Genomic DNA, 72,089 nt, shown 5'->3' with positions numbered 1-72,089 from the left:
GGAATTTTTGGTGAGAATGGATGACTTCAGAGAACAACTATTTCAACTCATATGCTGCATATATCCCCTTTAAAATATACATATAGAAATATATACATTATACTATAACCTGAGGCTTTTGAGAATAACATGTTGCATCTCCTTGTGAAACTATGTGCATTATTAATTGACCCTGTCTTTTTTTCTTCTGTTCCTGATTCTCTGACATGTCTGTCATACTCTGGAATGACAGACTCAATCAGACTTAATCAACAGACTCAACAACTGTGCTTGTGTAAAAATTAATAAATTAATTTTGGGTTCCAAGAAAATTCAATAACCTCTATATATGTTTTTGATATTAATATGTTGTTAATGCTAATGAATAATTATTAATTAGCTTAATATTGCAGCTTTGCACTTCTAACACATTTATCTGACTGGTTCAGAGTGGAAGAGGTTGTAAGAGTTGTAATATTATTTCATTTCTTTTAAATTATAATAAATCTGACTCAAACATCCATACCACCTGACTCAGTCATTATTAGGGCTTCCTCATACGGCCCTAAAACATCAGATAGGCCCCACAGTCTAGACTTCTACCCATGTCAGTAACTACCAGGACACTCAGTGATAAAGTTTGAAAGAACCCTTGATGTTGCACAGCTTTGTTTTATCTTTCATATACTGGGGCATTTGAATCTACGGTGACTGGGAATTCAGTTGCTTAGCAAACAGTTTTCTCTGTTCTCCTAGAATAACTTCCCAGAGGTCAGAGCCATCACATCAAACAACTTCAGATTTGCGCATCTCCATGACCCGTACCTTAAACCTCCCTAGGGTAGAACATGAGAGTGAACTGAAGGTCTCCACTGCCTAGAAGAACTATCAAACTCTTTTCTGGTCTCAGTCTTTGGCTGCTGTTTTTTATTCTCTCTTTCTCCATGGTCTGCCTGTTCTTTTATCAACTATCATAATATGGAAACCAGTTTACTGAAAAACAAATTCAGAAAGCAAAGTAACTATAAGTAATTCCTGCTTTTATCCCAGCAACACAAACTTTCCTGGGACAGGTTGACTGGAAAAGTAGAGAGTACCTTGTGAACAAGAGATATTGACGGTTTACTCACAAACTAATTGTTGCAGTTCAAACTCTTCAGGAAGCAGGTACTGACATTTATTAGGGAGTGCTCTCAGGGTTAATTTTGGGAAAAAGGAATGAAGCAGAATTAGGCAAAGGGAGAAACTGGGCTGTGAGGCAGTCACAAATAAGAACTTAACAGATCCTAAGGGGGCTCTGACACTCAAGCATCTCTTCAGAGTTGTCCTTAGTTTGGGAAAGGGGGCCAAATCATGATTGTCCCTCACTGACCAGTCCCTGCATGCAGGCTGTCCCTATAAGTTATCACCTTGGCAAGGCAGCCCTCTTCAGTCAAGGTGATTCCTTGGAGAACTGATGGTGAGGCTGTCAGCAGACAGTGCTCACAGATGGAGGGATTAGGTCTTTAGATTCTGAATGGGGGGATTTGAATGGCATAACAAAGTCAATCCACCCATTTCTTCTTATAAGTTCTCTGGGCAATTTCCTCCAGGATTCTGGAGGCTCTCTTTTCCTGGGGGAGATGTCTTAGAGGGAGCTTGGTGGAACCATCACAGTTCCCACCACCGAAGCAAGATCAGGACTGCAACTGACTCTTACCATCTCTGTCAACTCTCCATTCCAGATTTTCCTCAGCCTCAGTTAGCACTTTGCTGGTCTAGATGGCTTACTGGTTGGCATGATCTGGATGCTTTTCACTGAAGGGACTGAGTTGTTCCCATGTTCTTCCTAGGCTGTGGCTGTTGGACTTGTCCATTTAACTTCAAAACAGAGAAAGAAAGTACCAACAGAATGTCCAAAACTGAGAAAGGAAGTACACAGGGGCCATAAAATGACTCCCTGGCCTCATTGGGTGTTTGTTCTATTTTGCTGACTGCCAGAATGCAATATACCAGGAACGGAAGTGCTTTTTAAAAGGAGAATTTAATAAGTTACAAGGTTACAATTCTAAGGCCTTGAAATGTCCCAATTAGAGTAAGGCTATAGAAATGTCCAATCTAATGCATCAAGGGAAAGATACCTTAGTTCAAGAAGGCTGATGGTGTTCAGTGTTTCTCTCTCAGCTGGAAGGGCTGATGGTGAACATGGTGGCATCTGCTGGCTTTCTCTCCAGACCTCTTGCTTCATGAAGGTCCCCAGAAGGCGTTTTCCTTCTTCATCTCCAAAGGTCGCTGGCTGGTGTGCTCTGTGGTTCTCTCGTCCTTCTGTCGTGGTTCTGTGGCTCTGTCCTTGTTCTCAAAAGGGAGTCTTTCTAAAATGTCTCCTCTTTTATAGGAATCCAGTAAACGAATCAAGAGCCATATGGAATGGGTGGAGACATGTCTCCATCTGATCAAGTTTGATATCCACAATTGAATGAGCTACATCTCCATGGAAATAACCTCATCAAGTCTCCAACCTATAGTACTGAATAGAGATTAGAAGAAACTGTTGCTCCCACAAGAGTGATTAGGATCAAAACATGGTTTTTCTAGGGTACATAAATCCTTTCAAACTGGCACAGTATTGTAAACTCTACTGCCTCTGTTGATCAGAGTCAATATCCCCTGCCTCATGGCCACTCCTTTCTTTGCCTGCTAGTCCCTTGGCATGAAGATCCCAAAGTATGAGGGAAGCAGCTGTAACTTAAAGTTTAGTGAGACTTTTACTGTGGGTCCACTGTCCACTTTGGGAACCAGGAATTCTGAACATATAGAGCCCAGATTTGCAGGACTATGGATGCATAGATAGATATTGAAAGGGTTATAGCTATATATGTGTGATTCCATGACAGGGGGAGCTGGCACAGCTGAGGATCATCAATTGATGTAAAGCCTGGTGGATTGAAGTTTAAGGAGAAGCGGGATATTGATGGAACACCTGCCCATAACACAGTAGCCAGAAGAGGGGAAGACACCTGTACTGTGGATCACAATATTACCATCTAACTTACAGACCCCCTTCAAAATTCCCCAAATTCCCCAATGACCTCTCTTCATCCTTTCTGGCCCAGGAGTTTATACAAAAATAGATTTATGGTGGAGAAACCTGGCAGACAGCTAGTTTACCAGGTGGTCAAGTTTAACATCACCAGTGGTGAGACGTTGCTATAGAGTGCCCCTGATGTGGTGCTAAGAATTCTTGGTCTGAGTCTGGCTGTGAGGAAACACCAGACAGACACATGTTGAGGGTCCTCCTGTTCAAGATGGATGAAATGTCTGAATTCTTTAAGACTTTCAAGGATGTGGAAAATAGGGGAAAGCTGATGAGATTAAAGGTGTCTGATCAAATTGTTAAAGGCAATATATATATATATATATATATATATATATATTTTAATGGTAATAAAGCAAAAGTGGTAACATTTATCAATAGAGGGATCTGGGTAAATAAGATATGGGAATTCTTTTAACTATACCTGAAATATTGTCTGTAAGTTTGTCACTATTTAAAAATTGAAAAAGATAAAAGTTCAAAATGAAGCATTTCTATAAAGATTTATCATTATAGTAGAGAACCCCTAGCCCTGCACTGAGTTCATATGTAATACATTATAATTAAAGACCATAGAATGTGTATAATTTTTTAAAAATTTTTCATTAATTAAAAAAAAAATAACAAGAAGCACAAACATTCCCAACACATACACTGAGCAATTCACAATATCATCACATAGTTGTATATTCCTCATCAAGATCATTTCCCGCACATTTGCATCTATTCAGAAAAAGACATAAAAAGAGATCAGAAAAATAAAAACAGGAAAGAAAAAATTTTACATACCATACCTCTTACCCCTCGCTTTCACTAGCACTTCAAACTAAATTTATTTTAACATTTGTTCCCCATATTATTTATTTTCATTCCATATATTCTACTCATCTGTTGACAAGGTAGATAAAAGGAGCATCAGACACAAGGTTTTCACAATCACACAGTCACACTGTGAAAGCTTTATCATTGTACAATCATCATCAAGAAACATGGCTACTGGAACACAGCTCTACATTTTCCGGCAGTTCCCTCCAGCCTCTCCATTACATCTTGAATAACAAGATGATATCTACTTGACGCATAAGAATAACCTCCAAGATAACCTCTCAACTCTGTTTGGAATCTCTCAGTCATTGACACTTTGTCTCATTTCCCTTTTCTCCCTTTTGGTCAAGAAGATTTTCTCAATCCCTTGATGCTAAGTCTCAGCTCATTCTAGGGTTTTTCTCAATCCCTTGATGCTGAGTCTCCACTCATTCCAAGATCTCTGTCCCACGTTGCCAGGAAGGTCCATACCCCTGGGAGTCATGTCCCATGAAGAGAGGGGTAGGGTGGTGAGACTGCTCATTGTGTTGGCTGGAGAGAGGGACCACATCTGAGCAACAAAAGAGGCTCTCTTGGGGGTAACTCTTAGGCCTAAATTTTAAGTAGACTTGACCTATCCTTTGCGGGGTTAAGATTCATATGAACAAACCCCAAGACTGGGGACTCTGCCTATAGCTTTGGTTGTCCACACTGCTTGTGTGTATAATTTTTGAAGAAGGAAACCCAATGAGAAAAATTAAGCAAAACTTTAAATATAAAAAGATCACTATGTAGGGCTAGTAATTGAGTATCTCAGGGAATGGTACTTTGGCTAAATCAATATGGTAGGCGATGCCACCCCAGCCACAAGGCTAAAGAAAGAAAGCGTTAAAGCAATATCCAAGCAGCAATCCCCATCTACTCCTAACCTTCTTCAGAGGCAAAATGTTGTTAATGTAGATTAACATTGCTCAACCTTCTTTTACAGAACTCATCTGTTTATATTTTGCAAAAAAAAACTTTTCTTTTTCTTTACAATTTTCTTTATAGGTTTCCATAGAAAAGAGCTCTGTAATTTTAGTACATATTTGTAGTTGTGAAGTAGATTTTCTTTTCTCAATCCTTTTGTTTACTTCCATAAATGAGTCACTGATGTTTCTCAATAGTTTCTTGGGAAAGAGAGGCCTGCCTCTTGTTAATGTCACAAGTTGCCTTTTCCTGGAAATCAACAAACAAGTAAAACAGAATAAGCCCACAATTTAATAAACATCTTTTAGAACAACATTAATTAGCTAATGTTTTATAAGAATGTCATGTATTCTTGTTTCTTTTGAAGGTCACTGCAGAAATATTACTGAAGAAAACTAACAGAAAACCTATCAGACTCTCTTGTTATTCTTAATATACTATTGTAAAAATAAAGATTCCGTCAAAGGGAAACATTGACTTTTCATAATACTTTCCCAAACAAAGTGCATTTACTGCTAAATTCAGGTATTCAGTACCAGTGTACTACCAGTTTCTATTTCAGGTCCCAAATTATTATGCTTTGCAGTATACCTCTGCTATGGGAATATGTGTCTTTAAGCAATTGTTTCTATAATTTTCTTTGGATTCTTCTAAATTATTCAAGTTGTTTATTAAAGGCACTCAGAATCATGATATCTGGCTTCTTTGCCAGTCCTTTTTCACCACCTTTTATCTTTTATTTTCCTTAAATACTGTTTGGGTAAATCAGTTCCTCTACTTTGGTAAATGAAATTGTCTGCTTGGAGATCAGCAATGTTTGTCTAGCTGAGATTGTGCTAGCATCAGCATTGAAGCAGGAATAGGAAAGCTTTGAGGAAGAAAAAGATTCTTTCCTCTCACTGGCACAATCCTATACTTACCTTTGTTCCTTCTGCCCTATCTTGTCTATCTGCATTGCTTGACTCTAAAAACTAGAAGGATGGGGTGCTGGATTCCCAGGTAGGAAACAAACATATCTTTTTTTCTGGTGTGTGCAGCTGTATGTGCCGTAGAAAAACATGTTCTTAAACACAATCCTTTTTTGGAAGTTATGAATCCAGTAGGATCTTTGGTTGAGGTTACTTCAGTTAAGGCATGGCCCAGGATGGGTCTTAATTCTTTTCCTGGAGTTCTTTTATAAACATAATAAAACTCAGAGAGAGAGAAAGAAGCTGAAATTCAACAGAACCCTGAAGAGGATGGAGGTGTCAGGAGAAGCTGCTTGGTACATTGCCACATGATAGAGGAACCAAGAACCAAGGATCATTTGGCTGCTGGCCTCAGATCCATGGTCTTTGGAAAGTACCACCACGATGATGCTTTGATCTGGACTTTCCTCTAGCCTGAAAAGTGTGAGCTAATAAATTCCCATTGGTTAAACTGACTCATAATGTGGTATTTTCTTGAGCAGTCAAGGAAACTAAAATGGGTTTTGGTACCACAAAAGTGGGGTGCTGTTACTGCAAATACCAAAAATGTTTACATGACTGTGGAATGGGATAATGGGTAGAGGCTGAAGGAATTGAAAAATGTTGTGAGGTGCTTGTTAGAAAAAGCCTAGATTGCTTTGAAGAGACTGTTGGTAGAAATATGGATGCTAAAGCTACTCCCAATGAGACCTTAGAAGGAAATGATGAATATATTACTGAAAACTCGAGGAAAGGTGATTCTTGTTTTCAAGTGGCAGAGAACTTGGCAAAATTGCACACTGATATTGCATAGAAGGAAGAATTTGAAAGCAATGAACTTGGATATTTAGCAGAGGAGATTTCCAAGCTAAATATGGAAAATGTAGCCTGTTTTCTCCTTGTAGCTTACAATGATTGAGAGAGGAAAGGGATAAGCTGAGAACTGAACTCCTAGACACAAAGAAACCAGAAAACGATGGTTTGGAATTAAGCCTGTCCAGACAGTGTGCTCTGAGACTTGGGTCAGAAACAGCCTTATCAGGTCTCTCCCCGAGGTTCCAGAAAGCTTTTCCCTGGAGAATAGGGCACCATGTGAAAATTTAACTGAACTTGGAAGCAGTCAGCCCATTTCAGTGGAAGTTAGGTTTGGAAATGCATTTATGCAGGAAAGATCTGTGGAAAGTTCTATTATCTGATGGTTTGGCGCCCTGTGAACTACATGCAAAGCCAAAAGATTTTTTTGCAAGATTTCTATGAATGGAACCACTGCCAGCCTGGACAGAAAGGATGGAGAAGGAATAAACTGAAGGAAGAATGACTTCAAGGGCAGAACCATGGAAGCCAAGGTCTGTAAAGAAGAGATCTCCTCAGGCTGAGACAGCAGGCCCACCCATTTGCATGGAAAAGGCAGGTCTACCCCTGTGCTTGCCAGAGCCAGAGGTATCTGCTCCAGCACTTGGAGGAGGGATGACCTTCCACTCCATTGTTCAGGAAGAGTGCTGTCTACATCTATGCTTGCAGAAGGTAGGTCCTATGTCCAAGTATTTATGTAGAGCCTGGCAATCATCTGATTCCTGGAAAGGATAGAGCATTCACCTCAGTGTTTGTGAAGAACATAGCTGATGCACAAGTTATTGGAAGGGGTGGGGCTGTCACTCCGTCAGGACCAGAGGACAAACCTTCAATCCATAGATGGTTCTCAGACCTTAAGCCCATAACTTGCTTTCTAGATTTCACAGGTCCACAGACAGAGGGGAATTGTGCTCTAGAACATACCACATCTATAACCGTTTTTTATAAGAGTTTGTATTTAGCATTGTTACTAATGTTGTGATGGAATTAAAGTGTCTTGCATGTAGAAAGAACATGTCTTTTTGGGATCCAGAGTGTGGAGTACAGTGGTTTGCAACTATATGTTCCTTAGAAAAGCATGTTCTTAAAATTAATTCTTTCCTGGGGTATGAATGCATTTAAGTAGGAACTCTGGTTAAGTCACTTCAGTTAAGTGTGGCACAGGCTGGACATTAATCCTATTACTAGAGTCCTTTATAAGCAGAATAAAACTCAGGCAGACAGAAAACCACAGGAAGCAAGAAGCTGAAATTCAAAGGAAGCCTGGAGAGAATAGAGAGGCCAGGAAAGGCTATCATGAACATTTCCATGTGACAGAGGAGCCAAAGACCAAGGACTGCCCAGAACCACTGGCTGCAGAAAAAGCACCATCTTGATGATGCTTTGATTTAAAATTTCTTTTAGCCTCAAAACCGTAAGCTAATAAATTCCCATTGTTTAAGCTGACCTATTATATGGTATTTACTTGAGAAGCCTAGGAAACTAAAACAGTGATCATTTTGAGAAGAACTGAGAGAAAGGAAGCTGGGGTTTTTCTCAGGTCAAGTGGTACAGGAGATCGGCCAGAATCCTCTTCATGAGGCACCTGTCTTCATTCACTCACACCTGGATAGGACTCTTACTCAGGGCACTTACCTCAACTTTATAGTTTCATTGAACCTGTTTTGTCTAATTTTTAAAATATAAATTACCTCATTTATAAATTATCTGGAATGTATGTATTATTTTCTTAATGATTTTCCTTTGAAATTTTACCTATCCTTAAACTATATCACCTCCTTGTTTAGTAAGATATTGTTTTAGTTGTCTGGGACTTCTATAGCAAAGTACCACAATCTGGATGACTTAAAATAACAGCTATTTATTATCTTACAATGAAGTCCAAAATCAAGGTGTTGGCAGAGCTATGTCTTCTCTGAAGTCTGTGGAATCTGGTGGTGGCTTGCTGGCGATTCATGGCCATGCCAGTTTGAAAGGATTATGTACCATAGGAAAGCCATGTTTTAATCCTGATCCAATTCTTGTGGGAGCAAGACTTCTCTTGATCCCTATTCAATAATGTAGGCTGGAATCTTTTGATAAGCTTATCTCCATGGAAATGTGACTTGCCCAATTGTGGGCATTAACCTTTGATTAGAGGGAGATGTGACTCCACCCAATACAGGTGGGTTTTGATTACTTTACTGAAATCCTTTAAAAGAGGAAACATTTTGGAGAGAGCAACACAGCCAAGAGAATGACGAGAGTTGTGAGGAGAGCCCATGAAGCCAGAGACCTTTGGAGATGAAGAATGAAAACGCCCCTGGGGGATCTTCATGAAAGAAGCCTGGAGAAAAAGCTAGCAGACATCACCATGTTTGCCATGTGCCTTTCCACTTGAGAAAGAAACCCTGAACTTCATCAGCCTTTCTTGAGTGAAGGTAACCTCCGGTTGGTGCCTTAATTTGGACATTTTTTGTAGACTTGCTTTAACTGGGACATTTTCTCAGCCTTAGAACTGTAAACTAGCAACTTAGTCAATTCCTCTTTTTAAAATCTGGTCTGTTTCTAATATATTGCATTCTGGCAGCTAGAAAACTAGAACAATGATGAACTCAATTTTTCCCAACATCATGTGGCTGACTTCTGTCTCCTAGTGACTGTATCCAAATTTGCTCTCCTTATAAGGATACTGTTTATATTGGATTAGGACCCATCATAATCTAGTTTTTTTCTCATCTTAACTAACAAAATCCCTTTTCTAATTAGTATCACATTCATGGGATGGGGGTCTAGGACTTGAATGTATCCTTTTGGGGGACACAGTTCAGTCCATAAATCTCTCCAGAGAGAGGTTTCCCAAAAAAGGGATGGAGATAGTGACTCAGAAAACAGTAATGATAAAAGAGGAGGTATGGGATACTCATAATAGTATGTTCCAGGGTCATTTTCTGTAAATCTTTACAATAATTTTACAAGACAGGCACTGTTGCCTTTCTTGACAGACAAAGAAATGGTGTCCTAAGGGCTTAAGTTACATGCCAAGGTTACCCAAATTCCAGATCTTTCCACCTGTTCTTTCCTTCTGCTTAGACTGTCCTTCTCAGTTGTTCTCATGGTTGACACTTCTTCATTAATTGTTCAGGTTCCTGCCCAACTGTTCCACCTTCTAGTACAAAGCACTCCCAGCATTACTCTATTTTATTTCTTTCGTTGCCTTTATCGCTTCTGAAATTTCTTGTCAATTCCAAGAGATAATGAAACTTGTCTGTCTTCTTCATTCTTGTATCCCCAACTTCTAGCCTTCAGCATTGTGTAAATATTCTTGGATGAATGAATATGCCCAGGGTGTCCTACTTGAGAACTTAGCAGAAGCTCTCTGGTGTTGGTGCAACTACCTCGAAGACAACCCCTACTGTTCTGAAGATTTTTTCCATATTAACCCTGGAAACCCAAATTCTGATATTAGCTTGAACACATTTTCGACAATGGCTCTGACACATTGATCAATCTGAGGTTTGTCTGTGTTTGCCCTGCCCATATATTCTCAGTAAATTCCTGTCTGACTGATCATGTCATTGCTTAAGCAACAATATTTAATTCCTCATGACCCAGAGATTGTACAATCTTGCGGTAGTGCTGTTGCGGATTAGCCCATGTACAACATCACAGGGATGCTTTCATCATTTGGAGTACTCTGGTCAAAAGGTACAGTCTGAGGGAGGCGCAGGTGACTCAGTGGCAAGAAATCTCGCCTGCTGAGCTGGAGACTGGGTTCAATTCCCGGAGCCTGCCCATGACAAAAATAAATAAATAAATAAAATAAAATAAAAAAAGGTACAGTCTGTGGAGGAGCTGACATTTTGACTTCATTAAAGGTATATAGAAACTTACTGAGCAAACAGCCATGATACCCTCCACTCTTTTCAGTAACTTCTCACAATTCAATTTTCCCACTTACATGAAGACAGCTAGAGCAGAAATGAAGTTCTTTTTTTTTTTATTTTTCGCATGGGCCGGCACCGGGAATCGAACCCTCGAACCCAGGTCTCCGGCATGGCAGGTAAGAACTCTGCCTTCTGAGCCACCGTAGCCCACCCATGGTTCTTTTTGTATTTTCCCACATCCTCTTCTTAACCATGATTTGTAAATACTCAGGATCCATTTTTCTCTCATAGGCTTTTGAATGAACTCAAGACTGCCTTTTGATATCACATCTCCATATGCTATGAAGATGTTTTTCTTTTAATAGAGCAAAAAATAAACAGAACAAAACTTGCCTTGACTTTAATATTTCTTATTTTATGCCAACTAACTTTCATATTTCTTCCTTTCTTTATAAGCATCTCTGGCATTATCAATTCACATATGGCTTTCTTTTATTGTGAAGTCTGTAAATATATATACCCCTCTGAAACTCTCTTTTTATTAGGACTGGCTCAAACTTCCAATGCTATTTTATTATCCATGTTAGTTCAATGAAATGAAATCTAAGTCTTTGGGGATCTGACAAAGATACTGTGAACACTGTGACTAACATCTGAAAACTTGGGAGAATTTCTTGATGAAGTGAAACGTGTACTTTTTAGTATATCACGTAATACACTATTAGAATACCTCAGGACAAAATAGGAAATGAGAAAGAAAGCAGAAGAATTGTAAAAATGATTGCTTTTTTATTAAAAAATATTCTTTATTGTTGCTTTCTTTGCATAAGCATGTTCTGATTTCATACGTAATTAACAGGCTGTTTATTTCAACTTTATATTGGACCAAATTATTTTCATTTGTGTCTCCTGGAAATTTCTTCCCAGAATTTTCAAGAGCTGGGGGTGAAACATTCTAGTTTGGCATATACTCCTCCTCAATTAATTGCTGTTTATCTTTTTTTTTTGATTCTGGAATATAAATAACAGTTCCAAATGAAATTTCTACATGACATTGTGTCAGGAGCTTTCATAAATTCTAAGTAAAAGTCACTTTTCTCTTTCGCTCCCTTATGTATTTTAGCAAAAGTTAATAACATGATTACCCATTTCTTCTTTTTATGAGTTATTAGTAAATCCACCCCATTTGTTACCCATCATGTCATTTGCCTTAAATTGCTTTAAGATTTCACAATTTCTCTCTGCCACAGAAGGTTAAAGTTTAGCTGTCCAAAGAGCAGTGGTGAAAATTAGGGTTCTGTTTTTATTATTATCATGATTGGTAAATTAGAAAGATTAAAAAAAAGAATGATTTCCTGATAGCTAATACACTCTATTGACATTTGTCTTTCTGATGAAATAATTTATTATTTATTCAGAGTACATTTGAAATTGGCCCTCAATTCTTTTTCAAAACAATTTTAATAAAGTGTAAATTGACATATTTTAACTCTATAAATTCTTTTAGAGGTTTGCAAAATTTTTCTTTATTCCATTTTTGTTTTATACATGGGAGGGCACTGGGAATCGAATTTATTCTATTTTTAAACTACTCTCTGCTTTCAGACTTTTAGAATTAGTATTGTTATTCCATGGATTGTGCGAAGTTTTATGAATTCTTTCCCTTTGCAAACTTTTAAATATATAGCCTTTTTCTTTTAGAAAGGATTTTACGATGTCTTATTTTAAGAAAAAATATGTTAATGTAGAGAATTTGGCTTATCACAGCTGAGTACAATATATTTACACTAGGTATATACATATACGTTTATTTCCTTTTTCTCTTTCTTAAAATTTAAAAATCTTCGCATGTTTAACTGTTGAATAAACAAACAAATTGTGATATGTTCATACAATAGCAACAAAAAAGGAATATACTACTGATAAATGCAACATAGATGACTCTGAAAAGCATTATGCCAAGTAAAGAAATCAGACACAAAAGCTATATATTATGTGAGTCCATTTATATCTCCTTCTACAAAAGGCAAAGTTATAGGGGTAGAATCAGATCAGTGTTTGTCAGGGTTTGAGTTAAGGGAAAGGATTGGACATAAAGGAACAAAAGGAATTGGTCCGGAGTGACGGCAATATTCTGTATCTTGATTTGTATTCACTTGTCAAAACTCGCAGAACTGTAAACCAAAAAGTATTAATTTTACTGTATATAAATTGTACTTCAATGATCCTGTCTTTAATAAAACATGCATATTTGCCCATATGTTTAATAGATAGTTCCAGAAAATACATTTTCTTCTTCAACTATCTTATCAATAAAATAAACTTTCTTTATAATAAAAAAAAAACAGCATCTTAAAATCAGCTTTACATACATTGGTTAAACATACAATGTTAACTTTTAGAGAAAAACCAAAAAAAAAAAAAATTAAACATTTGGGAAGGCCAAAGGAGTGAATCTTGGTTTAAATGGACTGAGTATCCATCTTACATAACAGAAAATCAGCCAGACAATTTTTAAAGTCAATAAATTAAAAAAAATAGGACTATAAACCTATTCTTCAAATATTCAGAGTAAACATTAGAAGAGCCAAAGCCTAAAATACTTTAAAGGGTACTTTCAGAGACCAGACTTGGAGATGGGAAAGTTGGGCAGAGGACTGTTGCTTGTCATCATAAGTCCCTTTGTATTATTTTATTGTTTAACCATTTGCATTATTAACTTGGGAAACAGTACATGTAATTTAAAAAGTATAGCATGCCATTGACTGAGTTTGATAGACTTGCCTGTTATCTTCTGTTTGTGCCTCTGCACCTGCTTTTCCATGATTTTCCTCCGAGTTCTCTGCTGAGGAAGCTGATCTGTGTGGCATAAATTAACACGCTCCTGTCCCCACAGGGAAACTGAGATGATAAAGGAGTGTAAGACAGTGTAGTCAGGATATTCCGCCAGCTCCCTTCCGTGAGGTGGGTGAAGTTAGCTATGTTCATTAAATCAAAGTCGCAGTTCCTCTCTAGTTGGCTTCCTCTACTCAACTCTTTCTTTCCAAATTAGGATAATTGGCTCTTGTTTCCATCCCTTTGTGTTTAGGGATTATAGAAATTCCCTGTCATTAGCCCCAGGGTAATTATGTATCTCTTGTAGTTGCTGCATCTTTGAAATTCATTTCTTTATGAAGTCTTCCTCAAATCATACTACCTTGTGTGTGCCACATGTTTCTCTGCTAGGGTCCAGACTGAAACAGCTAAATTAGCATTCTCAGAAAATGAGGAACAGATAAAGGAAGTGTATAAACAGTGTAGCAAAGGGCATGACAAGTGAAATAGAACTGGACTCTTGAATTAACAAGTCTAACAGATGCCTGTGGCATTGGTTTCAAAATATGGGTAGACTGTGATTCATTTAGTCATGGTGTGTGCAGCTCTTTCTCTATGCTTTCTGATTCATTTAGTTGTAGTCTGGGTGTCTCTTTTTCTAGACTTTCTGAAGTAACACTAGGAGAAGAAGAAATATTTTGGGGTTTGGGGGAATAAACCATGAAGCATACACTAGGAGCAACAGAACATATCTCAGAGCAACAGAGCAGGGACCCTGAGATATCTTGCTCGATATTTTCTCCACCCATGTGTACCAAAGATCTCATCACTTTCACATTTGCAACAAGCCCTGCTTTTGTTTTCCCCTTCAAGTTTCTTCTCCCTGATCCTTTATGCTGATATTGTGCCTTATTAGAGTTTTCTTCTTCTCAGTAGCTTCAATGGCTGGTTGCAAAATCAGGTATGACCACTTAGTCACTTATTAGGAAAGTAGAAATAGATGGCTTCCAGACTATACAATCATTTAAAAAGTTGCACCATAACTATTCCAGCCACTTCACAAAATATTTAATCTCTATAAGGTGTTTGTTTTATTTTTTATTTTTTGCTTTTTGGGGGGTACATGACCCAGGAATCAAACCTAAGTCCTCTGCTTGAAAGGCGAATATTCTACCACTGAACCACCCAATCACCCTGTTTTGTTTTTTATTTGCATGTTTTCCATTAAGTCTCAGGTGCAGAGGGTTGAATTAACCTTATTCAGTACATGTTTTCTTTGTTCTGTGCAAAGTCCTGTCTTGTTTTATGTATTTAGTTAGTCCTCCTTAATCCATTCCTGACCCTCATTTTCCTGCTCTCTCCACACAATCATTCTAATGCAGCTGATTTATTTTCAATTTATAGATGTAGAAAAAAAGGCTCAGAGAGATTACGCAACAAGTTAATGGCAGAACTTGAATTCAAACCTTACTCTGTTGGATTCCCCAAATCATACGGTACACTGACACTCCCCATAGCTATTTTGATCAGTTTCACCATGATTAGATGTGCATAAGTTTATGCGCATTTACCCACTGATTTCTAAATATTCTGCAAGAGACACTTAATGCAAAGTTAAAAGAAAGCAAATTTTGATGTGCCTTGTCATCCTCTAGTTGGAAAAAATAAGCAAGAAGAAATAATTAAATGTTGAGTTGTGTTGGCATGAGTTATCATGAATTAATGAGCTATTTGGACAAAAAAATAAACTTGAGAGTTCACACTAGAACTGCCTTTCTAAGACTTCTATGACTATGATTAAGAATACTTGTATCATGCAACCCTCCATACTAATGATTGATTATGGCATTTTCCACAAGAATTTGTACACATGAGGATAACATTACTAAGTATACTTTTATTTTCCCATAATTTCTTCTTGTCACCCATTGTATTCTGCTTGTATAAAAGGTCACAATGAAGTGAAAGGGGTAGTTATGTAGACTGGCTATAGGACTTCCTTGAAACATTACCAAATTAGATTTCTGAGCATCATATTCAGGAGTCTCAAATAACCTGTGCATACTCTCTGCCTATTCTCCTTTTGCTAACCTGGGAGCATTATCCAGGTGTTATTCAAGGAAATTCACGCTGTTCACAGAATTACATGTGTCCATGGTCATTATGGAAGATTGCAAAGGTGTATACACCCAGAAAAGAACTTATTATTGTGTTAATCAAGGTTGTGTTTTAGGGACCATCACTTGAAAGGGCCCTTTTCAAAGTTCTATGCCTCCATTGTATTATATCCAAGATATATATTTTGTAGAATTGCAATAGCAGCGTATCTAAAAACCTGGATCCACCGTCCACAACTAGTTCTAATATAATCATATGAGTATGGGTTCACTTACCATGTCAGTCATAGATGCAAGCATTAGCTTCAAAGAAAAGATAGAGTAGATGGATAGCCGAGGCCAAGGGTGTGTGTTAGTTGCTTTAAAAAAAAAAAAGAAAAATCAAAGCTTCCCTTCTGTGGTCTTAGTTTTGGTAACAAGTTAAATATGTGAATTTAAATGTTAAAATAACTGACTTATAATAATTCTATGGATATAACTTCTGCGTGGAGTGAGTGCCACTATTTATTATGATCTGTGAAATTGTACTCGACACTCGTTGTGTAATAATTACATTCCATTAAATATGACAATGTCCCCCCCCACACACTCTTTAAACTGCACAGATGCAATTATGCATATATTATTGCGGCATTCTAGAGTAAGATATTTAGAAAGCTCAGTATGTTCTGTATCAAACTGAATACCTACCATTTCTTTAGGGAGAATATTAAGTAACTGCATAAGAATGCTTTAATTGAAACTGAAGAAATATTTTCAAAATGTAAAGGAAGAAAAACCACTTTTAAATTGAACTGGCCAATTATAATCATTTTATTTTATTATATAATTCACCAAATTGTCTGGAATTGAGAGAAAATACAGGATCCAATAGTATTTTCAAGTTGTGCTGCTTTATAGACAGGAAAAAATATTAAGAAATATTTGAATTATAGTGTCTAAAAAAGAAAAGATCTTGTATATACGTTATTTTGCACAAAAAAAGAAAGAAAGAAAGTTGATTGTGGCAATTTAAAAACATGTAAGCCTTCCAGCCTCCTATATTCTGGAACAGCTAGAAGGAAAAATCTGAGAAGGTCATATGGTAGCCCATGACAAACTCTGGGATCTGTCCTGTAACTACTTATTGAAGAATGCTTTGAAAATTATTGCTTTTTTGCTTCTTTGCTTTGTATATATGTTATACTATGCAATAAAAAAGTTTAAAAAAATCAACTATAAATCACCCTTTTGTCCCCCTATAAAAGTCAGAAGCAAAGCAACCCTGCTGAGCCATTTCCATCTTGTGATCTGGGGTGTTCTCCCAATTGCAATTGCTTGAATAAAATCTATTTCCTTAAAAACAAAAAACGAAAACTATGAAAGGATCTTACAGGTCATCCAATCATTTCATTGTGTACATGAGGTGCTTATAGATGAGGAAATGGAGTCACAGAATAATGAGTAATAGTTCTTGGGACTAGAATTGAACTTTCTTCACAAACAGAACCACAGCCCTCCTATGATATTTGGGTACCAAGCCAGAGTCTCAAAACCTGAACACCTAGAGAGTAGGGAGCAGTAGACAGAAATACAGCAAAAGGAGGAAGGGAATGAAATCTTGCTTGTCAGTAGTACCGCTAGACATATAGGGGAATGAGAAAAATGTGTAGGGATGTAATTTCTTAAACAAAAAAATTTAAAGCTCAATTATGCCAGAAAATCTTTATGTATAAAACTTTTTAAAATGTTTTGCCCCCTTAACATTCAAATAATTTCTATAAATGAATACCTTTCCACATCACTTCTGTGTTTATCAGAAGAGTCAAAATATACCTTCCACTTACCAAATAAGACCGGAATGAAATCAGTTACTTTCTGGGGTGAATAATACTGAAAGAAATGAAAACATGGGATTTAAGGACAAACAGTTCTTTCAGACCATGTTAGAGTTAACATCTGTAGTTTCCTCCTTCATTTTTACGTGTTCTTATTTAACTAGCAGTGATTTTCCTCTAGGTCACAAAAAGCCGGTTACGTTAGTGCTTGCATCTCCTTGCTAGGAAGGTGATTTAGGAGATACATTCATTGGGTAGGGCAAGAGGTATGCTTTTTTAATACCTTGGGGAGTAAAATGGCAATGAGGAATGGAGAGGGCTAATTGCTGGAGCATCTGGGGGCCCTGGGGCTATACGTTTTGTAGAAATAAGTGTTTAATCAAGACTGGTGCCCTTATTGACACTGAGCACACCATGAATATCTGCACCTCGGTAGTTTGCTCATTCTTCTCCCCCACTTTTAAATCTTTAAAAACTTATGCTTCCTATCCTTTGAATCTCAACTAAAGGACTACTTCTTTTATAATTCGCTTCCCAACACTGTAGCCTACATTCAAATATTAAAGTAGAGGGATTCAGGTGTTTGCTGTGACTTCTTTATTAGGTTTAAGTTTGCTGCAGATGGTGAACTAAGAGTATTAACTCATTCATTAACTCATTTGCTCATTCTTTCTCCAAATATTTGTTTAGCGCCCACTGTGTTTCAGGCATTTTTCTGAATGCTAGAGAGAAATCTTAGTCACTTAATATCTACTGCAGTGATTGATTCTTAATCAATAAATACTTCTTCAATGAATGAATGAATGACTAAGTAAAGAAATTAAAAAGGACATACATGTAGATATTGAAACCACTATGATGGAGGAATAGAAAAGTATTTATGAAACCCACACAAGTAGAAAGCCTACATCCTATCCTATTAGGAAATACTTACAGAAACTTATACCAACACATGGCGCCAATACAAGATGCCTTTTTACAAAATGGAGGGCCAGAAATAATACTTTTTGAAATGATCTCTGCAAAGAGTTTCCTTTTACTACAAGGAAATAGTGTTCAAAGTCACCAAAATGTTTGAAAAAAAATGCAGACGTTGCCTTCACCAACCATATATTTGAGATAGAAAAGGTTAAGCATTTCCCAATGTGTGCCTATGATACGAGTTTTCATATTTTTGTGAAATAAATTAAAATCACTTAGAGAACACTTTGTTTTAAGAAATCTCTGCTGAATTCTTTTTTTGAAATAAGGAGATCTTCCGTAATGTAAATTTTCTGAGTATATCTGTATTGCTTCAACCATGACAATTCTGTGCTAATACTGTTAATAGCAACAACACATATGGCTGTTTTGCAGGGGGACAGCAACTGGCATAGCAGCTTGTATTTCCTTATAATTGTGGCCCTGTAGCACAAAAAAGGGACAAGGCTTCCAACCTCCTGAAATGTTACATGGAGACAGAATAAACACAGGCTGAGGCTCCAAAGTTTCAGGAAGTAGGTTTTTTTATAGTCTATGGCCATAGGACTCAGCCAAGTAGCCTCTGAAAACCTGAGCCCTGAACAAAAGGTTAACATCAGTTTTTATAGACAGGATGACATATTAAAGACAAGGGAAATGACCGGCTGGTTTAAGTTGAGAAGGGCGCAAAGCTGGGTTATAGAAGCTTATGAGCCATTTAGGGAGGGGTCCCTATCCCAGGAATGTGGCTTATCTTGCCTATTTGCAGTTTCACCTGTTCCTGGAGGCTAGGGGAGGGGGTTTGGGGATTTTCCACAGGGGAGGCAGCTGAACCAGAAGAAGAAGGTGGGAAGAGACCTCCCTGCTGCAAAGCCTGCTTGCTACAACCCTACGCACTCATTAAGAGTGTGAATTCTAGTCAAATTGCCTAAGTCTGAATCCCGGATCCAACTCTTCCCAAACCTGAACCCAGAGATTTATCCTATTTATGCCACATTTTCTAAATCTATTTAGTAGGGAATATGATTGCAAATGACAGCAGACCACTTAACAGCTCACATGCGCTGTTATATGGGTCTAACACAAACTATCACAAGGGATCTGAAAATAAGATAGCTCAATCCAAAGTTGGAAGAGACCCAAGAAATTGCAGGTGCTCTCTGGTTATTGTTTTGACTAATGACACATTTGTAAGGGGAATTTCGTTTTATTTTTATTTTTATTTTTTTTACATTTATAGGGGAATGACTGAAAGGTGTGTTGCAAAGTTTAGCTTTTGATTTAGAATAATGCTATCTTCTCTAAACACACGCAAAAAAACTAACCCTAAATAAGATACGTTTGTTTCTTACATAAAGAACTGAAGCAGGCATTATTTGTTGGCAGGAAGAGCCCTTTTCCAGCCCTTACACCATGACTCATGTTGTTGAAAGTTCCAGTGCAGTATCCAACACCATCATGATTGTTTCTTACCTAGTGGTGAGGTAATTTACCCAGTAATTGGTAAATATCTTGGGACTTTTCATTGACTTGAATGGGAAAAGGCTCATATAACTTCTATTCCATAACCTGGACACACCAAAGTGCCAGGGAGTCTGAAATTTTTTTGTCTCTATGCTCTCAAAGAAGAGAATGCGAAATTTTGGGGAATAGCAAACCACCACAGTTTACCTCCTGTTCATAAAATGTTCATTTTATCCTTCTTCCCATATATAAACCAGACTTCCTCTCTCCAAGAGAAATAATCTACAACCCCATTCAATCATTATAGTGATTTCAAAGTCCAGGATTTCTGGAAGATGTGAAATCCTCTCCATCAGGACCAGTTATATGTTCTTGTATTCCAATATCTATTAACTCAAAGACGGTATAGAGTGGTGAAGCAAATGCAGGAGAACCACAAGAAACGTCAGTAATGCAAATGGATGAATGGTAACGCATGGCAGGCACTAACACATAGCAGTGATGGGATCTTTTTGGTCAAGTTCTCTCTATACTGACAGTGAAGGAAGATTAGTGATTAAATCTTGGGTCTGTATTGTGGAAGGAATTCCCTTATCTATTGACTCTATGAACTCTGGGGCCACCCTCTTGGAGGGTGTTCCTTGTACATTTTCTAAAACGGACAACTTTGAAGTGGCCATTGGAGAATGGGAATATGACCTTCCCTAGGGGCTGCATAGCTTCGAAGACCAATTCTTTCTTTTTCTTTTTCATCATTCCTCTTTTTCAATGCAAATTTACCAAGATATAGTCACATATCATATCATCCAAAGTATACAATCAGTGGTTTACCGTATCATCATATAGTTGTGCATCCATCACCACAATTTTTGAACATTTTCATTATTTAAAATAAAAAAGAATAAAAATTAAAAACAACACTCAAAACAGTCTATATCCCTTATGCCCCTGCTATTTATTTATTTTGTCTTTATTTTCTTGCTTATCTGTCTTTATACTGGATAAAAGGAGTGTCAGTCACAGGGTTTTCACAATTATATGATCATACCATAAAAACCTTGTAGTTATACTAGCATCTTCAGGAAACAAAGCTACTAGATTGCTATTTAACACGTTCAGGTATTTTCTTCTAGCTATTGTAATACACTGAAAACTATAAGGGGCTATCTATATAATGCAAAAGAATAACCTACAAAATGACTTCTCAACTCTATTTGAAATCTCTCAGCCATTGAAATTTTATACTGTTTCATTTCTCTTCACCCCTTTAGTCAAGAAGGCTTTCTCAATCCCATGATGCCACGGCCAAGCTCATCCTTGGGAATCCCATTTAAAAAGCTGCAAAAGAGATCAGATTTAGATTAAACATATGAATGAAACTGATCTGGTTAGGACAAAGTCAGACTAAAGAATAAAGGATATTGACTGTGCTTTAAAACTTTGACTTCTCTGTGAGATCAAAGGAAGAGATGTTTAATTGGTGAAAAATTTTTATTTTCTGTAGCACAGTATCTAGTTTAACCTGTATGGTCAGTTACTTGAACACCGTAATTACATGGAAACTAGTATAGGGAGAGAGATATTGCTGGTTTTTGCAGGTTAATGTGATGCTCCAGTATATCTCAGAGTAATCTGGGCAGAAAAATGTGAATCGACACTCGAGAATAAACTTGGAATATGTCATTGGTAACAGAGTTCAGCAGGAGTTAGAAACAGGGTAAGATAATGGGTAATTGGAGCTGATGGGATACAGACTGTGCAATAGGACTAGATACAAAAACTCAAAAATGGACAGCACAATAATACCTAATTGTAAAGTAATCATGTTAAAACACTGAATGAAGCTGCATCCGAGCTATAGGTTTTTGTTTTGTTTTTTTTTGTTTTGTTTTGTTCTTACTATTATTACTTTTATTTTTTTTCTCTATATTAACATTCTATATCTTTTTCGGTTATATTGCTAGTTCTTCTAAATCGATGCAAATGTACTAAGAAACGATGATCATGCATCTATGTGATGATGTTAAGAATTACTGATTGCATAAGTAGAATGGTATGATTTCTAAAAAAAAAAAAAAAAGTGGACAGCACAATACTACCTAATTGTAATGTAATTATGTTAAAACACTGAATGAAGCTGCATCTGAGCTATAGTTTTTTTCTTATATATTTTTGTATTTTTTATTTTTTCTCTATATTATCATTTTATTTCTTTTTCTGTTGTCTTGCTATTTCTTTTTCTAAATCGATGCATATGTACTAAGAAATGATGATCATACATCTATGTGATGATATTAAGAATTACTGATTGCATGTGTAGAATGGAATGATTTCTAAATGTTGTGTTAGTTAATTTTTTTAATTAATAAAAAAAGTAAAAAAAATAATAAAAAATAAAAAAAATAAAATAAAATAATACAGCCAAAAATCATAAAAAAAAAAAAGTATTAGCAAAGTTTCTCTAGATGACTGGGGAATATGTGGACATATTAAACTTCCCCACCTAGAGAATTCCTGATATTTTCACAAGCATTGGGGACTATCAATTTAATAAGCCAAGTCTTTGATCTTGGAGCTTGCCTTTATGAAACTTATTCCTGCAAAGGAGAAGCATAGCCTACTTATAATTATGCCAATGAGTCACCTCCAGAGAACCTCTTTTGTTGCTCAGATGTGGCCCCTCTCTCTAAGCCAACTCTGTAGGTGAACTCACTGCCCTCCCCCTACATGGGGCATGACTTCCCAAGGTGTAACTCTCCCTGGCAAAGTGGAATATGATTCCTGGGGATGAGCCTGGCCCTGGCATCATGGGATTGAGCAAGCCTTCTTGACCAAAAGGGGAAAGAGAAATGAACCAAAACAAAGTATCAGTGGCTGAGAGATTTCAAATAGAGTCAAGAGGTGATTCTAGAGGTTATTCATATGCATTATACAGATATCGCTTTTTAGTTTTTAGTATATTAGAATAACTAGAAGGTAATACCTGAACCTGTTGAACTGCACTCCAGTAGCCTTGATTCTTGAAGATGATTATATAACCCTAGAGCTTTTACAGTGTGACCATGTGATTGTGAAGCCTTTGTGACTGACACTCCCTTTATTTGGTGTATGACAAATGAGTAAGAAAACAAAGACAAAAATAAATAATAGGGGGTACAAGGGGTATGCGATGTTTTGGATGTTCTTTTTTATTTTTATTCTGTTTTCTTTTAGAGTAATGAAAATTTTTTAAAATTGTGGTAATGAAAGCACAACTATATGACGATACTGTGAACCACTGATTGTATACTTTGGATGATTGCATGGTATATGAATATATCTCAATAAAATTGCATTAAAATTGATTTAAAATAACTTATTAGGGCATTTATCTATTTGTTTCCAGTTTATTTCATGTGTTAGCAACCATACCCAAGGTCATTTTTAATGTTAATTCTCAGGCTTGGTGATTTTTTTGCTTCTTTCCTTCACTGTCAATTTCTTTCAATAAAATAGTAGCTGACGTCTGAAACAGTAGGTTTTGGTAGAAGGCACCATTCTATTTTTTAAAGTTCTTTTTATTTCCCCTCTGGTATTCAAATAAATGCTGACTGAAACAATGTGTTTTTACCTGCTATATTAACTTGAAAATTGATAATATTTAGGGATGGTGAATAAATAGTAATACTAGTGTGGGTCTTATCAACAACATTAGTGAGAATGTAAATTAGCACAACGTCTCTGAAAGAATTTTTTTTTTTATACTACAGAAGTTGTGCATTGACAGAACAATCATGTAGAAAATACAGAATTCCCATATACCACCTTACTACTAATACTTGCACTGGTGTGGAACATTTGTTACAATTGATGAAAGCACATTTTTAATGATTGCCCTATATTTTTTAATTTATTTATTAATTAAAAAACTAAGAAACAAAATAAAACATCAACATACATAATCAGCAATTCACAGTATCATCACTTAGTTGCATATTCATCATTTCTTAGAACATTTGCATTAATTCAGAAAAAGAAATAAAAAGACAATAGAAAAAGAAATAAAACGAACACAGGAAAGAAAAAGAAAAAAAAAAAGATTATACCTACCATACCCTTACCCCTCGCTTTCATTGATCACTAGCATTTCAAACTAAATTTATTTTAGCATTTGTTTCCCCTATTATTTATTTTTATTCCATATGTTCTACTCCTTTGTCGACAAGGTAGATAAAAGGAGCTTCAGACACAAGGTTTTCACAATCACACAGTCACATTGTGACAGCTGTATCATTATTCATTAATGATCTCACTATTAACTATAGTTCATGTCTTAACTTAAGGTTCACAGTTTGTATTGGGCAGTTCCATGGATTTTAAAAAAGTGTTTATTCTAGTAGCATATATTTATAACCTAACATTTTGTCTTTTAACCATATTCAAACACATAATTTAGTTCTATTGATTACATGCACAATATTGTACCACCATCACTACCATCTAATACCAAAATTTTTCCAGCATCCCAAATAGAGACTCCCTATTCTGTACCCCCACCCAATCCCCTGGCAACCTATATTATAGATTCTGACTTTTAGCTCATTGTAATTATTTCATATCAGTAAGATCATACAATATTTGTCCATTTGGGTCTGGCTTATTTCACTCAATAAGACGTTTTCCAGGTCCATCCATATTGTCCCATGTATCACAATTTCAATACTTCTATGGATGAATAATATCCCAAACATTTTGTTTATTCATTCATGGTTTATGGACACTTCGATTGCTTCCATATTTTGGCACTTGAGAATAATGCTGCTATGAGCATCAGTGTGCAAATATCTGTCTGAGTCCCTGCTTTCACTTCTTGTTGGTGTATACATAGAGTTGTAATTGCCAGGTCATATGGTAATTCTACATTTAACTTTTTTAGGAACTGCCAAGCTGTTCCACAGCAGCTATAGCATTTTACATTGCCACCAACAGTGAATGAGTGCTCCTATTTCTCCACATTCTCTCCAGCACGTGTAATTTTCTGTTTTTTTTTTTAACAGTAGCCATTTCAGTGGGTACGGAATTGTATCTCATAGTGTTTATTTACATTTCCCTAATGACTAGTGGTATATGTGCTATTTAGACCATTTGCATATTTTATGTGGAGAAATGTCTATTCAAGATCTTTTGCCCATTTTTAAATTGGATTTTGTCTTTTTTCTTTTAAGTTGAAAGATTTCTTTATATATTCTGGATATTAAGTTCTTATTGGATATGTGACTTTCAAATATTTTCTCCTGTTACGGTATGTTGTGTTTTTACTTTCATGAAGTCCTTTGAGGCACAAAGTTTAAAAAATAATTGTATGCATTCCTATTTATCTATTTTTCTTTTGTTGCTTGAGAAGTCTGAGAAGTCATTGAATAATGTAAAGGCTCTAAAGGTGTTCCTACACATTTTCTTTAGGACTTTTATTTTTCTGGCTCTTATATTTGGATCTTTGATCCATTTTGAGTTGATTTTGTGTGTGGTGTAAGGTAAGTGTACCTCCCTCATTCTCTTTTAAATTTGAAATCCACTATTCCAGATCCATTTATTGAAAATAATATTCATTCCAATTGTGTAGTCTTTGCACCTTTTTCAAAATTCATTTAACCATAACTGTGAGTGTTGGTTTCTGACTCTCAATTTGATTCCATTGGTCTGTATGTTTGTCCTTGTGCCAGCACTATGCTGTTCTGGTTACTATTGCTTTGTAATACATTTTAAAAGTGGGAAGTGTGAGTTCTCCAATTTAGTTCTTCTTTTTCAAGATGGCTTTGACTATTTGGGATTTCTTACCTTTCCATATAAATTTGATAATAAATTTTCCATTTTGAAAGAAAAGGTTGTTCAAATTTTGATTGGGATTACAAAGAACTTGTAAATTCCATAGATCTTCTTTGATTTGTTTTAGCAGAGTTTTGTAGTTTTGTGTGAACATGTCCTTTACATCATGGTTATATTTATTCCTAGATAATTTATTTTTTTAGTTGCTATTGTGAACGTAGTTTTTTCTTTGATGTAGTCTTCTGATTGTTCATTACTAGAGTATAGAAACACTGCAAGCCCTGTGTGTTGATCTTGTACCCCATCACTTTGTTGGATTCATTCATTAGTTCAAGAAAATTGATGGTGAATTTTTAGGATTTCCTGTCTATAAAATCAGGTCATTTGCAAATAGGAAAAGTTTTTTCTCTTTCTGCCTAATTCCGATGCCTTTTATTTTCTTATGCAAAGAGAAGGAAATAAAAGGCATCCAAATTGTATTCCAGTACAATGTTGAATAACAGTGATTCTAGAATCCATCCATGTCTTGTACCTGATCTTGGACAGAAAACCTTCAGTCTTTCACCATTAAGTTAGCTGTGGGCTATTCATGCTATGCATCTTACGCTGATGAATTTTCCTTCTATTCCTAGTGTTGTGATTGTTTTTAACAAGAAAAGGTGCCGAATTTTGTCAAATGTCTTTTCCACATTCATTGAGATGATCATGTGTTTTTTTCTTTCATTCTGTTAATGTGGTGTCTTACATAAATTGATTTCCTTATGTTGAACCATGTTTGCATACCTGGGATAAATCTCATTTGATTATGGTGTATAATTCTTTTAATACATTTTTGGATTTGGATAACTAGCATTTCATTGAGGATGTTTGCATCTATACTCATAAAAGATATTGGTCTATAATTTTCTTTTCCTCTGATAACTTTATCTTGCTTTGGGGTGATGTTGGTCCCATAGAATGAGTTAAGGTGTGTTCTCCTCTTCATTTTTTTGGAAGATTTTGAGCATGATTGGTGTTAATTCTTGGAATGTTTGCCAGAAAACCCCTGTGAAGCTGTCTTGACCTCAGTTTTTGTCTGTTGGGAGGTTTTTGATAGTGATTCAATCTTTTTACTAGACATTGCTTTGTTGAGATCTGTTTCTTCTTGAGTCAGTATAGGTAATTTGTATGTTGCTAGGAATTTGATCATTTCATGTAGATTATATAATTTGTGGGCATATAGTTGTTTATTGTATAATCATCTAGTCCTTTTTTATTTCAATGAATCTTCTTCTGCCATTTTGCTATTTAGTCTCAGTAAATAATATCTCTCATTTTCTTCTGCTAATGCCTACTTGTATATTTATTTTATTTTGCTGTTGTTGCTGTTGTACCTTATTAAGTGACTTCTCTTTTCTATCTGGTTATATTTTTCACATGTGTTCCTATGGTTACCAGGGGGTTAAAATGTAACATCCTAAATATATAACCATATGCTTTCAATAGTATGTACATATTCTTTTCCTCTATCACTCCATTTCTCCACAATTTTTGTACTTGTTATAGTATATATTTTTGTATATTGGATGCCAAAACCATAGATTTATCATTAATTTTTAATTGTCTTTTAGTACCTGTAGGAAGTAAGAAGTGGAGTTAAGTACTAAACAGTATAATACAGCACTACTCACATTTATGAATACCTTGGGGGTATCTTTATTGTATGTCTTTATCTTTTTATGCCACTGTGAACCACTGTTTAGTGTCTTTTCCTTTCGGTCTGAAGAATTTCCTCAGATTTTTTTTGGGGGGGCAATGTCATACTCAATTTTTTTCTCCCTTATTTTTGAAAGGCTCACCAGATATAAATTCGTGGTTGGCAGTTCCTTTCTTTCAGCACTCTAAGTATTTTAAAACACGGCCTTCTTGTCTCCATGGTTTCTGATGAGAAATTGGCACTCAGTCTAATTGGAGCTCCATTGTATATAACATGTTGCTTTTTTTCTTGCTGCTTTCAAAATTCTCTTTGTCCTTTGCAAAGTGTTATCAATATATTTTGTGATATAATTTCCCCCATTTTTATTTTGTTTGGTGTTCTCTGGGCTTCTTTAACATGCATATTCACGTTTTTTGCTAATTTTGGGAAATTCCTTCCCATTCTTTCTTTTTTTTTTTTTTTTTATTCTGGAGATTTTTTACTGCCACCACTACAAAAAAAAAAAACAAAACAACAATTCAAAGCATTTGCCTTTCTTATCTAAGCACATCATTGTTGCACACACAAAAGAACAAGCTTCTTTATAGAAGCCATGAATGGTTCTGGGTCTATACTTGGGGGAAAAGAGAATCTACTAGATAAATCATCTCCTGGAAATATAGTGACATCACTACTAGAAGTCACAGGTATCCAATTATTTTTCTTAAGTCTAGACTCTAGAATGTATTATATGCGTTTTGTACATGATAATTTATTATATTGTAGTTGACATTCAATTTCATACGTGGTCATTTTTTCTTCCTCCCCCAAAAGAGTATGAGAGATTACTGAAATTTAGGAAGGAGACTTCTCCATTTTCAAATCTCCAAATTTTTTAATACAACTTGTTGTAAATTGTGTTACTCTTCTCCAAACATTCCAGTTTTCCTCTATGCAGTGCTTCTCCTTGTTAGATAATTATACCTCCTTGCTCTGTTGCTTTAGTCAATGAAATGTGGGTAGTCAATGAAATGTTTGTTCTTGTAGCATAACAAAACTTTCCTAATTGATATGCCACTATAATATCATTTCCTTCACAAAATACAGTAAAGGGTAACTTTGAGTGACTCCTTCTGACTTTAAAAGATGGTTACTATAAACGTGATAAGCCAAAATGTAGATGCTAATCAATAGGTAAAAGTCACTTACTAGTTACATGACATGTTTCCACACATCAGCTCACTACTTACACAGTTCAAATTTATGGTTCATTTACTATGTGACACTGATCTTTTAAGGCACTGAGGAAAAATCAAATACCAAGTGCATACTGTATTTGTATTCAATGAATGCTCAATAAATTTTTGTGAAGTAATTAATAAAAAGATGTTTAGTTTGCTAGCCCGCTGAAAGCAAATACCATGAAATGGGTTGACTTAACAATGAGAATTTATTAGCTTACAGTTTTGTTTTGTTTTTTTTAATTAACGGAAAGAAAAAAAAGAAATTAACACAACATTTAGAAATCATACCGTTCTACATATGCACTCAGTAATTCTTAACATCATCACATAGATGCATGATCATCGTTTCTTAGTACATTTGCATCGGTTTAGAGGAACTAGCAACACAACAGAAAAAGATATAAAATGTTAATATAGAGAAAAGAAATAAAAGTAGTAATAATAGTAAAAAAACAAACAAACAAAAAAAAACCCTATAGCTCAGATGCAGCTTCATTCAGTGTTTTAACATGATTACTTTACAATTAGGTATTATTGTGCTGTCCATTTTTGAGTTTTTGTACCTAGTCCTGTTGCACAGTCTGTATCCCTTCAGCTCCAATTACCCATTATCTTACCCTGTTTCTAACTCCTGCTGGACTCTGTTACCAATGACATATTCCAAGTTTATTCTCGAATGTCCGTTCACATCAGTGGGACCATACAGTATTTGTCCTTTAGTTTTTGGCTGGACTCACTCAGCATAATATTCTCTAGGTCCATCCATGTTATTACATGCTTCATAAGTTTATCTTGTCTTAAAGCTGCATAATATTCCATCGTATGTATATAACCACAGTTTGTTTAGCCATTCTTCTGTTGATGGACATTTTAGCTGTTTCCATCTCTTTGCAATTATAAATAACACTGCTATAAACATTGGTGTGCAAATGTCCGTTTGTGTCTTTGCCCTTAAGTCCTTTGAGTAGATACCTAGCAATGGTATTGCTGGGTCGTATGGCAATTCTATATTCAGCTTTTTGAGGAACCGCCAAACTGCCTTCCACAGTGGTTGCACCATTTGACATTCCCACCAACAGTGGATAAGTGTGCCTCTTTCTCCGCATCTTCTCCAGCACTTGTCATTTTCTGTTTTGTTGATAATGGCCATTCTGGTGGGTGTGAGATGATATCTCATTGTGGTTTTGATTTGCATTTCTCTAATGGCCAGGGACATTGAGCATCTCTTCATGTATCTTTTGGCCATCCGTATTTCCTCTTCTGATAGGTGTCTGTTCAAGTCTTTTTCCCATTTTGGAATTGGGTTGGCTGTCTTTTTGTTGTTGAGTTGAACAATCTCTTTATAAATTCTGGATACTAGACCTTTATCTGATATGTCATTTCCAAATATTATCTCCCATTGTGTAGGCTGTCTTTCTACTTTCTTGATGAAGTTCTTTGATGCACAAAAGTGTTTAATTTTGAGGAGCTCCCATTTATTTATTTCTTTCTTCAGTGCTCTTGCTTTAGGTTTAAGGTCCATAAAACCGCCTCCAGTTGTAAGATTCATAAGATATCTCCCTACATTTTCCTCTAACTGTTTTATGGTCTTAGACCTAATGTTTAGATCTTTGATCCATTTTGAGTTAACTTTTGTATAAGGTGTGAGATACGGGTCTTCTTTCATTCTTTTACATATGGATATCCAGTTCTCTAGGCACCATTTATTGAAGAGACTGTTCTGTCCCAGGTGAGTTAGCTTGACTGCCTTATCAAAGATCAAATGTCCATAGATGAGAGGGCCCATTATTTCTTTGAGTATTCCTTCTGAACTTTCTTCTTTTTTCTCCTTTTACTCTCTTATAATGCATATATCGGTATGCATGATGATGTCCCCAGTGTCTCTTTGGCTATTTTCACTTTTTTTTTTCTTCCTGTTCTTCAGCCTAACTTAGGTTGATTGTCTTGTCTTCAAACTTGCTGATTCTTCATTCTGCCATCTCCAGTGTACTTTTGAAACCCTCCAGGAAATTTTTCACTTCAGTTATTTGTGCTCTTTAACTCCAGTAGTTCTGTTTGATTCACTCAAAATTTCTGTTTTGTTTCTAAGATTCTCATATTGCTCATTCATTGTTTTCCTTATATTATTTAGTTCCTTCTCTGTTTTTTCCTTCATCTTCTTGAAATTTTTAAATATTTTTTTTAAGACTGCTTGGCATATCCACATTCTGGTCTTCTTCATTGGCGTTTTTTCAACTTTTATCCTCTTCCTTAAGATGAGCCATCATTTCCTGTTTCCTTGTTTTGCATGCTTCTGAGGCATGTAGTACCTTTTAATATTTTAAAATGTTAACTTGGGGTGGCCCACGGTGGCTCAGCAGGCAGAGTTCTCACCTGCCATGCTGGAGACTTGGGTTCAATTCCCAGTGCCTGCCCATGCACCAAACAAACAAAAAAAGTAAAATGTTAACTCGGATTTATTCCCTGAGATGTCTGTTTCTTAATTTTGCAAGCAACTGGTGATCTGACAGTTCTCTTGAGCGTCTCTTAACAGGGAAGTTCACCCATGTCACAAGAAAAGTGCAGTGTTCTCCTTGACTTTTCTGGACTTTGTCTTGCCGTGGGCTTGTGCTTGCTAGTGGTCTTAGAAGTTCTTCTGTTTGTAGGCTTTTGAATGTCTCCTCTACTCTCCAGGAGACAGGCCTTTCCCCCTCCTGTGACACCACTGGACTGAAAGCAGGTGAGCATTTGCTCCAGCCCATCCACCTCAATTGTTTCTTACACTGCTTTCATTGTGTTAAGTTGCATTTGCTTGGAGGACAAATCTGGGAAGTGTCAGTCAGAGACAACCTTCCCAGGTCAGTCTTGACCAGCCAGAACAAGGTCAGAGCCTACAAAGGGAGCACCAGCAGACTCCCAACTCCCCTAGAGAGGGCATGAAGGAGTGGCCAGGAAGCTGCATGTTCCCCAAGGCTGCATTTTCTCAACCTGTCCAGCAAATACTGCCCTTCAGTTGTCATCTGCAGGTCTGAGGAGGCATAGCACCGTTAAGTGTTCTCCATTACCATTGTCTGGGACGGGTTGGAGCAATGGCTGCCCTCAGAGTTCTGGGCCCCAAGCAATTCAAAGTATCTAGTCACAACCCACGATCGATGATCTAACTGCCACCTCCCTGCATCTTGGTGAAGTGGATTTTTATGCCTCTTTCTGGAACCAGCAAGCTATGACAGTGAACAGACCTCACTGTTGCCTGCTGTGAGAGTGGGGTAGGGAGTGGGTGCCAGTAACCAACATGCAGAGAAAGTGATTTACTGGAATAGTTTTCTACTAGACTCCTGGGTCTCTAAATAGTTGATTCAGACAGTTCCTGCTTGTTTAACAGTTGTTATGGTGGAGTGATTTATCTTCCCACAATCTCGATGTACAATTCTTAATTTTATCTTTTGCTGCAGGATAAGTTCTTTGTTTAAATGAGAACTCTTATTAGAACTCTGTGGTTCAAAGTATTTTTTCAGTTCTATCTCTTATGCTAGAATTTTTGAAAAAGTTGACTTCTCTAACTTGAAAGTCCTATAAGAGCTGCTTACAAATCAGCCAGATGTTTTCTAAATTCATTTATTTCTTGTGATAATCTGAAAAAGGCATTAAGTAGCAGTCAATACAAACTAAAATTTTGGCTTTTTGCTAACTTTTTCCCTGTTGAGCTATAGATTTGGTAGACCCCTTGGTCTTTCTTCCAAATTTTCATAAGCACCAGTTTTACCAAATATTTAGCCACAGAATAATAGAGTACTCCAGCATCCTAGCATCCTATATATTTTTCCTAACCATCTACTCCTGTCATTTTTGAATACTATATTTAAAGAGCACAATACTCTGTCCCAGGCAGTCATAAGTGGTAAAGAGCATGGAGATACTTAGGATAATTTTTTATTTAACCAAGGATGGAAGGAGGACATTTCACTTCTATTCCTAGCCCTTTGTCTAATACTCAAAGATGCACTCACACCTAACTGTAATGGATGCTAGGAATTGTAATATAGCTATGTGCCCAGAAGAAAAAGAAATGGATTTTATTGGCACATAAGTAGTCTCTATTACATCTTCCCATGGATTTATATGAGCATATTCCCACTTCATAATATTATGCCAGAGCTAAGATTCTTACTAAGCATTCTATTTTAGAAATTGTTAGGTAATTGAGGTGATTGGATATTTTGAACTAGGTAAGTAAGCATTTCTCACCATTTATGGATATAGTTTTTATATGGAAAAACAAATGCACATTTTGTATTATCTATCTTAAATTTTTTTATAGAATACCTACCATATTGTGCTATTAAAAGAAATGATAATTTAACGCTTTTTAATGAATTATAATATATGTATTTTTAAAATATCATTGAATCATAATATGATAGCTGAACCTGAACACTGGTATTATTGTGAATCTTACATATCTTGTTAGGAAAAAATGTTCCAAGAAATACTAAATTTATATTTGCAGACTTGAAAACTTATGGATAGAATAAAAAATTCCCCTAACAGTTCACCACAATTAAACTATATGGAGAAAAGAATGAGTAGACAGGATCACAATAGACTGTAACTCCAGGAATTCAGGGACTATGTATCTATCTCTGATCTCAAATGCTACAAGGGTGTTAAGGAGGTAGTGTGAGCTCAATACATATTTGATGAAGCAGTGAGTGAAATGATGGATGAATGAGTCAGCATAGTAAGCACCTTAGAGGGCTGTCAGTGAGTGAAATGATGGATGAATGAGTCAGCATAGTAAGCACCTTAGAGGGCTGTGAGATCTCAAATTTTTCAGCAAAATCATCAGGGTAGTTTGGAGCTGTTACATACCCCAGAAAAGATCATGTTCTATAATTCATTCCTGTGAGTGCAGACCTATGGTGAGTGAGGCCTTTGGTTTAGCTTCTTTCAATTGAGATGTGACCCAGCCCATTCAAGGTGGGTTTAATCCTTTTAATGGAGTTCTTTATGAGAGGATAAAATACAGAAAAAGCCCAGAGACCTTAGAGAGAAAAGCTCTGGAAGCAAGGATCCACAGACATGGAAAGAACTACTGAAGCCAGAAACTAAAAACAATGAATCCCAGGAGGGAAGAACCAAGAGATATTGGCCATGTCCCTTGTGACTGAGGTGTCCCAGATGCCAGCAATCTTTCTTCAAAGAAGGTATCTTGCTGTTGATGTTTTAATTTAGACATTTTCATGGCCTTAGAATTTCAATTTGTAAGCTAATAAAGCCCCATTGTTAAAAGCCAGTCCATTTCTTGTATATTGCATTTTAACAGCTTTAGCAAACTGTAACAATCACTAAATTATGCAAAACTTTAAACTTTATGGAAGTTTTAAAAAATAATAAGAATAATTGCTGAATTTATTTAGTAATGCCTGAAGCATATATGTATTTTATATACAGATAATAAAATCCAATTACATATTTCTTTTGATTTTTAGATTTGAATTTTGCTTATTACTGTACTAATATAGGAAATGTATTTAGAATGTGTTTGAATACTTGAGAAGTATAACTTTTTAAAACAGTTTTTAAAGCAAAGTGACAAAAATATTCCAGGATGCTATTATGATATTAATACAACCGATTTTTAAAAATTATTATGAGGTGCACATTCTTTATACTGGTGAAATATTAGAAATGAATTATAGCAATCAGAGCATATTTTCCAAACAAAAATTTATTAGAATAAATATCCCAGGTAAAAGTTGATGGTTCTTTTGAATAATACATGCAGAAGAAAATGAATATAATAACATTTTGTTAAAAATGATTTAATAGTTGTCATGCAGCCTCATTAATTTTTTTCAAGTGGATCTGAATATGAATATTATTTAAAAACAAATAAAAAACGTGGTTATTAGATAATTAGTATAGGGAGAGAATCAACTTGTAAAGCCAGTGTTTCATGGGTGAGTTAAATAAAAAAAATGTAAATATCATTTTCTAAAACTTTTCCATTATTTTGAAGGTAATTGTTATTGAAATGTTACTGAAAAATGAAGACCATAAAGGGATGACAAAAAGATAAATGTTGATATCTATGGAATGGAATATCGCAAATATTTCAATTATCACCAGCAATTGGAAATTTAATATTTGCAAAGTGTTTCTAACAAAAAATATTTATAGCAAAGGCTTGCCAGCCACATGCCAGGTACAATGCTTAGTGCTGGAGCTAAATCAGTGAGTGTATTAGTTAGGGTTCTCTAGAGAAACAGAATCAACAGGGAACACTTGCAAATATAAAATTTATGAAATTGTCTCACGTGACCGTAGGAATGCAGAGTCCAAAATCCACAGGGCAGGCTGCGAAGCCGATGACTCCAATGGATGGCCTGGATGAACTCCACAGGAGAGGCTCACCAGCCAAAGCAGGAATGCAACCTGTCTCATCTGAGTCCTCCTTAAAAGGCTTCCCATGATTGGATTTAGCATCACTAATTGCAGAAGACACTCCCCTTTTGCTGATTACAAATGGAATCAGCTGTGGATGTAGCTGACGTGATCATGACCTAATCCTATGAAATGTCCTCATTGCAACAGACAGGCCAGCGCTTGCCCAATCAGATGAACAGGTACCACAACTTGGCCAAGTTGACACCTGTCCCTAACCATGACAGTGAGCAAGACAGACAAGCAGCTAATCTCATGATGCTAAAATTGTAATGAAATTTTTTCCTCTGGTTCATGTAATTGAACTCTCCATGAGGATGGACAGCAGTCAGAAACTCTGAACTCCTCTCACTCTAACTTACCTTACCTTTAAATGTTATTTTGAGAGTCTGGACACATGTTCTAAAATGGCTAGATATGTGTTCCCTCACCTCCAAGTCATACGAGGTTGAATAGAATTATTCTTCTGACTTCATAAATGAAGCAAAATTGACTATGGCTTTTTGAAAGTGAGTCAAGGCTACAGTAGCAATGAAAATCTACAGGAAAAGAGCAAGACTGCACAAGTGATATATGATAGAAGTACACCTGGATGGCATTTGAGTAGCCTATATTAAATTTGGACAAAACATTTTACAAATAGAAAAAAAACTTTTTCATTTCTGTTGAAAAGGATCAGGTATATCTACTCTATAGTGATTAAAAAAAATAATGGGATGATGTTGAAATGAGGAAAAAGAATTTAGTGACAGCTACAGCTACAGTATTGTACTGTGGTGTAGAAAAGTAGTGAGATAATTTTTGCTGGAAAATATCAAAACAGTTCTGAGAAAAATGAGACAGCATTTCTCATAGAAATAACGATGGATATTAAGTAGAGGGTCTAATAACTCTTTCCTTGTTCCTATTTCACTGTTTCTTCATTAGAGTGGAAGAGGAATTATAGAAATCCAATCCCCTATTGTGTACTGTTTGATGAACAAGGCATATAGCGTTGATAAATGCTATATATCTGTCACACAGAGTAGAAATCTTGACATCACGCCATTGGTTTAATTTTAAAATGAATACAAATTGCATTAAGTAGTTTCTATTGTTTTTATTTTTCTATTTGTGTCGGCATTGCGAGCCTTAGGCCTTCCTATATTGCACTGTAAATAAACGGTGTGTCACCAGTGCTAGAGTCACTGTGATGGATGGTGTACTTTTTTCAACCCTCAATTGCCTCATTATTCAAGTTCTATTGGGTCATTTAGCAAACATTAGAAATGAGGATACTTGCTCTCCCTGGAATAAAATTATTCTCCTGGGTCTCAGCTCTAGAGTGACTCAGTAACTAAAAGCCCTTACAAAACTATGTAATATATATACATCTATTTATTTTCACATATTACACATATTTAATTTCACACACATATATATGATATATATGTCACATATATGTATCAATGCCCTAATTTTATAGTGTGAGCTCTATGACTAAGAATATACAATAAAATAACCACGTCCTTCCTTTCTGCCTAAAGTCTCCTGATTTTGTACATAATATTGAAGAGCTGGCTGATGTCCAGAGCAGAGGTGGAACATTAGTGAATTTAAGATTTATATTTCTGCTAACAATTCTCTCCTTAATGTTAATAGTTAATTTTAGTAGCAGATTCTGTCTTTTCATAGAATGTGTCAGAGAAAATTTAGAATTTTTATTTCTACACATCTTGCATTTCACACAAGCCTGCTAGTCTCATCAGATATTTTCATGATGTTGCACTGTACGAGGAAGCCTTGAATAAAGAACAAATAATTAGTTCTGAGAACAGAATTGCATAAAGAAATCAGAATTTAATACATTTCCTTCTTGTTCTTTTCTTCCCTGCCTGTTGGACTTGATATGTCATTTTCAGCCATTCATATATTTGCGTATCCTTAGATGAAATTTAATGTCAGAGAAGCAAGGACTGAAGAGTCCATATTATATTTAGATAATTTCTGGGTAACTCACTTTATTTTAGAAGGAACAAAAGGATGTTTTATACATTGGTTCTTGCTGAGATATAAAGATGTGACATTTAGGGTGAAAAAAAAGGTTGTAGGATGTCTGAGAAGATGGCAGAATAATGAAGTTAGAGCTAACTTCTCCAACATGTATTATACAAAAGGCAGAAAATGATTAGGAATGTGGTTTCAGGGTACAAGTGGCCAGAGAGAGACTTCTTCATTACAAAGTGAGAACCTGGTTGAAAAAATGGAGAAATTATGACTGAAAGGATGGGGTGAGTTTATTTAACAGTGCATACCTCTGGAGCTGGCTGCTCTGCACTGGCCAGAGGGGGTGAGGGAGAAACTGCACACTCATGTTCCCATCTGTGCAACCAGCAGGGGCGTCAACTCTCAGTCCTGCCCCCAGGAGCTCCCGTGTGGGAACTTGGGAACCAACAGACTTGTTATGACCATACACACAGAGACCTTGCTGCAGTGCACAGTACCTACCCCCGAACCCTGATGCATACTGCTGTGTATGCCTGGTTGTGGGGAACACTGGATGCCTCCCCTCAGGAGGAGGGGAGACACACAGCAGAGCAGAGTCATTCCAACAACTAGCAGGTGAGAGCAATACCCATGTCCCACTGCCTGTGTCCTTTCTCCAAACACTGGCACTCAAGATGTGCATGGGCTGAGAGGCAGGGACACTGCAGGGAGTCACGTGGAAGCACCAAGAACACCTCCCCCACCCAGAGGCACACAGATGCACCATGGGCAGGGATCTTGTGGGCCAAAGAAGAGCAAGGTCCTTCGAGCCTGCTGAGGGCTGGGGAAATTCTCAGCCCCACAGCCTGAGGTTATTCTACTTGGAAACCTGGGAATCACCAAACACTTTGTGCACTCAAGTGAATTCTCCACTGAGGTGTACAGTCCCCACCCTGCAGCCCTGGGGCTGGTCTTCTCCAGCCACATAGAAACCTGCTGCATTGACTGGATTTTCACCTGGTTTGGACCCCACCCAATGGGCTGGGCAGTCAGAAAAAAAAAATGGCTTAAGGGTGAGAGGTGGCCTAAGATTACCATCTCCTGGGAAGACAGGGAAAGTGTACTCTGGCAGATTGCTGTACTGCCAAGTCTTCTACAGATGCCCAAATGGACTTGCATCTCCTGTGGGAGCCTGTGGCCTTGGTGTGACTGCAATTTCCCTAAAAACCAAGTGCCAAAGGAGCTCTTCAATGCAAACCCAAGCAACTATAAAGTCTTAGGTGAGTGAGGGAAATCAACTTTCAAATCACATTATCAAGATAATCAAGAGCCAAGAAATCAGCAGAAAATCAAAAAGCACATGAAGCTGCAAGAAGATATGGCTAAATCAGTGGCTGAGAGAGTTCAAAAAGAGTCAAGAGTCTGCTCTGGAGGTCACTCTTATGCAAGCTTCAGTTAGACATTGCTACCTGTCATAACGTGCCAACCCCCAACCAAAATCAAAACCATTCCTGCCAATCCTAGTAAAACACCTAGGGTAATATATAAGATTCTACAAAGGTTGCGTGCTCTAAGGTAACTTTCCAGAAGCCTACAATCTCCGGATGGGTCCCTGGACCAGATAGGCCCTGAAACCTAAAGGGCTCAGCCTCTCCAGAACATCAGCTAGTTCCATCTCCCTACCCTATATTAATGACATCCCCTTACAACATGAAAAAGTTAGAATGGGCATAGCCTAAATACTCCTAAAGGGTGGGAGAAAGATCAAAGGTGATAGCGGGGTTATACAGAGAAGGGGGGGTTTAACAAATGAGTATGATTGCTGAATCATTAAATTGATATTTCTTAAAATAAAAAAAAAGAAGAAGATATGGCTAAGCCAAATGACCAAATTAAAAATTCAGAGGACACTCAGAATTTGGAACAACTAACCAAGGAAGTACAAACAAAACTCCAAACTAACTTCAGTGGTGTTCTAGTTTGCTAGCTGCCGGAATGCAAAATACCACAAACAGAATGGCTTTTTAAAAGGAGAATTTAATAAGTTGCTAGTTTACAGTTCTAAGGTCAAGAAAATATAATATCCCAATTCCAAATATAGAAATGTCCAATTAAAGGCATCCAGGGAAAGATACCTTGGTTCAAGAAGGCTGATGAAGTTCAGGGTTTCTCTCTCAAGTGGAAGGACACATGGCAAACAGAGTCAGAGTTCCTCTCTCATCTGGAAGGGCACATGGCAAACACGGCGTCATCTGCTAGCTTCTTCTCCTGGCTTCCTGTTTCATGAAGCTCCCCGGGAGGCGTTTTCTTTCTTCATCTCCAAAGGTCACCTGCTAGTGGACTCTGTTTCTCGTGGCTAGGTCATTCTGTTCTGCTTTCTCTGAATCTCTTTTTCATTCTCCAAAATGTTTCCTCTTTTGCAGGACTCCAGAAATTTATCAAGACCCACCCAAATGGGTGGAGACATGTCGTCACCTAATCTAGCTTAACAACTACTCTTGATTAAATCACATCTCCAGGGAGATGATCTGATTACAGTTTCAAACATACAGTATTGAATAGGGATTATTCTGCCTTTATGAAATGGGATTTTGATTAAAACATGGCTTTTCTAGGGGACATACATCCTTTCAAATCAGCACAAGTGGGTTGGCTAAAGACATAAAGGATATCAAGAAGACACTAGAAAAGCATAAAGAAGAGTCTGAAAGAGTAAATAGAAAACCGGTAAGACTTATAGGAATGAAAGATACTATAGATCAAATTAAAAGTGTACTCGAGGCACACAATAGCAGATGTGAAGAGGCAGAAGAAAGAATAAGTATCGTAGAGCACAGAGCAATTGAATGCAAATTTACAAAAGAACAAAGAGTGAAAAAGATGGAAAAATTTGAGTTGGATTCAGGGAATTGATGGATAACATGAAATGCATAAATATAAGAATCATTGGTGTCTCAGAAAGAAAAGAGTAAAGGGCTAGCAAGACTATTCGAAGACAATTGGGGAAAACCTCCCAACCCTTATAAAAGACATAATATGCAAACTGAAAAAGCCCAACACTTCAAATAAGTTAAGTCCAAACAGACCCATTCCAAGACACATACTAATTAGATTGAAAAATCCTGAAGAGAAGGAGAAAATCCTGAAAGCAGCAAGAGAAAAGTGATTCACCACATACAAGGAAAGGCACATGAGACTAAGCACTGGCTACTCACAACAGCCACCATGGGGGCTAGAAAACAATGTTGTGACATATTTAAGATTTCAAAAGAGAGAAATTATCAGCCAGGGATTTTTTATCCTGCAAAGCTGTCCTTCAAAAGTGACAGAGTATTTAAAATTTTCGCAGAAAGACAAATGCTGAGAAAATCTGTTAATAAAAGACCTGCCCTGCAAGAAATACTAAAGGGAGTGCTATTAGCTGAATAAAAAAGACAGGAGAGAGATGTCTGTGGAGTGCACAAAATCGAAGAGCATTAGTAAGGGTAACTTAAAGGATAGAAAGTGAGAGGGAAAAACTAGATCTGACAAACAAAAATAAAAGATAAGTTGCATGGTTCAAGTATCGCCTTTACAGTAGTAACTCTGAATGTGAGCAGATCAAAATATACAGTTGGCAGAATGGATTTAAAAGCATGATCCATCTTTATGCTGTTTACGAGAAACTCATCTTAAATCCAAGGATATAAATAAGTTGAAAGTGAAAGGATGGAAAAAAATGTTCCACCCAAGCTATAACCAAAAGAAAGCAGGGACAGTTACATCAATATCAGACAAAATGGACTTTCAATGCAAAGATGTCATAAGAGGCGAGGAAGAACACTACATATTAATAAAAAGGACAAATCACCATGAAGAAATAGCAATCATGATTGTTTATGCTCCCAATCAAGGAGCTCCAAAGTCTGAGGCAAACATTCGCAAAATTGAAGGGAGCAATAGCCTCTTCTATAATAATAGTGGGAGACTTCAATAACCACTTTAACTTCTATAAATAGAACAATCAAACAGGGGATCAATAAGGAAATAGAGAACTTAATACAATAAATGAATTAGACCTAATATATATATATATATATATATATATATATATATATATATATATATAGAGAGAGAGAGAGAGAGAGAGAGAGAGAGAGAGAGAGAGAGAGAGGTGTATCCAAAACACCTCGATGCATATTCTTGTTTAGTGCTCATGGAATGTTCTCCAGGATAGATCATATGCTGGGGTACAAAACAAGTATCAATACATTTTAAAAGATTGAAATTATTCAAAGCACTTTCTCTGGTGATAATGAAATGAAGCTGGGAACAAATAACCACAAAAGAAACAGAACTTTCACAAATACATATATGTTAAACTTAGCCAGTGAGTTAAGGGAAATCAGTAAATATCAGGAGATGAATGATAATGTGAATACAACATATTAAAGCCTATGGAATGCAGCGAGGGCAAAGCTGAGAGGGACATTTATAGCTCTAAACACATACATTAGAAGGGAAGGAAGAGCTGAAGCCAAAGACCTACCTGAACAACTGAAGAAGCCAGAGAAAGAAAAACAAACTAACTCTAAAGAAAGTAGAAGAAAAGAATAAAAAATATAGAAACAGAAATAAATGAACTAGGGGACCAAAAAAAGCAATAGAGAGAATCAGTAAAGATACAAATTGTCTCTTTGAGAAAAGCAACAAGATCGACAAACCCTTAGATGGACTTACAAAGTAAAAAATAGAGAAGATGAAGATGCAAATAAAATCAGAAATGAGATAAGGGCCATTATCATGGATCTCAAAGAAATAAAAAAATCAGAAGAGGATACTATAAACAACTGTACACCAACAAATGAAATGGGCCATTTCCTGGAGACACTTAACATCCTGCACTGAGTAGAATAGAAATAGAAGACCTCAGCAAACAAATCACAAGGAAAGAGATTCAGTCATCAAAAACCTTCCTACAAAGAAAAGCCCAGGGCTAGATGGCTTCACAGGGGAATTTTAGCAAATTTCCAAAAAGTACTAACACCTTTTTCCTCAAAACTTCCAAAAAATGAAGAAAAAGGAACACTACCTAATGCATTTTATGAAGTTAAAAACCAAAACCAGATAAATATGCTACATGAAAGGACAACTACAGGCCAATTTCTCTAATGAATGTAGATGTAAAAATTCTCACCAAAATATGTGCAAGTCAAATTCAGTGGTAAATTAAAAGAAATATATACCATAGCCAAATGGGGTTCCTTCCAGGCATGCAATGATGGCTCAACATAAGAAAACCAATCAATGTAATACAACACATTAACAGTTTAAAGGGAAAAATCACATGATCATCTTAGAATACAAGTATATTCTTGGAAATACAATTGGCTAAAAAGCACATGAAAAGATGTTCACCTTCATCAGCTATGAAGGAAATGAAATAAAAACCACAATGAGATATCATCTCACAAGTGTAAAATGGCTGCATTAAACATAATGCTGAATGAAATAAGCCAGACACAAAAGGATGGATAATGCATGATTTCACAAATATGAACCCCATAGAAAATGTCAACTCTGAGACTTAAAATGTAGAATATTGGCAATTAGAAGTAGATACAAGCTGGAGAAGGGGGGACAGTTACTTAATATGTACAGACTTGTTAATGAGGTTGAACTTAATATATAGGAGTGGATAAAGATGATGATAATTTGTTGGTGATATTATAATAGTGCCATATTGAAGATGAATATGTTTGAAAAGGGTTGGATAAAGTCATATATCTCAGTGGTTAGCACTACAAATATAGGTAAATTCTTGCATGAACTACTTCAAAGTCATGACACTTGTGTAGAGTTAACAACAGAGTACATGCTATGAACTATATTTAACAGGAATACCTCACTAGTACCATACCAATAGTGGCAGCAATTATTTTTGGGGATAAGTTATGGGATGTTTTGACCTTTCTCTCTAGTGAGGTGTTTCTATCTGTTATTTTTCTCTTTGAAGCAATGAAAATTGTATAAAACTGAGATGATGATTGTACTACAAAGTGAGGATATTGTGAGACACTGTATATTTTGGAAAAAATATATGCTATGTGAATATATCTCAACAAAATCTTCAGATTAAAAATAAAGAAAGAAAGAAATTCACAGAAAGATTCAAGTGCTAGAGAAAATGAAACAGAGGTGTACCTATGAAATATTTGAGAGTTTTAGACTACTGCAGCTGTTCTGGAGAATGGTGTAGTGGATCTACAGGAGGTTAAATGCAGGTGATCTTGTTACTAGGAATATACTTAGAAGTACTGAAAGTAGGGATTCCAATAGACATTTGCACACTGATGTTTATAGCAGCATTATTCATGATAACCAATGGATGGAGGCGGCCAAAGGAAATACCACCTGAGGAGCAGAAGGGTGAACTGTGGTGTATATATATACACGATGGAATATTGTGCTTCTATGGAAAGAAATGAAGTCATGAGGCATGCAGTGAGGTTAAAGAACGCTGAGGACATTTTGTTGAGCAAAATAAGCCAGAAAAAATGGACAAATGTTCTATGGTTTCATTTAGAAAATATTTATTAAAAAATCGAGGCCTAGATTGTAAGCTTGTACAGCAATCACATTTATTCCTGACAAAGTGTTATTTCTAAATTCTGAGACACTGTGCTCTTTGTGTATAAACCTGGTATTGCCCTGGACTTTGGGTACCGGTGGGACACCTAAGAATCAGAGAGTTCTGCAGCTCTGAAAGTCAGCATTACCCCATATAACAGCTGTTAAAGATGTTGAAAAAGAGAACAGACTTTAATAAGATACATGAACGAAGCTGATCTGGTAGGGACTAAGGTAAATCAGAATACAGGGTAAAGGATGATATTGTCTCTATTCCAAAACTTCAACTCCTATGTGAGACCAAAGGTAAAAACTTTTGTTTTGTCCAAAATTTAAAGGTTCTGGAGTACACAGTGCAATTTAATGTGTCTGGCCATTTCATTTATAACAACCTATGGAACTTAGAATAGAAAATGAGATCTCATAATTCTGTATAGTTTAATGTAATACCTTAATACATTCCATGTATGTTAGGCAGATGATAAAAAAAGTATTTGCAAAGTCCCCGGAGGGACTGGAGAAAAATTATGGTTCTTTTGAACTTCTCCACCTGGGAATTCCTGATATGCTATCAAGCATTAGGGACTTTGAGAAGTTATAGGCCAAATCCTCGATCTTGAGGCTTGCTGTTATGAATCTTATTTCTGTAAAAGGGGAGCTAAGCTTATCTATAATTATGCCTAAGAGTCACTTCCAGAGAACCTCTTTTGTTGCTCAGATGTGGCCTCTCTCTAAGCCCAGCTCTGCGTATAAACACATTACCCTCCCTGCTATGTGACATATGGCTTCCATGGGTGTAAGGTTCCCTGACAAAAGTGGGCATGACTCCCAGGGATGAGGCTGGCCCTGGAATTGTGGGATTTACAATACCCTCTTGACCAAAAGGGGGAAAAAGAGATGTAACAAAATAAGGTTTCAATAGCTAAGAGATTTCAAATAGAATCAAGAAGCTATTCTAGAGGTTACTCTTATACAAGCTTCAACCAGATATTGCAAATTGCTACAGCATGTCAGGTCCCAACAACAGTGTTCCCTAAAACCCTAAAGAATACCCAGAGCTCTATCTGAGACTCTGTAAAAGTATCACTCACTAATTTTATTTTTCAGAAACTTACAAACTTCCTGATTTTTCCCATGGCAGATAAGCACTGAAACCCAGAGGCACCAATCTCTCCAAGATCATCAACCAGTTGCATCCCCCTACTCCATATTGTCAACACTGCTTTTCAACATGAAGAAGTTAAAATGGTCATTGCCCAAATATCCTTGAAGATTGGGAGAAGGATCAAATGAGAAGGAGGAAATGCTTATGGCTCCTGAATCATTACAGTGATATTTCTTTTTAGACTCTAGTGTATTCGAACAGCTAGAAGAAAATGCCTGAAATTGTGGAATTGTAACCCATACTGAAGTTCAAAACTTGCTTTATAACTACTTATTAAACTGAAGTTTGAAAATGTATCACTTGTGTGCATATATGTTAAAGTTCACAATATGTTTTTAAACAGATTTTAAAGATGTGTTCATTTGAAAGCAGAGGAAAGTTCTCTAATTTTATATATTGAAACAAATTTTATATGACTGAAAATTTTAAGTAATCTAGTCATTGTTTGTTATAGATCTCAGAACAAGAACTAGCTTTTAAAATTTCACAGTAGAATTTGCTTCCTCTCACACCTCCCACCACTAGCATCATCTGTAAATTAGAAAGACTCACTTCAGCACTAACGATCAATTGAACTGTCAATCAATAAGCACATTTATTTGGCATTCTCTTTGTGTAAGACACTAGGACAGGCATAATGAGAGATAGAAATATCTCTCACACAATGCTAACCCAAAATGAGCTTAAATCTACTTAAAAAAACAATTACATTAAAATATAACATTTTGAGAACAATACTGATAACATATGGATTAATAATAGTTTAATATTGCAATATAAGTCATGTACTGTCAAAGTGATTCTCTGTCAAATATCCTTATTTCTACTGAATTGCTATGATCTGAAGTATGATGGGGAAGATAAGGTTGTCATTCCTTTTAGGATAAATGGAACAAGTAAATTCTATATTTTACATTCTTGCTTTTACCTGTAGAGTCCAGAGATATGCAACATATATAATTTTGTTCCTAATAGGCATTGCACTCAGGAAATGTAATTGCTCTGTACACTTAAACTGAAATTTATATGTTTTTTGAGATTGTATGACCCTCAAAAGAATTCAGAGACAATAGGCAAGTAAAAGACTTCTTGTTATTGTTCAGTTATCTCAGTATTTGTAGACACTATTTCTAGTTGTTAGTTCTGGAACTATCTCATTTCTTAAGAGTCAAGGTTGTGTGAAAACATGCTGTATTAGCTAGGGTTCTCTAGAGAAACAGAATTAGCAGAATATATCATAAATATAAAATCTATAAAAGTGTCTCACATAACCATGGGGATGCAGAGTCCAAGGTCTGTAGGGCAGGCCACAAGCTGACAGCTCCGATGAAGGTCATCAATGAACTCTCAGGAGAGGCTTGCTAGCTGAAGCAGGAAGAGTGATTGTCTCTTCTGAGTTCTCCTTAAAAGCTTTCTGGTGATTAGATTAAGCATCCCTCATTACAGAAGACACTGCCCCTAGCTGATTGCAAATGCCACCAATGTGGTCATGATTTAAGTCCATGAAATGTCCTCATAGCAAAAGACAGGCCAGCGCTTACCTGAGTGGACAACCACGCACCACCACCTGGCCAAATTGACACGTGATCCTAACCATGACACATTCCTTCTCTAAGATGCAAGATTGCAGGCCATGAATGATGAGATTTAATTTGCAATCTTCATAAATCTATGGCACCCACGTTCTTCCTCAGGTCTTATGAGTAGATCTTTGAAAAGAATATCAGTGGTGTGCTGTAAGTTTTAACTATTCCATTTACCTAATAAGTAGAAACATTCCGACCACAGACTCTCATTTCTGATCAATTTGTAGATGCATGATAACAATACCACACTGGCTAGAACAAAAGTCTAGAAATAAACCTTAATGAGAAAGAGTAGGAAGGTATTAGGGAGACTACATGAGGCAAAAAGAGTCCTGCCTTTATGGTGATTATTATAAAATTTTCCACTAAGCCCACCAAGAAGAGAGATGGTGAATACATATATGAATATATGTGTATCTATATGTACATCTCCAAATACCTATCTAAAGTTTTTATTCCAACAGAGAATAAATGTTCTGTATATTCAAAAGTAAGTAAAAGTTTTTTTACTATTGTGTCAACATCTGATAATGTTAAATACTGACACATAATATGACATTTTACTTAAGCATTTGCTATAGTTTACATGTGCAGATTCTATAGCTATGCATTTCTTTAAGTATAAATAGTTTGTTTTTAAATGAAAGTTTTGCTTACAGTTGGCATATTTAACATGGCTCACTGTTTCTCTACTAAGGAGACATCAGTTGTTTTATGTATTTATTTTACCTCAAGATTTTCCATAGTCTTCTTTCTCAAATCTTTCTAGGACTAATTTTATTAAGGGATATTTCAGAATAATTTTTTTATCAATAGCCATGATTTTTAATTCATATTTGAGATTTTTAAAACTGTGACAATATTAATAGTTGAACTTCTGTCCTCTTTCCTTAGTTTGAGTGACACAAGGTCATAGTTCTTCATATAATATATAGATTAACTTAATTACATTGAAATACCCTGGAAAGGACTGATCTAGCAGTTTTTATGCTATCACAATTTCTATACTACATAAAATCATAATTTAGTTTTTGAGTTATATAAGGATAAAAGGTGAACTTTGCAATTTCTTCATTTTAGTGATTAAGAAATTAAGGTACAGAAACTATTTGGAGTACCACACCAGGTAGAATGAAAATTTGGTATATTGACTTAGATTTCCTTACTCATGTGCCAGTTCTCTTTCTACTCTGGTCAAAGTTGGGAGTATTTTTACCTGACTATTTTTACCCATTCTTCATTGACACCTTTAAATTTCACAACACTAAAGAAGAGTTTAATGGCCTCTTTTGCAAACATACTTTGCACATGCTTTTTAGTTTTGAGTGAGTAGTTCACCTTTTTCAGATCATTCTTTCTGGTAGTATCAGAGGGATTGGAAAGGTAGTAAAACATATAGAAAGCAGGAAAGTTCTTATCTTTCTCAGTGGAACAGCATTTGGTTGTTCATGTAAAAAGAAAAGTATGATTTCAAAATGTCACATATCTTAAATTTTTTAACTTAAAACATAGGTATACATTCATTTATCAATATTTCTATGTTAACCTGAGGTCTTCTCCAAATTATTAAAGTGTGAGTCCACATATTAGAGTTTATAACTCCTTAGTCTAAACTATAACATTGATTATTTTGTTAAGGTTTCTACATGTGGAATAAAATATTTGTGAAAGCAACTGAATGCAGAATCTCCTAGAGTTTTACAGTTTTCCTCCAAACATTAATACTTTTCAAACCCATTTGTCTTAGTGTACTTTCCTTTTTAATCCCATAATTTAGTTAAAATAATTACAGTAACAAGTGTAAACTTCCATAGGCATATGAGAGGGTGTCCAGGTGAGTATGGAATTCAGCTGGGGAGGCAGGAAGACACAGAAGTGCTGGAGAATTCCTCGACCAAGTGGATGCCATAGAGAGTCAGCTGTGACAGCTGGTGTAAACAGCTTCAGTGTTCTGGCCAGTTGTTTTGAAGACGATTGAAGAAATGGTCTTCTTAACATTCCTGTTTAAAGATAACTGTAAAAACAGCATGTTTATTAGGAGAGAACTTTAGGAGAGAGACTTAAACTTTCCAAGGCTTCACTGTTGTCCATTTGGCTACTTGGATCTACCTGAATTACAAATATGGTTTTGTTAGTAAATCACCACTCTCTATAGAAGTTTTGCATCACAAGCCTTTTTTGAAAGTCTACTGGAAGACACGGTGACTCTTTCTCCCCTGAACAAAAAACTATGTAATCACAGAATTGCTGAAGGAAATGGAACTGGAGTTAGATTGCCTAAAATAGTAACTTGTTAACTTTAGATGATTTATGTAATTTTTCTAAAGTCTGAGTGTCTTCATCTATTAAATGGTGGAATAACAGTATCCACTTATAAGTTAGTTTTGAACATTAAGACAAATTATATAAAATATTATGCTCAGTGTGCTCAATGTTTGGCTCATATTGAATTATTGCAATAGAATACAAACATATAAAATAAAATGAGATAAAGTTTCCCAAGAATTGTTCCTATGAGTTACTATTTGTGACATATTTAAATTAATGCCTGATAAACTACATACATAGTGGCTCTACATACAGAGTGAGACTAAAATGTTGACAGAGACAATAAAGGTACTTCTATTTTTATGCAAAATTAATAGTTACATCCTAAAAATTGAATTAAATTCATATTATGGAAATGAAATAAGGGAGAAACTTTCATTGCTCTCTAAATCTTTAGTGAAGAGATTATTGTTATTTGATTTTTATAAAAATATGAATAGTGATTGGTCTTTGACATGAGACTGTTAATTTTATTTTTGACATCAAGTTAATTTTGACTTTTTCATTCACTGTAACAAATGACTCACAAAAGTATCCTGATTCAAAATGGTTGCTTTCAGAACCGAAGTTCCCCTTGTCAGAGGGAGTCTAGGCTAGAAACACCAGATTTCTGCACACCTCTTCTGGTAGATTCCAATCTGTTTATTTCTTTTACTCTCAGCCTAGGGTGTTGTTTTTGGCAAGCTTTGATTTCCTCAGCTGATACACAATCTGTCTCCATTCTGGAAGGCTGGAGATGGACCATGCCACTAAGTATCTGTTCTATGATTTAAAATCTACGTACCCAGCCTAGAATATCCCCATGTTGGTGAGCTGCCCAGATGCTATAATGAAAAGTTTTGAGTATTGAGCATTTCTGAACTGGGGCCATCTTGGTGACAATGCAATATCTCTTCAAGCCAAATGGTAATTAGTGTAAGGGCAATGCCACCTGAGGTCTTCGCATAAAGGTGAAGTTTGGCTACACAAAACCTGGTTCTAAGGGAACTGAAAATGTTTTATTTCTCCCTCTTACAGCATGCCAAAAGAAGCCAGAGCTCTTCATTTTTCTGTTTTGTTGTGTAGAATGACTACCGGACCAAGTCACAAAGTTGGACCTTAGCCTGGCCCTACCTTGCTCTAGCTTCTAAGAAATACTTAAACTCTTATACTTTAGTTTCCCCTTCTGTGAAAGGAATGATATCTGTGCCAGATGATTTATTTGTTGTTCTTCATTATAGAGGTTGTGGGTTTAAAGAAGAATTATGCATAAAAAACAGAATTCCCATAAACCACCCTACCACTAACACTTTATACTGGTGTGAAACATTTACTACAATTGATGACAGCAAATTTTTGTAATTGCACTAGTAACTTTAGTCCATGATTTAATTTAGGGCTCACTGTGTAGGGGGGTTCTATGGAGCTTTTTTTTTTTTATATTTTATTCTCTTGCCATATATACAAACTAACATTTTTCCTTCAGCCACATTCAGACATATACTTCGGTGCTGTTAATTACATTCACAATTTTGTACTGTCACCAACACCATCCATTACCAAAACATTTCCATCATTCCAAATAGGACTCCTGTACATTCTAAGTCATAACTTCCCTTACCTATCCCTACCCTATCCTTCAGAACCATTCTGACTCTATGGGTTTGCTTATCCTATTTCTTTCATATCAGTAGGGTCATAAAATATTAATCCTTTTGTCTGGCTTATTTCACTTCACATGATCCCTTCAAGGTTTATCTATGTTGTTGCATGAATGAGAACTTCCTTTCTTTTTATGGCTAAATAATATTCCACTGTACGTATACACCACATTTTGTTTATCCATTTGTTAGTTGGTGGACACTTGGGTTGCTTCCATCTTTTGGCAATTGTGAATAATGACACTACGAACATCAGTGTGACAATATCTGTTTGAATCCCTGCTTTTAATCCTCTCAAGTATATATCTAGTGGTGGGATTGCCAGGTAGGTCATATGTTAATTCCGTACTTGACCTTCTCAGGAACTGCCAAACTGTCTTCCACAAAGGCTGCACCATTTTACAATGTCACCAGCAATCAGTGAATGTCCCTGTTTTCCACATCCTCTCCAACACTTGTAATTTTCCATTTTTTTAAAAATAGAAGCCATTCTAATGAGTGTGAAAGGGTGGTTTTGATTTTGCATTTTCCTGATGTCTAATTATGTCGAGAATCTTTTCATGTGCTTTCTGGCAATTTCTATACCTTCTTTGGAGACGTTCATTCAACTCTTTTGCCCATTTTTTTTTCCTGGAATTCTGTATAGTGAATTTAATTAAACCAAAAGACAAGATTTAAAAAAAATGTGAGATTGTCAAAATAATTTTGAAACGTTGTGTGAAGAAGTAATTACATTTACCTGAAAACATAACCAAGGGGAGAAAAAAAACCCAAATCAAAATAACCTTGTTGGGAGTGAACGGCACACGTGGTGTTTCTTTTCTTTGCAGTCAGCAGCCACGAGGTCTCTGTGCCCTGCATTTCTGAGCCTTGTTCCCAGCTCCCTTTTCTGGCTCAGATACACTTTTGATTGGTACCTCCTACACCGGGGCACCCTCCCGGGCTGATTCCTTCCTGGAGCTGAGCCAGATGCACGAGCCCCCAGGTCCTGCTGAACCCCCTGTCGGGCTGAGAGAGAGGCAGTGGTGTGTCTCAGCAGCACCGGACCTCGAGGTCCGGCTGGCCTGGGGATCTTCTCCCCAGTCCCCTTAGCTCCTTGAAGGGCAGCATTTTTTAAATAAGGCAAATTTATTTAGCAAGACCTTTTCCCCATCACTGGGCCCACCTCGGGACACCCGAGGTGCCGATGGCGACACTGTCCACGGCTGGAACACTGGTCTCGTGCCTCCCTGGTCACTACATGTCACCTGGCAGTCACCTACTCTCCATTTCTCCCAGTTTCCGACTCTTTCAGGGCCAAGTTTCCTCCTCATGGTTCATGACCAGAGTAACAAGACCTGGTGGAAAATGGGTCGTTAGGCAAGGAGAGGATGCCCAGGGGAGATTCTCCACCTTTCCCGCACTGCACCTGCATCCTCCTCCGGGAGGGGGCACAGCCGTGCCTCCAGCTTCTGGAGGGTGCTGACAACCACACTGACTCGCTTTTTTTGCACCCCCCCTTTTTATTTTATTAATTTAAAAAATTAACAAAACAATTAGAAATCATTCCATTCTACATATACAATCAGTAATTCTTAATATCATCACATAGTTGCATATTCATCATTTCTTAGTACATTTGCATCGATTTAGAAAAAGAAATAAAAAGACAACAGAAAAAGAAATAAAACGATAATAGAGAGAGAGAGAAAAAAAAAACAAACTATACGTACCATACCCCTTACCCCTCGCCTTCACCTACCACTATTTCAAACTGAATTTATTTTAACATCTGTTCCCCCTGTTATTTATTTTTATTCCATATGTTCTACTCTTCTGTTGATATAGTAGCTAAAAGGAGCATCAGACATAAGTTTTTCACATTCACAGAGTCTCATTGTGAAAGCTATATCATTGTTCAATCATCATCAGGAAACATGGCTACTGGAACACAGCTCTACATTTTCAGGCAGTTCCCTCCAGCCTCTCCACTACATCTTGAACAACAAGGTGATATCTATTTAATGCATAAGAATAACCTCCAGGATAACCTCTGGACTCTGTTTGGAATCTCTCAGCCATTGACACTTTGCCTCATTTTACTCTTCCCTCTTTTGGTCGAGAAGGTTCTCTCAGTCTCTTGATGTTAATTCTCAGCTCATTCTAGGGTTTTTCTCAGTCCTTTGATGCTGCGTCTCAGCTCATTCTAGGATCTTTGTCCCACATTGCCAGGAAGGTCCACACCCCTGGGAGTCATGTCCCATGCAGAGAGGGGGAGGGTGGTGAGACTGCTCATCATATTGGCTGGAGAGAGAGGCCACATCTGAGCAACAAAAGAGGCTCTCTTGGTGCACCCCTCTTTTTTTAATTGGACTTTTTATCTTTTTGTTGTTGGGTTATAGGAATTATTTATATATTCTGGCTATGTGATTTCCAGATATATTCTTCCATGGTGTAGATTGTCATTGTACCCTCATTTGAGGGTTGATTTCTGAGCTGTCAATTTGATTCCATGGGTCTATATGTCTTTCTTGTGCCATTATCATTCCTTTTGGATTACTGTGGCTTTGCAGTACATTTTAAGATTGAGAAGTGTAAGTCCTCCAGCTTCATTCTTTTCCAAGAGGGCTTTGGATATCCTGGGCCCTTTACCCTTCCACGTAAGTTTGATGATGGAGTTTTCCAAGGTTGTTGGAATTTTGATTGAGATTGTATTAAATCTGTCAATTGCTTTGGGAAGTATTGACATGTTAACAATTTTTAGTCTTTCAATTCATGAACACAGAATCCCAATCCACTTACTTTGATATTTTAAAAAATTTCTTTTAGTAATATTTTGCAGTTTTCTGTTTACAAGTCCTTTACATCTGTGTTATTTGATTCCTTGAGTTGCTGTTGTAAATACTTTTTTTTCTTGATTTCTTGATCTGATTGATAATTGCTTGTATATAGAAGCATACAGTTTTTGAGTTTTGGGGGTTGATCTTATACCATGCCACTTTGCTTAATACATTTATTAGTTCCAGGATCTTTGTTGTAGATTTTCCAGGATTTTGTGTAAATACAATCATGTTATTTGAAAACACTGGAAGTTTTACTTCTTTTCCTTGGATGGCTTTTATTGCTTTTTCTTGTCTAATAGCTCCAGCAAGAACTTCCCCTACAATACTGAGTAACAGTGGTGAGGCAGGGCATTCTTTTCTTGTCCCTGATCTCAGAGGGAAAGCTTTCAGTCTTTCACCATTAGGTAGGATTTTACCTGTAGGTTTTTCATATATGTCCTTTATCGCATTGAAGAATTTTCCTTCTATGCCTGGTGTTCTAAGTGTTTTTATCAAGAAGTGGTGTCAGATTTTGTCAAATGCCTTCTAGGAACCAGTTGAGATTATCACCTGTGGGTGTTTTCCCCCCTTCATTCTGTTTATGCGTTATATTACATTAATTCATTTTCTTATGTTGAACTACCCTTGCGTACCAGGGATAATTCTCCCTTGATCATTACGTATAATTCTTTGAACATAGGGTTGGATTTAATTTACTAGTATTTTGTTAAAGATTTTTGCATGCATATTCATAAGAGATAGCTCCGTTTCTTATGGAGTCTTGTGATGTCTGACTTCGGTATGAGGGTGATGTTGACCTTATTCACAGAATAAATTAGGGAGTGTTTCCTTCTTTTCAGTTTTTTGAAAGAATTTAGGGAGAATTGGAGTTAAGTGTTGGAATGTTTCTCAAATTTCTTCTGTGAAGCCATCTAATCTTGTGCTTTTCTTTGATGGAATGTTTTTTATTATTGATTCAATCTCTTTTATGTTAACTCGTCTGCTGAGCTCTTCTGTTTCTTCTTAAATCAGTGTAGGTAGTTTGTGTATTTCCAAGAATTTGTCCATTTCATCTAGGTTATATAATTCATTGGCATACAGTAGTTTATAATTTCCCTATATAGTGTTTTTTATTTCGGTGGAGTCAGTAACAATGTCCTCATTTGCATTTCTGATTTTTCCTATTTGTATTGTCTCTTTTCTTCACTTTGCCAGTTTGGCTAAAGATTTGTCAATTTTATCGATATTTTCAATATCAATATTTTCAACTTTTGGTTTTGTTGATTTTACATATTGGCTTTTGTTGTGTATTTAATTTCTCTCTACTTTAACATTTGTTATTTTCTCCCTTTTGCTGGCTTTGGGTTTAGTTTTCTCTTTTTTTTCTAATTCTTCTAGTTTCAAGATTAAGTCTCTGATTTTTAGCTTTTTTCTTTCTTTATGTTTTTTTTTTTTTGTATGCTGTATGGTGGAGATCACATTTCATTCTTTTTCCATGTGACTATCCCATTATTGCAGCACCATTTGTGGATTTTTTTGGGGGGGAGGGGAAACTGCACAGGTAGGGAATCAAACCCAGTTCTCCTGCCTGGTGAGCAAGAATTCTACCACTAAACTACCCTTGCACCCCCCCTTCTTCTTTTTTAATGTAAGCATTTAAACCTATAAATTTCCCTCTCAGCACTGGGTCTGTTAGGTCTAGCTGATTTAGCATATCATTCCAGTCTGATATTTCTTTGTTGATCTTCTGATTGGATGTTCTATCCATTATTTAAAGTGTTGTATTGAAGTCTGCTACTATTAAAGTAGAACCATCTATTTCTACCTTCAAATATGTCAGTATTTGCTTCATATATTTTGGGTCTTTGCTGTTTGGAAAATATATATTTAAAATTGTTAAATCTTCTTATTGAATTGGCCTATTCTTCAGTGTATAATGATCATCATTGTCCCTTGTATATGTTTTTTACTTAAAGTCTATTTTATTTTATGATATTGGTATAGCTACCCCAGCTCTCTTCTGTTTACTACTTGCATGGTATATAAGTTTTTACATCCTTTCACTTTCAACTAACTTTGAACTTAAGCTGAGTCTCTTGCAGACAGCATATAGTTGGGTCCTGTTATTTATTTATTTTTTTTATCTATTTTGCCAATCTCTGCCTTTGGACTGGAGAGTTTAATCCATTTACATTTAAAGCACTTCGCATAACGCAGGACTTTCCTCTACAATTTTTTATCTTTAGTCTTTGTAAGTCATATATTTTTGTTTTTCAATTCCTCTGTTAATGCCTACTTTTGTATTTATTTGAATTTTTAAGTTGTAGCATATTAAGTGCCTTTTTCCTCTCTGCCTGTATTTTCCATATATATATCTTTTGTCTGATTACTAGAGGATTAAAATTTAAGATTCTGTTCATGTAACAATCATATTTTATATGATACCAACTCGAATTCAATAGCCTTCATCTGCTCCTCCCCCCATTTTTTTGTACTTGCTAAACTATATATCTTTGTACATTGTGTGCCTTAAAACATAAATTTATCATTATTTTTCGGGTATTTTCATTTTAGCATCTGTAGGAAGTAAATAGTAGAGTTACATACAAACAATACAATGCAATAATACTGGCATTTATATTTACCCAAATATTTAACTTTACTGGGGTCTTTATTTCTTTATGCCACTTTAAACCATTTTCTAGTGTCTTATCTTTTCAGTATGAAGAACTCCTAGTAGCATTGGCTGTAGAGCAGTTCTAGTAGTGATGAACCCCCTCAGTTTTTGTTTACCTGGGAATATCTTAATTCTTTGTTCTTCTTCTTTTTTTTTTTTTTGCATGGGCAGGCACCAGAAATTGACCCCGGGTCTCAGGCATACAGGCAAGAACCCTGCCTGCTGAGCCACTGTGGCTCACTCTCACCTTCATTTCTGAAATAAAATCTTATTGGATATCAGATTCTCATTTGGCAATTGTTTTTTCAGCACTTTAAGTATTTCAATACACTGCCTTCTTGCCTCCATGGTTTCTGATGAGAAACTGGCACTCAATCTGATTGGGACTCCATTATATGTAACATGTTGCTTTTTTGTTGCAGATTTCAGAAAACTCTCCTTGTCTTTTGCTATTGGTAGCATGATCAGTATATAATGGGGTATAATTTTCTTCAAGCTTTTCCTGTTTGATGTTCTCTGGGTATCTTGGATGTGCATATTTACTTCTTTTGCTAGTTTTGGAAGTTCTCTGCCATCATTTCTTTGCATAGTTGTTCTGGTTCTTTCTTTCTTTCTTCTTCTGCAACCCCCATAATGCATATACAGGGGTGCTTGATGGTATCCCAGAGGTGTCTTTGGCTATTTTTGCTTTTTAGAATTCCTTTTTTTTTCTGCTTCTCAATCTGAGTAATTTCAAGTGCCCTATCTTCATGTTCACTGATTTTCACTGATTCTTCCTTCTGCCAGCTACAATCTGCTCTTGAAACACTCCTGGGAATTTTTCATTTCAGTTATTGTGGTCTTTGACTCCAGTCGTTCTGTTTGGTTTCTTTATAAAATTTTTATCTCTCTACTAAGATTATCGTATTACCCGTTCATTGTTCTCTTGATATACTTTAATTCCTTCTCTGTATTTTTCTTCATCTCCTTGATCATTTTTAAGATCATTTTTTAAGGTCTTTGTTTGGTATGTCCACTTTCTGGTCTTCTTCATTGGTATCTTCTGTATTTTTATCCTCTTCCTTTGGATGAACCATCATTTCCTGTTTGTTCTGTGCTCTTTTATTTTGTGCACACTTTCCATTTAATATTTAAAAATTTTAACTCTGGGACTTAGTCCCTGAGATGTGTGTTTCTTGACACACAAGACAGAGATTTTCTTGAATTCTAACCCGCCCATCAGGGAGATCTGGCAAAGGTAAATGCAGTGTGCAAAGTCTTTCCTGAATTTCTGGGCACCTGTCTAGTCCCAGACAGGTCTCTCTTTCCTTGGTATGTAAAGCAGACAATCCTTTGCCCTATACTGTGGGTCTCTAGGAAGTCCTTTACACTCTTTTGTTACCTCAAGCTACTGTAGCCTAGAAGGAAAATTCTGAGAGGGGGACACACAGAGAGGAGTTTGCCAAGTCAGTCTTTCTCAGTCAAGTCTGGGCCAGACACCCACTCAGGGGTTGCAGACCATCTCCAAAATGCCCTTGGAGGGGGGTGGGATCAGGAGTGTCATCTAAAGCTTCTTCATGGATCCCCAAAGCTGAGCTTTCTTAACCTGCCCAGCAAATGTGTCTTTTGTATGTGCTCTTCACAGCCCTGAGGAATCACAGCATCTTGAAGTCTCCTTGTTCAGGGCAGATTCGAATAGTAGCCACCCTCAGAGCCAGGCCCTCCATGATCCAATGTCACTAACCAAAACCTATGAACAGCAACGAGCTATGTGCACGTCTTGTCTAGGGAAGAGGATTTTTGTCAGCAGTGAGCTAGACAGGGGCTAGAACCCAGGGCAACCTGTTTATAAGAGTGGGGCTGGGTGTGCCTAAGGCTGTGCAGGGAGAGCAATTTACTGTTTTCTACCATAATTTACCAACCTCTTCCTCTGGCCCTTCCTTGAATGTATTATAGTGTTTTACTGGCCTCCAAAGTTTCAAAAGAGTTGTTTCTGACACGTCCTTCCTGTTTCATAACTGTTCTGCTGGAGGGACTGAATCTTGAATCTCCCAACTCTGCCACCTTTGCACAATCTTGCCAGATGATTTCTTAGGCCTATTTGAGTTAGAAATCAAAATAGTTTTCTCCCTTTTAAACTGTAACGCACAACAACTCAGCTAAATCATCTGTCATTTGAACACAATGACCTGGAAAATCAGTGCTTGTGCAATTCTTAAAAAAATAAAATAAATTCTCCCACATATTGAATCTGCTGGGCTGGCTGCACTTTGCTTTATCTTAATATCTTAGGCTTTAACCTAAGACCAAATGGAGAGTCAGCTTATAATGAAAGGCATTGAGGACTTGATTTTGCCTTGGCAGGGGACTAATGTGGTCATTTAAGCAGTTTCTTCCTTCATGATGTGTATGATTTACAGGATAACATTGAGAACTTGTTCCATATTTGGATAATATCAGAATGGCACTGAACTTACAGGCAGGCCAATCCTCACAGGATTATTCAGACATGGCTATTCTAAAGACTTCCTACAGGACAAACTGTCAATGGCAAAACTCATTTTCCTCACCCCTTGATTCTTAGATTTTGCAGGCAGCCTATACATATTTAAGAGTTGAATGGTATTTAGAATGACAATATGGTAAAAAGTCAACTTTTAGGAAATTTTTTGATTTATATTTAATTTACAGATATTTTCAGGCTTGTAGTATCCTAATTCCTAAAAAAAAATCCTATAGTTTTAATTAAATTAATATCTGGAATGAATTCTCTGAATGGAGAACAAATATCTATGGCCTGGAAAAGCAGAACAATACAATAATCTGTGCTTAATGAGGAGGAAACACTTCACTAGGTCTCTGGTTTAGTAAGACTGCTCTTTTGACTGTTTGATACATTCACAGTTCATTGGTCACAGTTCATGAAATGAAGCAGCTTCCATTTTACCTCCTTTCAGGATAAACTGAAACCTTCCTAGACTGTTTCCTAAATTATGAGGCACAAGTAAAGGATGCACCTGTCTCTCCAGATTTTTGGGTATTGCTTTGTTCTGCAACTTCAGTTCTCTGATCGGTCCAAGAAAAGTCATTGACAATTTCAATGTTTGGTTTTTTTTTGCTAAGGAAGGAATGACAGCTTTATATGCCAAAGCTGAAACCAATGTCCTTTGTGTTTTTTTCTTTTCTTTTAGTTTTAGTTTTAGTTTTTTGTACCCTGTATTGTAAGGATCACATTTAATTCTTTTTTCATGTGACTATCCCATTATTGCATCACCATTTGTTGATTTTTTTTCTCTTTTTTGGAAAGTGCCATAGCCAGGAATTGAACCTGGGTCTCCTGCAGGGCAGGCAAGAATTCTACCACTGAACTACCCTGGTACCCCGCTGGTTATTTTTCAAAGGAAAAAAATATAGCAGATGCAGATGCCATAAACTTTGCAAAGTAGTTCTTAATCAGAAAAAAGTTGATTAGAGCCTATTATGTGCCAAGCATTGGGTCACATACTATGAGGATTTAAGAGTTTGTTTAGTAAGATAGGAAAATCATTAATGTAATGAACAGACAACTCAAAGTGTTAAATATCAGTGGAGTTAAGTAATGTTACTTATGGTAACTGATTATGAACTTTCAGAGAAAGAAGTTAGAAAAGATTAGTGAGGTTTACATTAGTCAAGTAAGAAGGAAGAATATATTTGTGTTGGACTTCAAAGGTTTTTTGTATTTTAAGTTGGTGAGAAAGAGAAATGGAACTGCTGGGTTTAGATTTAGCAAAAATAAAGATAATTACAGACAAGGTTCATGAATGGTGGCAGCCCTAACCTGACTATTTATTAGAGTGTATTGTTGAAGTCCAGACACATATGAAAGGGTTTTTTGGCTGGTTGCTCAGGATGGGTCTCACAAACTTATTGGCTTGGAGTCATCATGATCCATCATTGGGATTTCAGAATTTTGCCTCCAGGAGCTTGAATTTGTCAGAACTGTAAGAGTTGTTCAGGTTCAAGGCATTCGACTTATCAAACAACCAAGTTACAATTTGTTATTTGTATATGTGTGTGTGTGTGTGTGTATACATACATATATGTATGTGCTTTTTTAATTCCTCTAATTCTTTTCCTATTTGCAAAATCAGACAATTCTGGTATGTTATTTCAGGTGAGTGTATTATTCCTACTTATAAAATAGATTGTTGCCATTTTTTCTTCTTCCCTATATTCAGCTCTCTAAGTGCACTCCAATTTTTCTGTGGACTTTCTCTTTACTCATTGTGTGTAGCCTTGGTGGAATGGTACATCCAGGTCTCTGCCTGCTACCATAGGAGGCACAGGGGAGCCTTCTATCACAGTCTTCCTCTTGTTCTTGCCTGGCCCTGATACTATTCAGAAATGGCACCTCACTTAATTTCAGTCAATTGGGCACTTTTTGGACTTTGAATATTGATCAGAGAAACACAAGGAAGGAAATAAACTTGAGATTCATGGGTTTTAATAGTTGCTCCCAGAAAACATTGGCAGGCTGTTTCTACCACCAGACCCTCTGAAGAAGTCTGCTCCCTTCGTATACCCTAACAGTTGAGAGTATCCCTATGTCTCGTTCAACTGTGACCCTCAATTAAAATTAAAATATCTATAATTCAAGATATCTTTGTTCAATAACAAGGAAACAGCTCAGAACATTAACTGAGAGAATATTTTGTCTAAATTATGAAATTCCTCACACTAAAATGAACACAACTTCTTAATGCACAGTCACATGCCTGACAACTATCTTGCTCCTTTAATCAATACCATTTAATAAATGACAATTGAATATCCCTTCTATATATTCAGTGAGAAGCACCTTTTGCTATAACATTACTTCCAAGCAGTCAGGTTACCATGCAATTGACTAGGTTGAAATTTGCTCTATTATGAAGTTTCACTTTAACCATCTTAACGTTAGATGTTCCTCAAGCATTTATAAGCAACACCCCTTAGAATGGTTTATTTCTGAAGTTGTTAAACTTATTGATTAAAGCTCCTTCTTGTTTTGCTTTTCACATTTTCAAAAGGGTTTTACATTTTTTCCTGCAAACTCTATAGAGCATTTAATCTAATCCATAATAACAACTCTAGACATAAATAATGGAAATCACAGTAAGACCTGATTATAAATGGCTTTGAAATTTCAGGGGGGAAAATGATGTTTAAGTAAAAAACAAAGTAGAGCCATAATAACAGCATCCACAGGAAAATAATAATTTAAGGATAAGGGATTGAAGAAAGATAATGCAGTAGAGATGTGACAGAGAGTGGCTGCGCAGCTCTAGGGTAGAAACAGTAAACTTGATACCTGAGCTAAAATCTTGGAGGTGGATGTCTATATGTATATGATGAGCACAAACTTTCCAGATACGTAAATCTGAAAGAAGAATTTAATACTATTTTTTTACTGAAAATCTCATTCTGCTAAATTCCTTTTGTCTCAACTGAAAAATCCATGAGCTATGGATTCCTATAGAAGATCATGCTTCTTCCGTGCTTGAACCTCTAGTTGTTCCCTTTCAACATAAAATGAAATCCTAACTCTTTATTGAAACCTGTAAGTTCTACATGACCAAGCCTTAATGTATATCTGTGAGCTCATCACTTGTCAATCTCCATCTAATTCGCCACGCTTCACTCCACTGAACACCTTCTTATTCCTTGAGAACACAAAATATCTTTAAGCTTTAATGACTTTTTACACCATTTCACAATTTTATTAAGATAGATTTCAGATACCTCAAACTTCATCCATTTAAAATGTACAGTTCAATGGTTTTTAGTATGTTCACAGAGTTGTGAAACCATCAACGTGATCTAATTTTAGAACGTTTGGATAACCCTCAAAATAAACTCTGTAACATTACCAGTCTTACACAATATTAGTCCTGCCCCCTTTCCTGCACCAGTCCCAAGAAACCAATAATCTATATTCTGTCTTTGTAGTTGATTGATTCTGGACACTTCACACAAATTCAATTACATAATATATGGTCTTGGTTTCTTTCACTTAGCATAACGTTTTCAAGGTTCATCCATGTTGTAGCATTTATAAGCACGTCATTCTTTTTTATTACCAAATAATATTCCATTGTATTAATATATCATGTTTTGTTCATCCATTCATCAATTTATGGAAATCAGGTTTTTTTTCCCACTTTTTGGCCATTCTGAATTATGCTGCTGTAAACATTCACGTACAAGTTTTTGTGTGGATATATGCTTTCAGTTTTATTGGAGTGGAACTGTTGGGTCCTATGGCAACTATGTTTAGCATTTTGAAGAGCTGTCAAGGTATTTTCCAAAATGGTTGCACCATTTTAAATTTCCACCAGCCATATAGGGGGGATCCCAATTTTACTTTGCCAATACTTTTGTCTTTTTTTTATTATAAGGATCATAGTTGGAATGAAATGGTATCTCATTGTGGTTTGCATTTCCTTAATGAGTAATTAATGTCAAGCATCTTTTTATATGCCTATTTCCTGTTTGCATATTTCTGAGGAAAATGTCTACTCAATCATTTTTCCATTTTTTTTTATTAACGGAAAGAAAGAAAGAAAAAAGAAATTAACACAACATTTAGAAATCATACCGTTCTACATATGCACTCAGTAATTCTTAACATCATCACATAGATGCATGATCATCGTTTCTTAGTACATTTGCATCGGTTTAGAGGAACTAGCAACACAACAGAAAAAGATATAAAATGTTAATATAGAGAAAAGAAATAAAAGTAGTAATAATAGTAAAAAAAAAAAACAAAAAAAAATCCTATAGCTCAGATGCAGCCTCATTCAGTGTTTTAACATGATTACCTCACAATTAGGCATTATTGTGCTGTCCATTTTTGAGTTTTTGTATCTAGTCCTGTTGCACAGTCTGTATCCCTTCAGCTTCAATTACCTATTGTCTTACCCTGTTTCTAACTCCTGCTGGACTCTGTTACCAATGACATATTTCAAGTTTATTCTCGAATGTCCGTTCACATCAGTGGGACCATACAGTATTTGTCCTTTAGTTTTTGGCTGGACTCACTCAGCATAATATTCTCTAGGTCCATCCATGTTATTGCATGCTTCATAAGTTTATCTTGTCTTAAAGCTGCATAATATTCCATCGTATGTATATAGCACAGTTTATTTAGCCATTCTTCTGTTGATGGACATTTTGGCTGTTTCCATCTCTTTGCAATTGTAAATAACGCTGCTATAAACATTGGTGTGCAAATGTCCGTTTGTGTCTTTGCCCTTAAGTCCTTTGAGTAGATACCTAGCAATGGTATTGCTGGGTCGTATGGCAATTCTATATTCAGCTTTTTGAGGAACTGCCAATAAGCAAATTTATCTGGAAGGGCAGGTTGCCCCGAATTGCTAAAAACATCTTGAGGAAAAAAAACAAAGCTGGAGGTCTCGCGATGCCAGACTTTAAGGCATATTATGAAGCCACAGTGGTCAAAACAGCATGGTATTTTTCCATTTTTAATAGGTTTATTTGCCTTTCTTAAATATAAGAGTTCTTTGTATATCATAGATGCACTGCTTTTATCAGATATATGATTTCCAAATATTTTCTCCCATTCTGTGTTATCTTTCTCTTTCTTAATTGTATTGGTTGCAGCACAAAAGTTTTTCATTTGGATGTAGTCCAATATATATTTTCTTTTGCTGTTTGAGCTTTTGGGTCATACCTCAGAAACCATTGCTTAATCCAAGGTCATGAAGATTTACTGCTATGTTTTCTTCAGAGATTTTAAGGGTTAGGTCTTACATTGGCATTTAGGTCTGTAATCCATTTTGAGTTAAATTTTGGGCATTTTTTGAAATATGTAGTCAAAGTTCATTCATTTGAATGTAAGTATCCAGTTGTCCCAGTGTTATTTATTGAAAAGACCATTCTTTCCCCATTGAATTATCTTGACATCCTTGTCAAAAATCAGTTTACCATAAATGTAAAGTTTTATTTCTATACTCTCAAATCTCTTCATTGATCTATATGTCAATCTATCTGCCAGTGCAACACTCTTTTGATTTCTGTAGCTTTGTAATAAGTTATGAAGTCAGGAAGTATGAGTTCTCCAACTCTTCTTTTCTTAGGATTGTTTGGCTATTCTGGGTCCCTGGAATTTCTATATGAATTTTAGGATCAGCTTGTCAATTTCTACACACACATACATAGTAACTTGGATTTTGGGAGGGTTTATATTGAATCTATAAGTCAATTTGGGGAGTATTGGCATCCTAGCAATGTGATGTATTTTGACCCATGGCACATGGATATTTTTCCATTTATTTAGATATCTCTAATTTCTTATAACAGTATTTTATAGTTTTCAGTGTGCAACTATTGCACATATTTATTAAGGTTATTCCAAATACTTTATTATTTCTGCTATTATATCTGAGTTTTTAAAATTTCATGTTTGCATTGTTTATTTCTAGTGTATAGAAATGCAATTAATTTTTTGTATAACAGTCGTGTATCCTGCAACCTTGTCGAACTTGTTTATTAATACTAATAGTTATTTAGTGGATTCCTTAGAATTATCTACATACAAAAATAGGTTATATGTTAATAGAGATAGTTTTCCCTCTTCCTTTCTAATCTAGATGCCTTTTATTTCATTTTCATGTACAATGACCTTGGCTGAAACTTCCTCTATAATGTTGAATATAAGTGGTAAAAGCAAACATCCTGTTTCGCTCCTGTCAAACATCTTAGATGGAATAGTAACCATGATTTAGCTGTTGGGTTTTTGCAGATGCCTATATCATGTTTAAGAAATGCTCTTATATACCTAGTTTCTTGAGTATCTTTATCATGAAAGAGTGTTGGATTTTTTTTAGATATTTTTTTCTGCATCTATTGAGATGCCATGTATGTTTTAGCATATTCTGTTTCTTATGATATATTACATTAATTTATTTTCACATATTAAACCAACTTTGCATTGGGATGAATTTTACTTGGTCATCACCTACACATAAATGAAAACATTTATATACTGCATGATTTGGTTCACTAATATTTTGTGGATGATTTTTTGCAATTATAGGATATTGGTCTGTAGTTTTCATTTCTTATGATATTTTTGATTCATTTTAGTATTAAAGTAGCACAGTCCTTATAGAGTGAGTTGAAAATGCACTGTAGTTAATGAGAATGGGGAGACAATTACAGAATCATGGAGACAAACTAAGGGCAGTTGCAGGAATAGTGACAAGAGATTATAAGGGCATAATCTTGAGACATTATAGTGGTGATTAGTAGTAGTGCTCAGATTTGTGATATAGTCATGAGTAGAGCTCATGGGATTTGTTGATGAATTGGACATGTAAGTGAGGGAATTAGAGAACTCAGAACAATTCCCAAGATTTTGTCTAAGAAAATGCAGGGATGATTTCAACATTTTGGGGGAAATCCTTGGAAATTAATAGAAAAATAAAGATGCGCAAGCCTGTTAAATTGTAGATTTGAAATAGAAACAGAAATTTTGGAATAACCAATTTATTAATAGATCAGAAGATCTCCTAGACAGAGGATAGAGATAGAAAAGAGAAGGAAGCTAAAGATGTACTGAGTCACTCCAACATTTCGTGATAAGAATGAAAAGGGATAGACAGCACAAGATGTGGAGTTAAAAGCTTAAATTGTATTATTTTGATTTGACTTGGACATGAAGCTCTTCTTTTCTTAGTGTCTTGGGGCTATGAATGAGAAAAGAGACCAAGATGCCTTTCTAACTTCTCATCAACACTGACGAGGTGTTCAGATCAAGAATGGCTTTTCAGCTTTTCAAAAATTATGCCAAAGTGTGTAAGGTTAACGCTATGAAGCAACTAAAGGCTGCCTCTTCCTGGGAGGCTTCCTTGGAGATACCAGTACAGAGCCAACTCCTACAGTCAATTTAATAAGAAGACAGAGGAGAGAACTCAGGGTTCTTTGCCTTCTGGTGAGTGTGACATTTCTGGATAAAAGAATTCCTATTCCCTCTCCTACCTGAATCCAAGGGAGCGAGTTCCAAGAGAATCACTTCCAAAGATTTCAAAGATCCCTTACCCACAATAAGGGAGACTGGCAATTTTCTCCAGGTGGAATTTTTCTCAATGGATTTATGGTCTGGAACTTTATCTTGTGCCTACTTGAGCAGGGGAAAGAGAATTGGAAGGAAGTGATCATGCTAAAACTCCTGCCTTTTTCCATGGTAAAGATGTATGAATTTTCTGTGGAAGAAATGTCCACTACAGATGTCTGCTTCACAGGTCATCAGCTGGCTGGCTATTAAAACGAACATGTGGGTTGTGTTTTGGCTACCTACCCTCTGCTTAAGCCCAGTTCCTTTGTTTAGCCTCTGTTTGCACATCTTTGAATTTTCCTTTGAATTCATAAAAAATCATCTATGACAAAGTTGTTTATTTTTCTGTCCTCATATGGACACATCCTGCCTTTCTTTCTCTTCTACATGCTGCAACGACAGAGCTGGTTGTGTAACCATGATATCCTGAAGCCAGAAACGTGCCGTCCTTAACAAAGAAGAAACAGATCTTTCAGTGTTGTTTGAAGCAGACTAAGCAGGAGGAGAAGAAAGGAAGTGCGTTGGGGGAAAATATCAAAGGTGACATTTTCCTGTTTGCTCATTCCTAAAACTTTAAGTAGACCTGTGTATCAGTGAAGACATTTTTCTCTATGGCAATCTTCCCATACACCAGAAACAATGTGATATTTATTTGTAGCAAGCGGCTAAGACAAATGATTCAAAAATTTTTACTGACATAAAGAATGAAAATACATTTTATTGACTCTTGTAGGAGAAAATAAAAATGTCCAAAGAAAGACATGAATTATTTAGAAAAGTAATTCCTGAAATCTTTTACTTTACTGCATTGCCAAATCTCACTTTGTCAAGGAAAAACATTTTAAAACACTAGCATCTCACCTTATTTCATGAAAAAGTCAGTATTACCACTGCTAAATTGATACATACACCTGCACACACACTCACACTCACCGCATAGCTCTACTTTTCTCCATTTACTGTAACTCAGTGTCACTGTCACCATAATTCCTTGATCCTACACCGATGGCATGGATGAGATTGAGAATCTCTAATTTCAGAGAATATTCTTTTTAAAAAGCTGGTAATTAGAAAGGCTGTTTAAGCCAGGCTCTAGAATTTCTTCTATAGGAAGGTTTTGGGATAGAAATCTGGCTAAATTTTAGGTAAAGAAATGTGGAAGTGCATCTAGAGAACTGACCCTAGACTTTAATTGCACAGCAACCCCATTGTTCTCACTTCCAGATTTACATATTTGAGAGAAGTGGGAGAATGGGGCCATGACTTGAATCGAAAAATAGACTGGAAGGCAATTGAAGTCACGTCAAAAGCTACTTGTACCCTTTGCCATCTAGAGTTGTTTGCCAGTTTTTCAGCTTATTGGGGATGATTTTTAAATCAAGAGATACATTTTCCTATCACTCTCACAAAGAGACATAAAGGGAATCAGTTGGAAAATTTCCTTTATGAGTCAGATTAAAATTCTCGAACATCCTTGACCATTTTTTTCCATTGCTTAACTGGTTTCCATGAAACAACTTAAATGGCTTTGTACTCTTTCTCTGAATTCTACTTGGCTCAGTGTAAATCAATTTTTCTTCAACTGTTCTTTTTTCAAAATTGAATGAGTTCAAAATTATCTCATTACACCTTTGCCTGAAGTGCCATCTTGGATATAACTTAGAAGTGGCATTAAAGCACTGATACATATGGAATATTATATTTGAGTATAAATCATGTTTGTTATCCATAATGGTTCTTTTTTCATGCAAACACCAGAAAACTTATTTCCAGAAGTTTTTTAGCAAATTAATTGAACCTCAACTCCAACTCTCCTATCCTTTACATTATTTGTTTTCATTTTCTTCTCTAAACAGATTAATAATTCTTTGTGGCTTGTGAGAGAGCCAATCCTCAGAAGATAGTCCATGTCTTCTTCATGACACTTCCCGCATTCTAGGAAGGCATTTATCATTCAAAAATGCATATACCCTCATTCTTATATGCATTTCTTTTTTGATTATTTCCAATGTTTTTTACATTGGGACACCTAAAAATTCTCTGAGCAAATTCTAAAGGGTATGTAGATAAAGGTTTTTTGAGACTTTTAATAATTCTTGAATTTACTGAAAACCTAGAGCCAAATAGTTTTCTGATGATAATTAATTGATGTAACTAAGGGGTTCTGTTTTCACTTAGGAATTAAGGACTACCATTGGCCTTACTTAGAGCATTAAACAAGCAAATATTGGGGAACCTGTATCCCACTCCTGCAGGGGACATCAAGGCATTTAAGGAATTGTTCTTTGTTTTCAATGAGTTGGTAATGTGAGAACATGATACTATAAAGCAGCAAGAGTACTGAACTCTTGGAATTGTAGTGTGATTGTAAATGTTTAACACATGGCTCTTGATGGATGGTAGAGTTTGCTGATTTCTGTGGTGTAAATACTTTTATCGTGGATAATTTCAAGCTATTGGTGGTTTAACCACCAGCTGGCAGAATTTCTGAAAATTTAACACTTGGTTCTTTTGACGAGGTGGGAACTGGTTCTAAGATATCACTGATTCATTGTCTTATAGTCTAGTCTACGCTTAGTTCTGTACTAGATGCAGACTAGTATAGTAATTATCCTGGAAAACTTATCAAAAGCTACACTTTTTCAGTATCTTTTCCATTAGAAATGAATAATGCAATGACCTTAGACAGTTTGATTAACAGTGTATCTTCTGACTTAGATTTTATTTGTTGTTGAGAAATGTTAAGTTTCCGGTACATAAAAATTGATGTCTTTTATCAATTCTGGAAGTTTCATAGCCAATATCTTTTCTTTTGCCTCATTTTCATTATGTTTCCTCTGGAATACCAATTAGATTCCCATCATTTCTTTTCACTCTATCCTCCATGCTTCTTAGCCCGCCTTCCCCTTACAGTAAGGGGAAGCACCATCTAACAAACCACACCACATAGTGTATTTATTTTAATTTGGTTGTTGTCTTTATACTGTAAATTACATGAGGATGGGAATTTTTTTTTGAATTTCATGCATCTAGAACAGTGTCTGGCAGTAAGTGAATATTCAATTATATATTTGTTAAATAAATAAATAAATTAGAGAATGAGTTTCATTAGCCTAGATATGAAGTTAGTACAGGCAAATCTAGACCTCTGGTCTCTATCTAGAGGAAATGATTAAAAAACTGATTTTTCTTACTTAGTATTTTTACTTCCATAAACAAAAAATGCAGTTAAACTCTGATAGAGCAATTGTTAAAAAATTATGAGTTCCCTTTAGGATGGCCTCAGTCAATTTATTGTGCAATCCTCCCATATAGACTTTCGCTGCATGTCCTGCTCTGGTTGCCAAAGAGAAATCTAAATTAATGACACACACACTAAGAGTGTGTAAAATAGTCACTACAGAAATATGTATTAAGATTCTTCTAGATTTCTATTCAAATGGCTTTCAAATTCTTTTAGTTCTTTCCACAATATCCTCACTTCCCAGATGATAAAAGAACTCTGATAATACAGCATTATTAAATATCCACACTAGTATATTTCAGCACACATATTGCTATCAGTCAATATGTGTATTTCAGAAGAGAAAATGATCTTATACTTATGATTTTCTATTTTAATACTGGAAAATGTAATATTAATATACTTGAAAAGTAAATTGTAATTTATTTAAAATCCCCAAAGCAGAGGTAGTACGTCTGTAATGAAATACTACCAACAGCGCCAAGAATAATATCTTATGGAATTTAAATACATGTGTCTTATAGTCTAATTAAAACATTGTACAATAATATTCTAGATAACAATATGCATTCTTTAGGGGATTAATAGAAAAACATAATAAAATAACTTTATAATAATGAAGCTGCTGTAATTGTAATTTATAATTTAAAAAGCTGAAATGGTATCAATGGTGAGACCGGATTAACTCAAAATTATACTAATAATTGACTGGATATATAATATTCTTTCCCCAGATTTTCGAAATTCTAATTAAATGCTTGGGTGGGTGTTCTAGTTTGCTAGCTGCTGGAATGCAATATACCAGAAATGGAATGGCTTTTGAAAAGGGGAATTTGATAAGTTACAAGTTTACAGTCCTAAGGCCGTGGAAATGACTCAATTAAAACAAGTCTATAGAAATGTCCAATCTAAGGCATCTGGGGAAAGATACCTTGATTCAAGAAGGCCAGTGAAGTTCAGGGTTTTTCTCTCAAGTGGAAAGGCACATGGTGAACATGGTCAGAGTTCCTTTCTCATCTGGAAAAGCACACAACAAACATGATGAGTGTTTCTTTCTCAGCTGGAAGGGCACATTGCGAACATGGCATCATCTGCTAGCTTCCACCCCAGGTCCCCAGGAGGCGTTTTCTTTCTTCATCTCCAAAAGTCACTGACTGGTGGACCCTCTGCTTCATGGTGCTGTGGCATTTTCTGCTCTCTCAAAATCTCCTGGGCTCTCTCTCTCTTGTTGTTCTCCAGCTTTTTCCCAAGATCTTCTTTTAAAGGATTCCAGTAACACCAATCAAGACCCAAACCTGGAATGGGTTGAGACACATCTCCACCTAATCAGGTTTAATACTCACATTGATTGAATTGCATCTTTATGGAGATAATCTAATTAAAGTTTCCAACAAGCAGTACTGACCAGGGATTAGAAGAAATGACTGCCTTTACAAATGCAATTAGGATTAAAACATTGTTTTTCCAGGATACATACATCCTTTCAAACCTGCACAGTGGGTGTGTCCAAAAGCGGGTGTGTCCAAAAGGTATTTAATGCTAAAATACCCTTTGACTATGAATAAGAGACCTCAATAAGCCATATTAATGTTTTAATACTTGAGCATGAATATTAATATTTCTTATTTTCTAATAATTTTCTTAGAGGATATCTGGGAATAATCTTTAATCAGATATAAATTTGAAAATCATGAAATAGAATATTATTCACTCCTAACAAAGGATTTGTCAGTTTCATGCCTATAAAGAAGACCTTTGTTGCATGAAGTCTACTATGAGAAATCCTCCAAAACAGATAGTCGAGTTTCCTTTTCTTGTCCCAGGGATCCTGTCAGAAGGTATTTATTTCTGGTATTCTTGTACCTCATCTATTATTACTGAAGGAATAGGGTCAACTATTATTCAGAAATACTTGGAGACAAGTTTGATGAAGACTGTGGAAACTCCTTTTGTTTCTGGATTGCCTTTAGAAGATGTTATTGATGCCTCCAGGTACTTTAACTTCATGACAGTAGACATTCAGTGGTGTAGCTGAGACTGTAGAAGCACAGACCTTGTCTCTGCTACTTACTGGCTATATGACTTTAGGCAAGTGATATGACACAATAATAATGATTAAATCCATAGTTTATTGAGCACTTGTTTTCCAGATGTAGTCCTATATGTTTTTTATTCATGGTCTCCTTATCAGAATAATGTTTCAATGTAGGCATCCTTACTTTAAAAATGGGGAAACTGAGGCCCAGGACATTTAAGTGAGTTGCCCAGATTAAATGACTAGAGAAAAGCTAGTAAATAGTGACATTGTGATTCACATCTAGATCTGTCTCATTTTGCTCATCTATCAACTAGAATAACAATTCCTAGTTTGCAGCAATTTTAAAATCATCTCCCTTTCCATTGCCCCTCATAGGGACCTGGATTGGAAGAACTGAATGGTTTCTGATGCAGTTCATCTGGGGAAAAATACAGTAAATAAGGACATTATGAATATCTAGTGTGTCTGGGTTATTTTATGAAGCTGCCAGACCTTGAGTTAGGCAAGTAAGAGATAAGTGATTCTCATCACAACAAGGGAGAGGGCTGGAGAGCAGAGTGGAAGGGTTGTTATGCCCAAAGTACAAGTCAAAGTCATGGTCTCTCTATCTTGTTTACTCTGTGTGATATTAAACTCTGTGGTCTCTGAGAAACTTGCTGGCATTTGCCGATATTCTAACCTCATAGATGACTGTGACAAGGAATCTGAGCTGGGACCGAGGAACTCATATTTTCCCTCCCTCATTGGTAAAGGTGTCCAGGAACAGGGTCAGATAATAACAATATGAACCTTCTGAAATGGGAGTCAGAACTCAAATTGTCAGTGGAAGAGTTTGAGTTTTTCCCATGTAAGCTGGAGCAATTCTTAGGAAGGAAGCTTTAAGAGGGTAGCAGGCAGAGTGAGGAGGCCAACTTCAGAAGAGTCAGGTAAGTGGATTTCCATTTGAGGAGACTATTCACACAGAGATGGTTTGTGCCCACAACTTTTGCCCAAAATAGAGGAATAGCTAAGTTAACCGGAATTTTATGTTTTGTTATCTTTCCTTTTATACCAATCTGATATTGATTTCCTTTTTCTAAAGTTTTCCCACTACATTGTATACATAGTGTTAATCAGATTGGCCTGGTGGTAATTCATAAAATCCAG

Source organism: Tamandua tetradactyla, chromosome 21 (assembly GCF_023851605.1).
Source record: "Tamandua tetradactyla isolate mTamTet1 chromosome 21, mTamTet1.pri, whole genome shotgun sequence".
Taxonomy (NCBI): Eukaryota; Metazoa; Chordata; class Mammalia; order Pilosa; family Myrmecophagidae; genus Tamandua; species Tamandua tetradactyla.
This window is presented reverse-complemented; position numbering follows the sequence as displayed.